The sequence below is a fragment of the Podarcis vaucheri genome (assembly GCF_965113315.1).
Source record: "Podarcis vaucheri genome assembly, chromosome: 2".
NCBI lineage: Eukaryota > Metazoa > Chordata > Lepidosauria > Squamata > Lacertidae > Podarcis > Podarcis vaucheri.
In genome coordinates this window covers 88849742-88921830 of record NC_138760.1, presented here as the reverse complement: position 1 = coordinate 88921830, position 72089 = coordinate 88849742, and the positions used below count along the sequence as shown (strand labels likewise).

The 72089-nt window shown below is 43.6% G+C and overlaps 1 protein-coding gene and 1 long non-coding RNA gene across 2 annotated transcripts; both read right to left on the bottom strand.

Moving 5' to 3' along the window:
• Positions 1-2862: 2862 nt before the first annotated feature.
• On the bottom strand, positions 2863-8042 carry LOC309526923. The gene is made up of 3 exons (XR_014217028.1): positions 7818-8042; positions 5748-5842; positions 2863-3076 (listed from the first exon to the last, which is right to left on the bottom strand). It is a non-coding gene; the product is annotated as an uncharacterized lncRNA (long non-coding RNA).
• A 35408-nt stretch (positions 8043-43450) lies between these two features.
• Positions 43451-68504, bottom strand: IP6K2 (inositol hexakisphosphate kinase 2). The gene is made up of 6 exons (XM_082210345.1): positions 68346-68504; positions 52555-52850; positions 50238-50460; positions 49037-49212; positions 46403-46578; positions 43451-44235 (listed from the first exon to the last, which is right to left on the bottom strand). Exons 2-6 carry the CDS (start codon positions 52754-52756, stop codon positions 43738-43740), a joined length of 1275 nt encoding a protein of 424 aa, XP_082066471.1. The 5' UTR covers positions 52757-52850; positions 68346-68504; the 3' UTR covers positions 43451-43737.
• Between the last annotated feature and the right edge of the window lie 3585 nt (positions 68505-72089).

Below are 72089 nucleotides of genomic sequence, written 5' to 3'. Positions count from 1 at the left end.
CCCCCTGCCCGCGCTGGGATGTGCCCCCGGGATGTGCGCCAGCCACGTCCACACCTGCTCTAACCCCCCTCCCCCCCGGTGCCAGAGCATGAAGCTCCACCACTGTCTGGAGCAGCCCTTGACACCATGGTAGTAAGAAAGTGCATTTTTAATTTGTTTACCAATTTCCAATGCTGTTTGAAAACATAACCCTGCTTAGACTTATTTAAGAATCTGCTCTCAATTTTCTGATTCCAAGAAAGTGTGTTGTGCTTAGGATCTCAGTGCCGATTCTTTTCTTTTTGCATCTGTGCTTTACAGTCTGTATAATTAATCCTCAGAGGCAAGGCTTTCTTGGCTCCTTTTTGTTTTTGACAGAGCAGGCTGGATCTTTTCCTCCCTAGGATGACCTGTCAAGTGGAACAGAATAACAACTTGGGTTTCGTAACTGGGAGGTTCCGTACGAGAAACCTCAGGTCCCATTAGTTACCTCAGTTCCATTAAGAAGACCCAGGAGCCTCCCGCAGCCCTTTGCGGCGATACAGTTTCATGGGAGCTCCCAGCTTGTGAGGCTTGCGATGACGCTCGCATTTCCCGAGAGACGTAAAAGGTCTAATGACCACCACAAAGCCAGAGGCTATGACAGAAGGGGCACCACTTAGCCTCAAACACCACATCAAAGTAAGGGAGAGTGAAACCCCAGCTCATCGATTCACTCGCCGACATAACAAGGCAGGCCTATTACTGAGGTAGCAACTCTGGCTTAAATGAATTACATCAGAAGCAAACAAAGGCTGCGAATCTTGAAGCCCGTAACCTGCCAGGTCATAGGGAGCTGCCTGATATCCAGTCAGAGAGGAATGTGTACTGTGATTCTGGGAGAGACAGGTATACAGCACATGTGAAGTAGAATGAACCATATACTCTTCTTTGGGGAATATAACTATATTCCCCAGTATAACTATACTTATGTCACCCATTCATTCATTCATTCATTCATAGATAGATAGATAGATAGAGCGTTTTTATTCTGGGGGTATGCAGGGGTACGCATACCCCTAAACATGTTGTGAATCTAAGTTTGGCCTCATTGAGGGACAGTAATTCAATATGAGTAGGAAAATGAGAATACCCCTAAACATATTTTTTCAAGAAAAAAAGCACTAGATAGATAGATAGACAGACAGACAGATAGATAGCAGGCCTTCCAAGTGTCCCTGTTTTCCAGGGACAATCCCAGATTTACAGAAGCCAGCCCAGTTTCTGATTTGATCCTAGAATGTCCTGCTTTTCATTAGGATGTTCTTACTTTCATTGGAGAAATGTTGGAGGATATGAGATGATAGATGATAGATAGATAGATAGATAGATAGATAGATAGATGATAGATAGATAGATAGATAGATAGATAGATAGATAGATAGATAGATATAGATGATAGATAGATATAGAGGGAAGATCCACACAACACATTTAAAGGGCACACAACACACATTTAAAGCACACAACTCCCCCCACCCAGAAACCTGGGAACTGTAGTTTCCCCCTTGCAGAGCTGCAATCCGCAGCACCCTTGACAAACCACAGTTCCCAGGTTTCTGGGTGGGGGGAGTTGTGTGCTTTAAATGTATGGTGCAGACCTGCCTGGAAGAAGGGTGGGGCAACTGTGGTCCTGCAGAGCTTGTTGGGATTCCAAACAACCAGGGATGGTGGCAGAGGTATAGCTAGGAGGGGAGGAGGGTCAGGGCGCACTGGGCACCCGACTTGCTAGCTAAGCCTCTGGATGGGAGGAGTTGTAGTATTTCGACAACACCTGGAGAGCCAGAAGTTCCCCATCACTCAGACAGGGGAGGGGAGAGAAAATGCAACGATGTTATGTTGCATTTGTAAAACTGCAGCAGGTTGTAAAGGCGGAGGGGGCGTTGCTCAGTATTTGTGACAGGAAACAGAGAAATGGAGAAGTGAAAGGAAGTCAGTGCAACCTGCTTGGGTCTGGTTGGGGAGGAAGCACCCACGAGCACCTTCACCTGGAAATCTGACATTTCTGATACTCGTGGGCGGGGGCGGTGAAGATGGGCCGTGGGTGGTCTGGCCTCAAGGGAAATCATTCTTCCATGGTCCTTCATGGTCTGTCTCCCTCCTGTGGCACAAAGGGAAAGGAAATCCAGGTTACATCAAGCTTGTTATGTTGCAAAGAGAAAGAGACCTGTGCGTTTTCTGTTTTGTTTTCCTACGGAGCTGCTGGGGGAAGAGTCTCCTCCATCTGAGAGGAACTGCGGGGAACGAGAGTTGCTCATAAGCCAGCAGCTGCAGAGGCTGCAGTTTCTGTTTCCTACAGCTGGAGCAGCTCTTGCTCCTCACGTGCCGCTGCCAGGAAAGCCACGAGCCAGCGCAGCTCTGCGCTTTGTTTCTCCCCCTCCCGTTCCCAAAGAGCGAAACTGCTGTGCTCCTCCGCCTCGTGTCAGTTTCCAAACCCTCCTCAGCTCTTTCTGTCCCCTCTCCATCGTGTGTTTATCCCTCTCCTGGAGTGCCTACTCTGTGATTAGAGAAAGGTGTTGATTCAGCATCAAGGGAAACTGAATTACGAAAGCTGTAAGTCCCAAGTAAGCAACACCTTGCATATGTTTGCACATACTAAATCATTTACTTTGCTTTTGTCCATCCTGGGTGAAGTTAGCAGCATTGCAGGTTACTAGGAGGGATGGGCAAATCTTTCTGTGCTGTTCCCCACCCACCCACACTCTGTTTCTTATTTTTCCAATCTTAAATTCCATTTACCCCATCTCTTGACAAGATAGCTCAGTATGGTACTGATAACGCCAAGGTTTAATAATAATAATAATACAATTTATTATTTATACCTCGCCCATCTGGGCGGCTTCCAACAAAATATTAAAATACAATAATGCATCAAACATTAAAAGCTTCCCTAAACAGGGCTGCCTTCAGATGTCTTCTAAAAGTCTGGTAGTTGTTGTTCTCTTTGACATCTGGTGGGAGGGCGTTCCACAGGGCAAGCAGTGTGGGACACCTGGATATTCCTGCATTGCAGGGGGTTGGACTGGAATCCTGAAGGTCCCTTCCAACTCTCTGATTTCTGCAAAAAAAAAAAAAAGTCTCCTAGGATATGCATTTTTGCACACAAATTTGCTTAAGGCATGCATTTTTGCAAGCAATTTCTCCTAATATAACGCCTTTGTACATGCCTTTCAGGAATATACACATTTTTGCTCACACTTTCACCTGGTATGTACATTTTTCCATGCATGTTTTAGCTGGAGAACTGTACTGCAAAATTTGGGTGAAGTACGAATGTCAAAGGATGACTATGTTTCAATTCACATCTTTGTCTGGGAAGTGCAGGTTGGATAGGGTCACGTGGAAATGCAAATGGAATGATTTTCTCTTCCATCCTAGTAGCTAGAGCCCCCCACCCCACAACCACAGGAACCTCCTAGCCCATGTCCACAACCTACCTGGAGATCTCGTTCAATCAGTCCCTCCACATTCTTCTTCAGAAGTTTGATGCAATGTTGCTGACACCAGTTATAACAGCAGGGCCAGATATTTTGACTTTCGGGAACACAACTTGTCATTGCACAGGATCAAGGACCTCTTAATTTAAAGAAAGGTCTTTCTTTTTAGAACCTTACATCTCTGTGGCAGCAAAGGATTATCCTGCATAATTGCATCTCAGGCCTAAATCTCAAAGCCCCTTTAGTGCTGTGTCAAGAAGGGAGGATGGATGGAGGAATAAGAGATATACCCCCCCCCCGTCTATTGCATTAAACCAACAAATGGCTCCTTCCTGCCCTCACCACCCCAGGTTATTCTTGTCTCTGTGTAGTCACCTGGCTGGACACTGGGCTGTGTTTAAATGCTGTCTTATTGTCAGATACTTTAAGACCTCAGAGGCTCTTCCTCGAGCTTCACAAAGTGTCCAAGGCAAAACCCAACAGAGAGGCGGATTACAGAGATACGGTTACATAAGGCTTATTTCTATTCCTTTCAGGGGAGTCAGCTTCAGCCAGCTGCTTATTAGCCCTGATCTCTGCTTTGTCCTCCTTTCTGTGCTGTTTTAAAGAGCCTCCTCCAGTCATAACACCACCCATCACAGTGTCTGCTGCTTGCAAAATATGCTTCCCATCACTTTCCCATCAGCCTCAGCTCACCTGGCAGCTAAGGTGACCATTTATGCATCAACCGAAAAGAGAAATACATTACCAAAAACCAGAACCAAAGTAGTTACTGATTTGAACCTGCTAATTTCTGTGTATGGAATTTAGGAATGTTTACTGGCATTTAAATGGTGCTACATCTCACCATAGTGGTGAAGAGTGTGACTTGCTGACTTGTGTGTCGGCTCATTCTAATGTGCAGGTGTTGCTAACTGCTGATGAACAAATTCAGGACCTCCATTCTCCCTTTTTGAGGGTCTTGATCTTTAAACCAGACTTGGATCAGAGAGGCCTTCAAATGGAGGACAGAGTGTTTGCTTCCTGGAAGCCCTTCAGAATAAAGATTGTCCTCTGTAAAGGAGGACACATGGTCACTCTACAAGAAACACAACAGCAAGGCTGTCACTGCACATGAAGCCAAAGGTGACAGCCTGGACCATCATTGTCCATTCAACTCAAGTTAGAGAGAGAGAGGAGGACATCACTGTGATTGTGGAGGCCCGCAGAGCCTCATGAAGGCCAGAGAGATGGGGACCCTGAGAGGAATGTCTACACTAGCTGGCCATCAGCTCTTCAGGGATTTTGATGAGAGTCTCTCCTAGCCCTTCCTAGAGATGCTGGAGCCTCAACATGGGACCTTCTGCATGCAAGGCAGCTGCTGGACCATTGAGCTGCAGCCCTTCCCCAGGGATGCTTCTTGAAGTAGTCCATAGAGGTGCACATACGGTGATGGAAACAGCTTTGAAACCAGAACATCATGGAGAAACTGGGCAGTGGTGGATCTTAGGGTCTCAGATGTCAGCAGCACCATGTGCAATGCCAAAATTCACCCCCCACACACACACACCCCTCTCGCCTTCCATTCTACATTATAGTTATTATTATTTATTAAATTTGTATGCCGCTGTTTGTCCATAGTGATGGCATCCCCAAGGCTCTGTGCCCAGTGCAACTGAACCAGCCATGCCCCCCTAACTCCTCCTCTGGGCTGGAGCCCTCAGGATGCAGCTGAAGCTAGCTGGCTTTTAAACATTTGATTCTTGAGCTGAATTCTTAGAATCATACTGTAGGATTTTTCCTGGTATGTGAAATGTTAGCCATCACAGCACTAGGGGGCTGGGAGGCGACAGAGAGGTGGTCTTTAGAAGGGACAGGCACTTTCTCACTGTACTCCTTCAGAAAGCTTCACAATTCAGCTTTCATTCCCGATGACCTTGTAGGCTCTGAGATATTGCTCCCCTCACCAGGCCTTATCTTTATATCACATATAACTGAGCACAGAGCAGTCGTAGGCGGTCAGGCCAGTACAACAGAATTCAATGCATCTTTTGTGATGGCAACATTTAAGCTCTTGCCATAAGACCTGACTCGTAAATAACTTGATTTTGAATGAGGTGACTATGCAGCCCAGACATGCCCCCTCCTTCTCTCTATCTCCCCCTGCCCTATGGCCAACCTGCCCTATTGCGCTGCCTCCAGAGGGTGTCACATTAGGACAGGGCCATTGACAACAGCAGAGTATTCCAGATCATGACTTATATTTATTTACAGGCAATTTCTACAGAGTTTCCATAGGTGTGGTAAGGTTACCTTATCAAGTTGCCAAGGGGGGTATGTTTCGTCTTCTTCCTCTTCTTTCTGTGAAACATTTCTTTAGCACTCCATCACTGCCCACGCTTTCCGATCTGAAAAATCCCATGGGCAGGGTTAGCACTGGAGAGATGATTTGCAGAATAAAATAAAACAGCCTGGATACCCTGAATGTAAGGTAAAGGGAACAAAAACGCTGTATGCATCCATGAAAATTTCACCAGAATTGAAGGCAATTGCTTTTCCTATTGGTTGATGGAGGGGGGGGGGAGCAGAAGAAATTTTTGGCACAGCACCAGTTTTCTCTTGCCATTACTGAGAATCAGTACATCAAGATCATGGAACAAAGATGCTGATGGCTGCATGAGGCAAAACAAGAACTACATTGGGGAAGAAAGAAGGCTAGGAAAATTGTCTTGCCAGGAAAGCAAGAACATTCAGAGACAAAAAGAGCCTGGTGTGCTCTTACACCTCCAGCTATTATCTGCCTCTGACCATTGTGGCCCGTTAAATGCACTGGCAGGGGGCTGGCAATGCCTGTATGAACTACAGGAATGAATATTTCTCTATTTATTCAAAGGGCCAGACCTCCTGCCTATTTTCTTTTTTGAAAGCAGCCTGGGATGGGTGGGTGGGTAGGACTGAATCAGGACTACAGCCCCAGGAAAGGGAGGCCTCCGCCTTCTCTGTGTGCTGTTTTCCTGATGGAAATACTAGGGGTGTGCATCAGCTCTGCATGCAACCCAAACAATGGGCCAGATCAGATGCAGTCTCTCACGTTCCTGAGTTGGGTTGCACTGCTAGCAAGGTGTGTCGAGGTGGACCAGGGAATTCTCAGCCTTCCGAGTAGAACTGTTGCTTCACTTCCCCCATAAAAGTTAAACATGCAAACTTCTCCCCCAGCCTGACTGCCTTCTTATTTCTGGGAAATGAAAACAAGCTGACTTGGGAAACAACCGGAGCTTGAAAGGGGAGAGGCAGGGAAATCTCTTGTTTCGATGGGCAGGTCTAGCTTTTCCATCACAGTGAATGATTTCCCCTGTGCCCTCAAATCACTGTGCTTTGGGGAAGGAATAACAAAGGTGTTCTTCCTGTGAGTCATCATTCTCCTCCGGACTTTTTGGCTGTGAAAGCAGGGCACAAGCGATGAAATTAGACTATTGGGGCGGCTTCCTCCACAAAACAGGCAATGAGCTCTTTGTGCTTCACAGAGGGTGCTTCTGGGAAGGTTAGGTGGAGAAATGCACCCCCAGACTTTCCCCATTTTTATGACAAACAAAACCACTTCGCACAATAGCCTCTGGACCTATTTATCTGAACTTTGACAGGTTTCTTTCCCAAGGGTATCTTCCCATGATTGCCACCACCCGCCCCCCAAAAATATACACTTGGGGAGGGAACATGACTAAATGAACCAGTGATTAGTGATGGGTAAATCAGCCAATGGCCATTTTTCTCAGTTTCTCACTTTTCCCATCTGCAGTTTTCCACATTTCCATAAGTTTTCATTAAAAAAGGTCCTCATGAAAATTCATCAGCAGTTTAGTGTGAATTCCTCCTAATATATATGCTTGTTTGCAGTTTTACCTAATATGCACACTCCCTCCCCACTAATATATGCATTTTAATGTTCACATTACCCAAGTAACTGCATTTTTGTATACGTTACTTGGCTGGAGAATTCCATTGCAAAATTCAGAGAGGTGGACATTTCAAAAGATGGCTTTCTTCCACTTCTCATATTGTTTTGGAAACTGAAAATTTCATATGGTCACCTTTAAATGCGGACTGCATCGATTCCCGCCCCCTGCCCCCCCATCCCTGCCAATATATGGGAGCCTGCTATTTCCCTAGCATTTGATTTCACATAGACTGGAGAAACAGCAGGACAATTGCAGCAAGAGATTATGCAATGGGAGAGGAACATTTCCTCTTTCACTGGCAAGGAGTGTTCCAACAGGAAGTGAGCAGGCCATTCCCATCTCCCAAGCTGCTGTGGGTACCTCTACACCCCCTGGAACTCTCCAAATACGGAGAGACGGACATCTGCTAAACGGTAGCACCAGTCACCTTAAATGAAGAGAGGAAAGATGGCAAGTCACAGCGGGCCTTCTTTCCAGCGGGCCTTCTTTCCCTGGCCTCTTACTTTGCATCAGTTGCATCAGAGATAAGGCGTCTGGCCCTCTGCCATAGTCTCTGGTCCTCAGGGAAGGGTGTGCTGTGTTTGCAACCTTTCAACCAGAACTGTTGAATAACAGAACAAGGCAGCCAGTTACTTGTAGGCTCTGGGGAGGGTGTGTGTTTTGTGTTCTGTCATGCACTCTTTATAGCCACTAAAGGAGATATAGAGAGAGATATTCTCCGGGCAAGGGCTACTAGATGCATTTTCTTCCACGCTCCCTAATAGTCAGTACGTGATTCCATGTCACTCTTTGGCACAGGCTTCTGTTCTATAAAAAGAGCAGGTTCTGGGAAAACTCTACAGGCAGAAAGACTTCATCTAATGAAATATACTTAGGGCAGGGATAGCCAACATGGCACTTGCCAGATGTTTGGGATTCAGCTCCCATCATCCCTGATCACTGGCTATGCTGGCTGGGCCTGATGGGAGTTATAGTCTACAGCTTATGGAGAATACTGCACTGACTACCCTGGCTTAGGATTTCTGCTTCCTCCACCACAGGCATCTCATTTCCTTCTGTTCAGCCATTCTACATAGTGCTAAGTCAGAGTCCTATAAGTGCAATGGGACTTCCACACCTCTTCTCCTACCTAAATCTGTTCCAGGGGTTCCCCCAACCTCCCCAAGCAGATTTGGGCAGCTCACAGGGCACACCTGGGGGAGGAGATGGGGGAAAGTTCCATAACACTAGTGGTATTTTTTGCACTAATAGGATGAGTGAGTTATGTGCAATCAAAAAATTGTTACATAGCATAGGTAAAATAATTGAGTGCATAAAATTATGTTATACAATGTATTGAATAGACAGCTGGAAAACAGAAATGAACAAATAAAACAACCCTTGAGCTCTGCTTTCCAATTGCTTGGAAAGATATCTTCTTCCATTCAGCAGAGTTAAGTATGGCTAGGATCAGGCTGTCAATTTTATACTTTTTTCGGTAACATGGTTGCCACCCAAGCTTTTGGCTACTGGAGATGTGTTGGTGGGAAATTTCCTAGAAAAGACAAGAAGGGACAATAATCCAAAATTGCAAAATGAGCAGGCAAGGTATTGAAAGGTGGAGAGAAAGATTGGAAGGAAGGAAGGACTGAAAGCAGCAGGAAGGGAATGGCAGGTGCAACTGCGTAGAATGATACGATCGCATCATTTCAGAGTCAGGTGTTCAAAATGCCCATAAAGGCTGATGCATCTAGAAACACTTGCCCTCCCCCCATCCCCCCCCTCTATCTGCATTCATTTCCAGGTGATCTTTTGAGAGCCAAGTGGGCAAGGCCAGAGGCAAAGGTAGGGGGAGCAATGCACATTTTACCTTTGCACAGTGGGCTGTTTTACTTAGAACACCCCTCAGAGTTCAAGGGCACATTCCAGCTGAGCACAAACACTCAGGGTGCAAATCAGAACCAGAGGGGAACATGGTGTGGGAAGAGCCATATGCAGATGCCTGGAGGGCCGCATTTGGCCCCCGTTGCCTATGGTTATCCACCCCTTTGTTAAGGTATTAGACTGACTTTGCAATCTGCAACATTCCACTGTAGGTGGAGGCTACCGCATTCCTCTCAAAAGCAGAAGTATGTTCACTGCTCTGTTGCGTTGCCACTGGAATGCTTTGCCTCCATTGATTGGCTGCCGGTTTGTTTATGTTTCACGTGTGCTTCTAATCCTAGAGAGGATCCTGAGGCAGGAAGAAAGCTTGGCAGGCTCCTCCTTGCCTGCAGCTCAGCTGCTTCAAACAGGACCGGCTCCTTCCAAAAGAGATTTTGCTGGTGCCTTCTCTTTCTCATCTTGGCCAAATGCCACTCCTTCTGGCTTCCAGGCTGCTCTGTTGCTCTTCGCTGGGTCAGCAGAATAGTAGACTACAGCAGAATAGTCGGCTACTTACTCTCCAGGCAGAGTAAAAAATAAAAATGACAGTGTTCCTCTGAGCAGGAGGAAAACACTGTGCTCAACCATCCACCAAGGTGGCATAGCTCTTCCCAGGCCCTACATACCGGTTGCCCACGCTAGTGACGCAGGCTGAGCTGAGCTACAATGCTGGGGTTTGTAAGACACATAATAGGGAGCAGAAACAGCCAAGGGCAAGAAGGCCTCTGTGGAACAAAGGGAATTGGACAGAGCCGCTGAAGGAGATCAGTGGAGCAGCTGCTAGGAAGATTTTCTCTCCCTGTTTCCCCCTTGCTTGGCTTGCCGCCTCCTACGCCATTTCGTAGACTCATAGAATTGTCAAGTTGCACAGGATCCAAGAGTCACCTAGGCCAAGCGCCTGCAATGCAGGAACCTCTACTAAAGCAACCGTGACAGATAATCTGGCCATCTGATGGTGGCAGCAGCAATTGTGAACAGCAGCCAAACCTCCTGGTCTGCTTTGAGTTGTATTAAGCAAGACAGAGAACCGGTTCTCATTATAACTCCTGATAAGCAGGGGAGCCGGAACAAGGCTGAGAAGGGATGACTTGTGCAACCTTTGCCCTGATAATTTTGCCAGGGCAAAGGGGCAATGGGGCATGGTTGCAATCTATTTTTAGGCACCACTTTTGTGTGAAGAACCCCGAAGGTAAAGCATGAATTGCAACATAATATGGTAATAAATACAGACCGTGAAAGCTGTTAGTGGTGTATTAACAGAACACATACCATGACAATTGACCAGCCCGGACACCCTGAGAATCAGAACCATCGATTTAATAGCTCTCGCTGTTCACCGTACTTTTGCTGTAAGGTGTATTGTAAGGAGTCCACAGCCAAGCAGCCTGTGATTTTGTGATCAAAGCTGAGCTGAGTTCATGGGGAAAAAACATAATAACTTCCCAGGAATGTGTCTCATGCTTGGCCAGCTCCTGCAGGGCAACCTGTGGTGACTTACAGGGGCCTCCCTTCCTGTGCCAGTTTTTCTGAGAACTGACCCATTTACATGCTTAAGTGAGCAAGTGAGAAGAAGGCAGCACATCTGGCGCATGGTAAAACAGGAGCTACAAGAGAGGCAGCTAAGGGGGCAAGCCAAAAGCCAGAGTGATGGTTCCTCACATCAGCAGCCAAGAGCAGAGAAAAGGCTGGCAAAGAAAACAGCTGCTACGGGTTTCTTTTTTGTGGCCTACTGCATCCAAGGTAGATTATTCCTCAGAGATGACCATGTAATCCAATTTGAGAAGAAGAGAAATGTTATTTATCAGCCACTGATCAGGTAGATTATTCCTCAGACATTACCACGATCCAGTTTGAGAGCAAAAGAAAGGTTATTTATCAACTGCTAATCTTATGAGAGTCCCATGGACCGCAAGAAGATCAAGCCTATCCATTCTTAAGGAAATCAGTCCTGAGTGCTCACTGGAAGGACAGATCCTGAAGCTGAGGCTCCAATACTTTGGCCACCTCATGAGAAGAGAAGTCTCCCTGGAAAAGACCCTGATGTTGGAAAAGATTGAGGGCACGACAGAGGACGAGATGGTTGGACAGTGTTCTCGAAGCTACTAACATGAGTTTGACCAAACTGCAGGAGGCAGTGGAAGACAGGAGTGCCTGGCGTGCTCTGGTCCCTGGAGTCACGAAGAGTCGGACATGATTAAACGGCTAAACAACAACAACAATCTTATGATACCAAGCTATTCTCATCTATACCTCTCATCACTTGTCTCCTGAAGAACTGTCCTCTCTTCCCCCACCCTCACTTCTCTCTCTCTCTCTCTCTCTCTCTCTCTCACACACACACACACACACACACACATCATACTGGGACATCTTTTATATTTGTAATGTTAAATGCCCTAAGCTCTGCACTTTGAGGCAACGGTGGGACATAACTGATGACTCCCTGTCTCTTTCTACCCAGCCCACAAGGCCTCATTTGCTTCCTAGAGCAAGGCAGGAAAGGAGGAGGCAGAGGACACAGCTCTTCTAGCCCATTCACTGGGTCCAGCACTATCTCTGGATTTATATCAAGGAATTAAGGTGTGCCCATTTTTGTGAGATAGTTCACAAGCAGATAGTCTAGGCCATGCTCAGCAAGGAGCGTCACAAGACCTTAAATGATTCTGGTGTCCACTCTCCCTCCCCTGAGCACGAATGTTTCCTGTGTCTCGGCTACTAATTCAGCCAGTCTCTGAATGCTTCCAAAGCTGAGCTCATTACTGCCTTTGTTATGACTTCATTTGTTATGTCCCCTGACTGAAGAGGAGCCAGGGAATCTCTCGGCAGCCAAGGATTGCGATGCGGTCGCTGGTCTCCACTGTCCCTGTTCATGGAGTGTGCAATGGTGGCTAGTTAGGCGGCATGCACTTAAATCTACATTGTCTGGGTTATGTAAACCTGTCGGCTTTGACAGATCTATGCTTCCAGCTCATCTCCCAGCAATTACCACCTTACACTATGTTCCCCAGTATGCTGATCTCTGCGACTGAAGCAAGAACCTTTGTGCGCATGAAGTCTATCCTTATTTGTGCATAGAAACCATGTGATGTTCACTAGGGAGTGGGACAGGCCTTTGTGCCCTGCTCTTGGCATCGCATCAGCTTCCTTCAACAATAGCACATGGCCCACGGTTGTCTGTAAAGGTTTTCCAGCACCCAAACTCCTGTGTGGGTATAAGGGTTCTGTGCAATGAGAACACCTCTTTATGCATTTATGTGTAGCTTGGCCTTAAATGAATGAAGAGCACCTCCTTATCTGAATATCTCATTTGATAGAATGTGTGTGAGACAGAAGATGAAAGGGGGGAGGGTTATGACATATTCTGCTCTTATACATTTCTCATCTGCTATGAACTTTATTTGCTGCACACCACTTAAATGTTTTTTCTCTCTGTGTGTGTACACCCACACCCACACACCAGTATCTGTGTATCTGTGTATCACTGAAAAGGCTACTGATCAGGCCCAATGACTCACTGGAGTCAAAATATTATTCAAAAGAAGAAGTTTTATTATTTATTTGCTGTATTTATATCCCACCTTTTTCTCCACTGAGCTTGAAGGTGGTGCTAATTTGTGGGGGCCCCCCATTTAATCCCCACAACAACCCTATGAGGTAGCTTAGGCTGAGAGGCAGTGACTGGCCCCCAAGGTCACCCAGGGAGAGCTTCATAGCTGAGTGGGGATTCGAACCCCAGTCTCCCAAGTCCTAGCCTGATACCTTAACAGCTGCACCACAGTGGCTCACTCGTTGTTCTTTATGCTCTGCAAACATGTGGGGTGCCTCAGGGTTCTGTCCTCTCCCCCATGCTTTTCAACATCTACATGCAGCCGCTGGGAGAGATCATCAGGAGGTTTGGGCTGGGTGTTCATCAGTATGCGGATGATACCCAGCTCTACCTCTCTTTCAAATCAGAACCAGTGAAGGCGGAGAAGGTCCTGTGTGAGTGTCTGGAGGCGGTTGGAGGATGGATGGCGGCAAACAGATTGAGATTGAATCCTGACAAGACAGAAGTGGGGACAGGAGGCGGGCAGGTGTGGAGGATTCCCTGGTCCTGAATGGGGTAACTGTGCCCCTGAAGGACCAGGTGCGCAGCCTGGGAGTCGTTTTGGACTCACAGCTGTCCATGGAGGCACAGGTTAAATCCGTGTCCAGGGCAGCTGTGTACCAGCTCCATCTGGTACGTAGGCTGAGACCCTATCTGCCCGCGGACTGCCTCGCCAGAGTGGTGCATACTCTGGTTATCTCCCGCTTGGACTACTGCAATGTGCTCTACGTGGGGCTACCTTTGAAGGTGACCCGGAAACTACAACTAATCCAGAATGCAGCAGCCAGACTGGTGACTGGGAGCGGCCGCTGAGACCATATAACACCGGTCTTGAAAGACCTACATTGGCTCCCAGTATGTTTCCGAGCACAATTCAAAGTGTTGGTGCTGACCTTTAAAGCCCTAAATGGCCTCGGTCCAGTATACCTGAAGGAGCGTCTCCACCTCCATCGTTCTACCCGGACACTGAGGTCCAGCACCGAGGGCCTTCTGGTGGTTCCCTCACTGCGAGAAGCCAAGTTACAGGGAACCAGGCAGAGGGCCTTCTCGGTAGTGGCGCCCTCCCTGTGGAACGCCCTCCCACCAGATGTCAAAGAGAACAACAACTACCAGACTTTTAGAAGACATCTGAAGGCAGCCCTGTTTAGGGAAGCTTTTAATGTTTGATGTATCACAGTATTTTAATATTCTTTTGGAAGCCGCCCAGAGTGGCTGGGGAAACCCAGCCAGATGGGAGGGGTATAAATAAATTATTATTATTATTATTATTATTATTATTATTATTATTATTATTAGTGTGTCAGGCCACTCAAAAAACATGCATGCTCCATGGCAGCAGAAGTTGGCCCCATTAAAAAAATAAAATTGTATGTTTCCCTCTCCACACTGCAGTTGTCACTGGAGAGGGTATGTATCCTGCCGTGGTGAATGCAGGAGAGGGAATAGCAAAGCTAAGAGGAATTTTCCATGCCTGCTTCTTGAGTTGCTGCTGTTCTAACCCACGGCACGTTATGTGCTTTTATGTCACCAGAGGAGGCTAATTAAACCTTTTCACTGGGGGAAAAACCTTGATCCTTTTTTTATTATTAATTAAAGTGCCCTAATGCTCTTGAACCAGCTAGAGTCAGATGGTGTTCAGCCCGGCAGGATGTAAAGCTGATTGTGTGGGCTGCAAGCAGCACAAGGGCAGGCGAGGTTTGGGGGTAGCACCGTATCTTACCATCTGCAACAGCCTTTGCTAATCTCGAGGGATAAGGACCAGTCTGCATCTCCGCATGTTCCCAAACAAAGCACAAGCTCCTTTGCTTGCACAGTGGCTCTGTCTTCAGAGCAATCTAGAAGGCCATGGAGGCAGGGGTGGCGCCAAGAAAGAGAGAACAAAAATAAGGGGAAGTCACAGCTGACATCAAGGCTCCAAAAGCCATTCCTAAGGCGTGCTCAGAAAATCGCTTGCTACCTAGGAGGGAGAATACCATTCACTCTTGAGTGTTTGAACAAGACAGATAAAAAGCGAGAGCTAGGCAAATTTTCGATGCCCTGGACTGCAGCTGATCTCCTTTCCTTTCTGTCTCTGTGTTGTGACTTTGCCCCCTGTTTCTTCTGTTAGAAGGAGAGGTTAGAACTATTTTTCTCCACGTTGTCTTTAACTGAAGTTGTTGGGAATTGGTTAACAATAAAACCAACAATGTCAGTGAAGTCAAAGAAACCAAAACAGTGCAGGCCTAGTGCTCTCAGCAACTCTTCGCAGTAGGTCTTGCCCCAATGAACCAGCTGAGAGGACTGAAGATCCCTGCCTTCTCATGACTCTCTAAAGCTCCTCTCCTGATTCCTTCCCCAGCAGCAGATGGCTCTGTTGCCTTGTCTCTCATTGTTTTGCCCTCTTCATCCCTCTTCATGTTCTAGGAGACCAGGGAGGAAGGTGAGCTGGTTGCAGCAGGAGGGGGAGACTCCCTGGATTCTTCAACAGCCTGCCTCATCTCTGTTTCGTGTCCCCACTCCTCTCCAGCCTCCACTTCTGCCTCTCATTCTGGACTGCTCTCTGCCACAGCTTCTTCCTGCTCACTAAACCCTGTTGCCTCTTCAGCTTCCACCATCTCCTCTCCCAGTCTGCTTCCTCCTCTCCGTCTAACCACTCATCATTGTCCCACTACCAATCCCCTGGCTCTGGGCCTTCTTCCCCTGGGGGTTCCCTTGGGGGTTCTCCAGCTGGTGCCTCTGCATCCAGCCAGTCCATGCTACATGCTGGTGTTCAAACCACCATGTCATGACAGCATATTGTTTTCCAGCTCAGAATCACAATCCTTAAACTGTTTTTTCACCAACCCCACCCCTCACCCCTGTGTAGAAAAAGGGAAGGTACAGTGAATTCTTCTCTTTTCTTGCATGAGTGACAAAGCAGCTTGCAGAAGGGCATTCTAAGCAATAATAATAATAATCATAATAATAATAATAATAATAATTTATTTATTTATTTATTTATTTATTCCCCGCCCATCTGGCTGGGTTTCCCCAGCCACTCAAACAGAACCAGCAGGCAAAGCATCCGCACTTTACATGCTCTTCTCTTGCTTAATGCAGAGGTGGGCAACCTATGGCCTTCTAGATGTTGCTAGGCTGCAGGTGACTGGAGCTGATGGGAGCTCGAGTTCCACAATGTCTTTGGAGGGCTACAGATTCCTCATGCCTGCCTTAGGCATAGCCTGACTCAGGTTGCTTAGTGTTTAAAACAAAGGAGGAGAGAATAACAGAACCCTGCGCTCAGGGTTTAGTTTGAGCCTAATTGCTTCTAGCTATAAAGATGGAGGAGAAATTTGATCCCGTTCACACTTAAAGGGAAGTGTACCTGATTTGCACTTTCCAAAACAGTATGCAAAATGAAACCCAGCCATCCTTTGAAATTTGCACTTCTCTGAATTTTGCGATGCAGTTTTCCAAGCAAATAACACACGAAAGCATATGCTAGATGTAGGAGCGTGCAGAAATATGTATATTGCTGAAACTGACATAAAAATACATTATATTAAGGGGTATGTTTGGCAACACTGCATCCAAAATGTGTATATCGTGAGAAATAAGCGCTAAAATGCTGACATTTCTTATCTCTGTGGTTTGGAAAACTCATGCAGATGTGGAGGAAGTAGGTTTGGTTTGTCTGCCTCTTGCGTGGGGCAGGTTTCTGACACAGGAAATTGAACACACAGAACAGCCTGCTGCCTGCCCCATATGCAAAAGGTGATCGGTTTGTCTAAGTGAGCCTCCTTTCCACTTAACTAGCTATTTTTAAAACAGCACATTATGCGTGTTTGCCACTGTTTGGGGCACTTGCCACAACCACATTATTTCAGTGTGAAAGACCCATGCAGCTATATGTTTCTTCACAGGGGTTTAAGTTGATATGGGAGGCAGGTGGCTAAAGGCAAACAGACAAGTCCTGTAAGCAATATGAACCCAAGCAGCTCAAGGGAACACCTGTACTCTGTGATGCTCCACCCAATATTGCACAAAGGGATACATTCACAGATCAAGTTACATAGTAAGCTGGCTTATTCTGAGCCAGATCATTGGCCCTTCTAGATAAGTGCTATGTACACAGACCAGCAGTGGCTGTCCAGAATTTCGGAGTGGTGTCTCTGCCAGCTTTACCTGGAGATACTGGGGAATGAACCTCTGCATGCTGAGCAGATGTTCTACCACTGGGCTGCAGCCTCTTTGTCCCTTTGCCCTTCCCTGAGGCCTCGGTATGGCCCACAGCATGAAAGAATCTGCTTTGCTTGGCTGGCCCCCTTCTTCAGATTCCTCCGAGATCTCTTCTGCCATGCCTGACTAAGTCCCTGGGTCTTGTTCTCACCACCTTGGCTTGCCACCAGCTGGCAAAACTTCACAAGAGAAGCGTATTAAAAATAATTAACTGCTCTTCATGGTTCCGGCTCTTGAGGCACACAGGCCTCTGGGTCAGTTTGAGCAACATACCCTTTTGGCCAATAAGGCCTATATGCTTTTACCATCTCTGTTCAGTACCTGTCATTCATGCCAATCAGCCACACTCCCCATTCCTTATGGAATCTTGTCACTTGCCTTAAATCAGAGCTAAGCCAAGATGGACTAGATCAGCCTTTCTCAACCTGTGGGTCCCCAGACGTTGTTGAACTACAACTCCCACCACCCCTAGCTAGCAAGGCCAGAGCTCGGGGATGATGGGAGTTGTAGTCCAACAACATCTGGGGACCCATAGGTTGAGAACCGCTGGACTAGATGATTCTCAAGGTCCCTTCTAACTCTACAATTCTATTCTTATTATTTTTAGGACAGAGGGTGAGAAAAAGAAAGAAGGCCATTTTGTAGTATTTCTTGGCCTCCTTATTTTGCAGCGGGCACCATTTCCACCTCCACCCACCCCCATCCTGCTATGACCTGGAATGATGCTGCGTCCAGAGCATTGTGCATACCCTCCAACTGCCTCGTTTTCCCGGGACATCCCAGGTTCACAGAAATATTCCCAGCTTCTGTTTGGATCCGGGAACGTCCTGTTTTCCTCCTACAGAACCACCGCCATCAAGCTCCAGGAGGAGGAAGGGCCAGCCGAGCCTCTCCATGGCCACTGCTGACAGCCTCCTCACTTTGGCAACTTGTAGCAGCTGCTGGAAAGAGGGCAGAAGAGGAGAGGCTGCCACTGCTGAAGCCCCAGCCCCAGTGATGTGCTGGAACCAGCAGCTCCAGCCCATCTGCTGCAGGAGCTGCTGGTGTGGCTGGCACTGTGAAGATGATTTCCCTGCAGGGGCTGTCCTTGCTTCATTTGTGTGCTGGAGCCCAGCAGAGGACTATGCTACCGCCACTCCTTCTCTCCTGCTCACTGCTGCTTCTGTCCCTGGGTCAGGTATGACTGGACCTGCGACCTGGTGGCACTGGGCTGTTGCCAAGGAAGTGACCTCCACAGCTCCCTGGTGTACCGTAGACCAGTGGAGGAGAGATGTGGCACTGCCGCTGCCACTCCTCGTCACTTCCACCCGCAGCATTTTGGTGTCCCATAGGTAAGAATGTTGGCTGGTATGCATTGGGTGAGATGCAAAATGGTGGCTAAGATGCCAATACAATGGCTGCTTTTGTTGCGTGCAACGGAGGCAAACAAAACTATGCTACTACTGCAGCTGCTAATTAATGGTGAGTTTCTCCTCCCACTGAAGAAATTTGGCAAGATGGTCTTCCAGTTTCTCTGCCCATAAGTGGAGTGAAAGGTTTCAAGAGGCTATTTGTGCATAGCTCTCCCTTAACTCAGTGTTATGGGGCCACAGCTCAGTGGTAGGGCACATGCATTGCATGCAGAAGGCTGCACTTCAGTCTGCAGCAATTATGTGTGCATATCATGGGCCCTTCAGATCCCCACTCATACGGAGTTGCTGGCTTGTATTATGCTTCAAAAGCTTGGCGGTATCTTTTGACAAGAAACAGCAGGGCGACAAAATAAATGAATACGAATGCACCCTGGAAGTGATGACTCTTTTAACCACCTCCTCCCGGGTTTAGCCACAGCTCTCGGTTCGGAGATAAGTCTCGACTGCTTTCATTTTACCCCATGCTAACTGCAACACGCACAGGCCTCCAAGCATGTTTCAGTACGTCACTGTGCTTTTTCCTACATTTGCAGAAGCAAAACAATACAGTGTGTGATCTATTTTTAACTGTGGACGGTGCATGCACATCCAAAGCCTTGTCTCATGTGTCACACTCCATATTTCCTTGTGATGTTAATTTGAACTTCAACATATGGGAAGGGGAGGTTGCCTCCACCCCCAAAGCAAGAGAAATCTGTTTCCTGTGCTTCCGGGGAGGGGAACTCCATTTGTTTGTGGCATTTCTGCAACACTAGCTCATTATATGTATAAAGGTTGAGTCAATGGAAAGAAATCATACATGTGCCTAGGCAGCCAGCAATATTAGTTCCAAAGTAACATCGAAAGTGACATTGACTGAAGGGATGGCTCAGTCAGTAGAGCATGAGACTTTTCATCTCGGGGTCGTGGGTTTGAGCCCCACTTTGGGCAAAATCTTCCTAGATGATCCTTGTGGTCCCTTCTAACTCTATGATGGCTACTGCCACACATCATCATCTAACAGTGCCACTGCTTTGGTTATTCAGGAATGCTTTGTTACAATTTTGTAATTATCCCAGAGTGGTTATTCATGGGGATTAGACCTTCTTCCAGCCTGTTACAGTGCTGCCACCAGGTAAACCCATCTGCCTGGTTACTCATTGCTTAGGGGAGGGGAAACCAGGGGCTCAAGGAATGGCAGGCACCAGGTGAGAGAGGTAGTGTTATATGGACAGTAAGACCACCTTGCCCAAGGCCCCCCAAAATCGGGAAATTGAACGCATGCTGGTGAGCAATGCACATTTTGTTTTCTGATCAGAAGGCTCATTGTGTTTTGTATGTGCAAGCCATCAGTTCCCTTAAGGTTCCCTTGGAGGAGCTGCTTGGACTTTCAAACAAACATGTTTTCTTCTTACAAAGGTAGGAGAAGGGCCTTGCGCCAGACAAACAGGTTAATATTTCACTCTTGCATGGAGTAATGAGAGAAGGCCTTTAATTCTAAAACAATACAGTCTACCAGTTCCTGCTGAATCCAGCAGTTTCCACAGGCCAAACATCAGAGGGCAAACACCAGACAGGCACCTGTAGCATTAGTTAGGTAACATTATCATCTCTTTGGGGCACAGAGTAAGTGACATGTAAGCTTCTGCACAGGGTTTTTCGGGGGTAGGGGTGGGTGGATTAAAGAGATTTTGATTGCTGTCATGCCCAGAGGCCAAAGAAAATTAAAATAAACATGGGAAACTCCACAAGCCCTGTTGGTAACCTTGACAACTTGCCTTCAGCCACTGTAAAGGTTTTTAATGGCAAGCACTGTATAAAACCAAGTGATGTGACGCAGCCCTCTGATGCGTCACAAGGAGGAGGAAATGGTGAGGCATAGCCTGCATTCTTAGGGCAGGGTAACCTATAAAAGAAACGAGGGATATTCAGCTACTGTGCAAAAGGCTCTGGCTAGAATCTGTTTCTCCATCAGAAAGATAGCATTTCCCCCTGGTTTGTTAACACTGTAAATACAGCGACCAGCGTTAGATGCTGCAGCAACAGGGAGATCCAGTTCAGTGGCATCATCAGAAGAAAAACACTGAAAGGTCACTCCAATTCAAGTTATGCACAAGTAGGCTGGGTGGGGATTATTCAATTCAGTTCTCATTCAAGAGGAACCTACCAGGTTGTCATTTTCCAAAACAACAAGCAAGCCAAAACACAGCCACCTCTCAAAATCCAGAGCTCTCCAAATTCGGCAATGCGGTTCTTAAGCCAAATAAATGTGTACAAAAGTGCACCTGGGTGATTTGCAGTACTTTACCAAGGACTTACAACTCCCAGCAACCTCCACGCAAATTAAGCTGTGGAAATGGAAAAAAAGCTTCAGGAGAAATCGCCTACAAAGCAGGTGGCCTTTGCATGCCTTGTTTACTGAGTAGAGACTACACATGTGAAGAATCTCATTTTGCATCCTGAGCCGGAGAAGAACTCTTATGGGAATCAATGCTTGGTTCCTAATATAGCTGAGCATTAGGACAAATCTGAATTCCAAACTGTGATATTATGAACTTTTTCAACATCACTATGGATAATATATGCAGATTGCCTTTCATTTGACACCCCTCTTTCCTCTGTATTGCCTGAACCGTATGCATATCCCCAGTATTTTTCTATAAAAAAAGCTTTGTGGGTGGCAAACACTTTGAACAATCCAGGGGCACATAAACAAGATCTAATTCAGGAAAGTTTCACCATTTCTGACATTTCAGAAGAAACCTGATGCTGTGTTTATACTCTGTGGGCTGATTGATGGGAACCAGGGTTCCTACTTTAAAGGTTGGTGAGTCAATGAGTTATGTAGAGAGAGAGAAATTGTTAGGCAGAGACAATCAAGCAGGGGATATCTAATTGGTGAGTCAAGTTCACCTTATTCAGATATTAATGTATTATTATCAAGGGGATAATTCCTTTGAAGGTAACATGAAATCACAGTATATTGTGGAATGTAATTATTTCCAAAGTCTTTCCAAACGCACATTAGGCTGTTCCAGGAACCTCGTTTTAAGGACTTTGTTAACATAATTACAGAATTACTGTGTTGGTGTGATAACTTGCTCAGCAGTTTGTGACAGGGCAGCTCAAGCTGAGTTCAAAAGAAGGGCACAGAAAAGCTTGGAATCTTTTGGATATGCATTCAGGAACAAATTATAAGACACAGCTGTTAAATATACAGAGATTTTGCAGTCAATATAGTTACAAATATTACCACAGCTTCATTAACATGGGATGAGCACCCTTTCTGTTTGCGCAGTTCAGTTTTATTCATTTATTTTATTTTGGAAGATTTACATGCCACTTAAGGGGGGAAATGGCTTATCTCCAATGTTATTTCTGCTTAAAGTTGAAAAGAATGGACATGGCTAACTTAGAACCTTTCATTTCAGTGGGTCTGCTCTGGAAATAATTTTGTTGGATGCGACTCCATGAGTAGGATTCAGCTAATAAATCCCATCAGTCAAAGCCTTGCACAAGGACTTCTGCTTGAGCCATGCGGTTTCCCCCTGTATCCCCCTAAAATTGTCTCTGCAGGGAGTGAGTGCAGGGGGAGGGGAGGGGAAAAAGAGGGGGGATCATTCTACCTGGGAAGCTGAAATGCCTGTGTCAATAATAGGCATGGGTATTTATAATATACCACCTTCCAAGAACTCACAAGTCAGCTAAGTTCAAGACAAAATACTAAAACGGCAATCAACAGCACAAACTAAAGATCGGCTAATCAAAAACCCATAAAGTGTAACAGCCACAATTAGATAAACTCTAGATCAGAGCAATTATGCAGCCTCCCCAAACCCATTGGAACAATATAATACTGCCTTAGCCCATGGCTTAAAATGCAAGGTCTTAATATACTGGTAAGTTTGCATGGGAGAGAGTAGGTCTTCACCACTCCTTTAGGTCAGCCTTCTCCAAACTCACATCCTCACGTGTTTTGGACAACAGCCTCCCTCACCTCCAACCAGCATGGCCAGCAATCAAGGGTGATGGGAGTTGTAGTCCAAATATGGGGAAGGCTAGTTTAGGGCTTTAAAGGCCCAGTGCCAGCACTCTGAATTGGGTCAGGAGACCCAAGTGGGAAAGAGCCAACATAGTAAAAACCAGCACACACTCCAAGAGGCCAGCTCCAGCCAACAGCCCAGTAGCTACATTCAATACAGCCTTAAACACATTCTGCTGGATTATAGGCAACCCAGCCCGGCTCCCATTTCTGTCCGCTTCCTCTCTTCCAGCCACGTGCAAGTGAAGGAGACGTGGACTGGAAGGCATTCCCCATGGCAGTCAGCAAATCCTTCAGGCCTCTGGCATGCCAGGGCTGCAGGCTGATTTCTGAAAGGAAGCCGATAGATTTAGATTGTCTGCTGCTGCAGCAGCAGCAGGCAGTTAAGGCTGTTGCTGTTTTCAGCTCTCACAGCAGGAGATACTTCCCAGCTCCAAGTCAGACACTGAAAAGAAGTCGAGACACTTCCAAAATTACCTTTATTGTTACTTTTGTCTGTGTGCCTTAGCTGGGGATGGGTGGCTCTGTCAATTTTAGTTTCTGATTTTGCCAATTAGAAATTCATTTTTTTCCACATTAGTTAGAATCTTAAAAAAAAAAGTACTCATGAAAACCCACCAGCATTTTAGTGCAAATTTCTCCTAATAAACACATTTTTTGGTAAGCAATTTCCCCTGATATAATGCATCTTGGTATCTTATTTTCACTATTTTTATGCATGCTTTACCCTAGTATCTGAATTTTGTCTGCATTAGTTGGCTGGAGCGCTGCTGTGCAAAATTCAGAGAAGTGCAAATTTTAAGAAATCTTTCTGTTTCTGAAAGTGCCGATTAGGAAGGCTTTCCTTTCAATGGGAACTGATTTGAATTTCTCCCCCACTTCTAGCTGGAAACCCCCTCCCTTCACAGAAGGGACCAGTCATTAAACGACATAAATTCTTCCTGCCTGGAGAAGGCTCCTTGAGGCAATGCTCAAAACAGGGAAAAGGGACCCTGGGACCTGCTAGAATGTTGCTGGGCTCCATCTCCCATCATTCCCACCTACTGACCATGCTGATTAGGCCTGATAGGAGTTGGAGTGCAACAACATCTGAAGTACCACAGGTTCTCCATTGCTGGCTATCTGTCACAAGGGCTTTCAAGGGAGAGTTTTCCTCATGCTGTCTCCTTTTGATTGTAGAGACCTGGTTGCTTCCATTTATGTCCCCCCAATCCATTCTGTAAATAAACAGTTGTGGGCAAGATGCTATCCCCGTGTTGATGGCAGTTCCCTGGCAGTACTCTGCAGAAGACCAAGGAACACTGCCCTATGTATTTTGTACGTTGTTAAATCTGACACAACATTTGGTTTGTTAAGAATCTCAGTTTTCGTTTTTGAAACTGAAGTTCTCATCCCATTGAGATGAGAAAAAATCATGAGTGGTTTGACTACTGAGGTTTGAGAATCCAGCCTGGGTGGCATCTGGGTGGGATCTGGGTCCTGGGTGGGATCTGGGTCCTGGGTGGGATCTGGGTCAGTGGCCCTTATTCCTGATGATCCTCTGCCCTCCAGGCTTCTTTCCTGTCCTTGCCACTCCAGACTTTGCTAAAACAATCCAGATTTTGCTGTTTGAAAAGGGAAAAAACCAACAAAAGTATCTTTCCAACTGGATATGAACCTCTTTAGGGGCCTTTCTTGCCATCAACCATGGCGCTGAGAATTGTTCAAAGGGTGAACAACTGGCATTCCAGGAGTCTTCGGTTTAGGGGTGTCCTCCTCTGCTTCAGAAAATCTTATAGTGTTGCTTTTCCTGTCTTGTTCCACTTATAACCACCAGACTAATCCCCCTTTAAGCCCATCTGTCTTTTCCTTCCCATCTGCAGTCTTATTGGCTACATTTTTATTACTGTGCCTTGTCAGAGTTCCTAACAGTTCGCAGCAACCGGCAGTTAATTTTATCAATCACACTGTACGGTGGCATGACTGTCTTATACCTTCTTGATCCGACATGTGGCTTGTTTTTTTGCAGATTAAGCCAAAGTACTTTTGTGTTTATGGCACTGTTTGTATTTGCTTCCAGGCTCAAATTTGATAGCACGATAGTGAGAGACTTCCTCATAAGAGAACATTCTGTGACGAGAGTCTCAACCACAATTCCCACAGGCTATGCTGCTGTCTTTAAAAACAAAACAGAACAGAAACTCTTCAAAATCTAGAGATCACAGTTCTGCTTTCAGGTGCCAGTCAGATCTCTGTCTTACTCTCTTTTGTTCTGTCTCTCATACACCATAGGCACTAACTCTATAGAGCTATAGCATCTTCACACACACCCATCTGTTGGGACGAGGCTGAGCCCCCACAAGCTTGAGGAGGCGAAGGAGGCCGAGCCCTTCCTTGCCCACTAGTCCTCTCCCTCCCTCCTCTCTCCTGCCTTTCTCCACTGCCCTCCACTGCCTTGGGAGATGCAGCACAGCCTGGTACAGCCTCACTGGAGGGCACCCTGGGCTGTGCAACTGGTGTGGCCTGGTGGGAAGTTGCCCCAGCCCACCCAGCATCAGGAGACACTGCACAGATACTTAGGAAATCTGTGACAGTCGCACAATGTCATGACATGTGTGACATCATGCACACGCTTCACGTGTTGCACATGCAATGTCACACATGTGCGATACCCCACCTTCCAATGTTGGGTGCAATTCGGCACCTCTGTCATACACACACACACACACACACACACTGCATGTTTTCCAAATCTCACCATTTTGTTCACATTAGCAAAGCTGCAGGTTCTAAATTCTACTGGCAAAATCCAACAGCCCACATTATATTGACCAACACAAACAAGACCTTCTTCCAGTTGTATGTCCTTTATCAAACTGACTTCTCTGAGTATAGGAGAGCATCCCCAAAAATTAAAGGTGGAAGGTATAGGGGCCCTGTTGGCAACAACAGGAAACCAGCAACATAAAGCTCCACGATGAGGAGCCAAACATCAAGCTTGAAACCTTAGGTAGCATTGCCACCACCTTGTTTAAGAGCCTCTAAGCTAGTAGGTTGCAGGGGCATCCATAGCCTTCAGGCTCTCATTCTAGGAACTGGGTAATTGCAGCCTAGTTAATATGGTGTGTTGCACTTGCAGGTTCATTCCAAAGGAGACATATTCGAGGATGCAGAAGATTCCCCATATCACTGCCAGACAAGTCTTTGATAGTATGTTTCGTTCAGAAAAGTGCTTAATTGAACTGGGGACTTCTGCAAAGCAAAACAGATCCTCTGCCGCTGAGCTAGGGCCCTTCTGCAAGGACAGGCAGGGCACGGGCAGCCATCGTGACATCACTTTGAAATCACCGGGGAAACAGGGGCTATCACAGAGTAAATGACTATAGCAGGCAGTGAAGAGATGTCAACAATGCGTATCAACAAAGGGAGTGCCGTTCAGGAAGTGATCCTTACTATGAGAACAGGGATATGGAAACACGCCTATATCGTCATCTGCAGAATATTTGAGGGCATAAGATTGAGTTGTTTTGGAGATGTGGCCCTATCTGGTTTACAAGGTGTGCCTTAAAAAATAAATAAATCTGCCTTTCTGTTGGAGGCAGTACGCTTCTGACTATCCAATGCTAGAATCTATTGATGGGGAGAGTCCTGTTTCCTTCAGTCTTGCTTGCAGGCTTCCCATAGGCTGGCTGCTGTGAGAATGGCACTCAATGGGCCCCTGGCCTGATCCACCAGGATTCTTCTTATGAAACCAGAGCTTGTCATGGTCATTCATGCCTTAGAATGGCAGGATATGAATGACCAAAATGTTTTTAAAATGTGTGTGGTAGGAATAGCAGATACAGCGTTCTACTTCAGCTTCAGTTAGTTGAAAGACTTCGCGAGTCTGGAATTACCTCTGCCTGTGGCCTTGGAGAGACTTCATTAGGCACAGCAGCACTGGGCTGAATGATGTATAAAGCAACAGCCTTATTTTTTATTTTTATTTGGTCAAAATGCATAGAAAGCTCATAAGGTTTGGAGGCTTTGGATCCAACAAACTAAAGCATTCTGGGAAATGATATATAATGAACTGAAAAAAAATGTTTAAAATAACGTGTGTGCGCGCACACACACACACACATATACAGTAGCTTTTTGGGGGGGGGGAATTGTAGGTATGATATCCCAAAGGAGCAAAAAAGACTTTTTATGTATGCGACAACAGCCACACAGATGTTACTAGCCCAGAGATGGAAAGAGGATAAAGTCCCTACCAGAGAGGAATGGCAGACCAAGCTGTTGAAATATGCCAAAATGTGGCAGAATCCGAGATCGGGGAGAGGAAGCAACAGAAGACGACTGGAGGAAATTTAAGGACTATTTACAAAAATACTATAAGTTATATGAATGCTGAGAATTTGCTAAGCTTTGGAGAAAACTAGCTTCAGTAAAAATGTTTGAAGGAAATTAGGTTATAACCATGAAAGTATAAAAGTTTAGAGTAATTTGTGGACTTAGTATATGGTACTAAAATGATTTAATAATAGGTACTTTAAACTGAAAATATGGTTAGTGGAAAATACAAAAAACACATGAAACAAGGTAATAATTTGCTGTTATATTTATTGAAAAGAATGCAGGGTTTGGAAGATGTGGGGAAGTCCGGTGGATTTTGAAAATTGTGATGGAAAAATGAAAAATTTCTTTCTTTAATCTTCTCTTTTCTTTTTTTGTAAAGCTGCTTTTGCTGTATATCTGATTATACATTTGTACCTGGAAAGAAGCAATAAAAAATATTATTAAAAAAAAAAAGAAATATGCCAAAATGGCAAAATTGACTAGAAGGCTCAGGAACCAAGAAGACAAAAACTTCAATAAAGAATGGGAAAAAAAATATAATTTATTTAGGAGGCCACTGTAAGCAGATGAAAACATTGGCAGGATTTTAACAACACTTGTAATGTAGCAAATATTATGGTCAATATGGAAAGATATAAAATATGGATTATGAAATAATATGCAGTTGAAAAGGTCAACAATAGGACCCATGGAGGGGATGGTGGGAAGTTGGAGATTCAGAGAAATGTCTAAATATGGATATGTATTTTGTATTGTTGTAACTCTACACTTGTAAAATCAAATAAAAATTATTTCAAAGTGGATGCAACAAACCTTTGCAAGAGCCACCAGGCTGTGCACGTGTGACTCATTGTGATGGCTGTTGAATTCCAGGCAAAAGCAGCTTTTTCTTTATTTTATTTTTTCCACTTTTCAGCTGTCCAAACTGAAATGAAGCGGCTACTTCCTTGGGACTTGCACAGCCACAGAGGATCACACTGGGGAATTGCTGGGCTGCGATGTGTGGCTGTGCTTGCAGCCAGCCCTGACCTCTGTTAGCACATTGCTCTCGCTCTCTCTCTGCTTCCTGTTCGTGTTAGCTCTGCCTGAACTCTTCTCCCAGGGGGAATGTATGTTCCTTACCAAATGTCCTTCCTACAGCTGAGCCTGGACTGTTCAAATTAAATTATGACTCACCCGCAAAACCTCATCGGCAGTACCAAGGGGAGAGGGGAAAGACTCCTTTGTGTGCAGATTCCCCTGCGGTATCTCTGGCAGAATCCATGACGTTAATGCATGTAGCAGCCACTCACCCATTGTAGCATCTAAGCCCTATTCAGGTGTGTGGTACTCATGGGTACCAAATGTGTGAAGCAGGTAGTGAGAACACCTGAACTAGCCCTGCCCCTGGGTGCTATAATGTGCATGCTAGCCAAGGGTCCTGCTGCCACATGTTCAGCCTAAGAACAGAAGATGAGCCTCCTGGAACAGGCCAGTGGTCCATTTAGCCCAGCATCCAGATGCCTGTGGGAAACCCGCAAGCAGGACCTGAGCACAAGAGCACATCCCCCTCCATCCTTCTGAAGGAAACCTATTGGAGTATGTATGTACTCAACCAATATTGCCTTTGCTGTGGAGGAAGTGCGGTGTGCCCGTATCTGCATTCAGCACAGCTGCCCTTCAGACTGATGCAAAATATCTGGCAGCAGCAGGGTATGAGCAATGGGTACAGGGCAGGGCTGGTCCACATGTTCTAGCTGCTCACATTCCACGCTCACCACTCACCAACTGAAGGCCTGAATAGGGCTCTGGTTAGACCCGAATGTAGGAGATCGCCCTGCCAGGAGCATTACGTGCAGGTATATTTTGATGCATTGAATAGAATGAAAGTTTATGAGCCATGGCGGTGGGGAGACCATGTGTACAAATTCAACAGGGCTTTGTTTGTTTTGCTGCTATTTTGTTAATGTTGTTAAGATTGTTTTATAGATATGAATGCTATAGTACTTTGTGAATCCTTATAATATGATTTTTGGTGCACCTGCGATGTTTACCTTATTTTTAAAGTTGTTTTGTTAATAGTGTTACGTACATGGTAATTGTTTTGTTTGTGATTTATTATTGTTTTAGAGATGATTTGTTAAGTATTCTATACGATTTATGCTGTATTCTCTATGTTCCATTATGTTATTTTCATCTTTTGTTTGTAAGCCACTTTGGGATTTATTTGAATAAAAAGCAGCATAGAAATAGAATCAATCAATCAGATGTGGTTTGACTCCAACTTCAATCAGCCCCAGCCAGCAATGCCGATGGTCAGTAGTGACAGGAGCTGCAATCCAGCAACAGCTGAAGGGAACCATGTTGGTCAGTCTGGGCCAAATTTGACAGCATGTTGGATTAGTTCAGGGGGCTACTGCTAGAGCTACAGATAGGAGTTTCCCTCCTTATCACATTTGCCCAGCTGCGATTTCAGGTCTTCTGTGGGCTTGTTAGAGACAGTAAGCTAAGTTGAGAGCAGAGTATAACTACTTTTATTATCCTGGGCAAAAAAAAGAAAAGAAAGCAAGTTGGATAGAGTGCTCTTCCCAAAAGCTGCCTCTGTTGCCACATCCCACAGAGAAAGAGGCACAGCTGATCAGAAGGTGCAGGACTACAGATAGCTCCAAGTGAGCAACTTGCTTCTACAAAAGAAGAAAACAGGCTGCACATTTTTAAGGTCCCACTCTCAGACTCCACCCACTTGCAACTATAGACTTCTGTCCTTTGGCCTGAAGACAGGCAGGCCTCCTCCATTGCCTGGTCTCCAATCTGGTGCATTCTTTGCTCCGCTGGTGATGTCCTTGGGGATGCATTTAGTTTCTCGAGTGTCCTTGAGAGTCCAGGCTCTGGCCCTGCAGGTACAGGAGGTTCTTCTGGGGGCTCATGCTCCTCTTCCTCAGTTGTTCCCTGATCTCTAGCAGAAGGCTCAAAGAGCCCTATACCTGATTGGACTCCAAGTCTAGATCAGTAGTGTAGTGGTAAATTCAGAAGTCCGGGGTCTCTTCATAATAGTCACAACCACACCCCCTTCTGAACTTATACACCCTTACACAATAATCTTGCAATTAGACAACAATAATAATTTGGGATGCGCTGCAACAATCAATGGAGATTGTTATGTGCTGCCTTTCAACTAGATGCACCATTTTCTCTGCATGTACATGGGCGAATGATTTGGAGTGCTCCAATATCTCCTTTTGGAGTGGCTTAAGTTGTGTTTTCCTTGAATTTCCATTGCATGTATGAGAGCTTGCACACCATTCTCTTGAAACTGAAGCACCTTGTGTTTTCACTTTTGCCAAGCACTCACCTTTGAAACACACAAAACAAGTCCCGCATCCCTTCTCCAGAGTGACCCTAGGAGCCAATCCTCAGTAGCTGACTCACCTCCTTTCACTCTGATTTGCCCCAATCAGCACAAAGGCTGAGAAGTATTTTCAGTGTCTAAAAATCTCCTCTTTCATGCTGATTGGGCAGCTCAAGGATGCTAGAGACAGGGGCCCTGCTGCAGAAATAGAGACAGGTCTTTGACCCTGGAGCACTGCACCTCTAACCTCAATTGCTGCTGGACTCTGGGGTCATGACTGCCTCCTTCAGATTCACAGAAATGTGAGATGGCCATTCTGGTTCCTACTTTTTTGCAACATGGGAACTAAATAAAACCTACCCTCCCTGAAGAGGCCATGCAAACAATTACAAAAGGCAAGTACTTGCTTGTTGGCATTGGGGCGGAGTGGGGCACATGATGTACAGTTAAAGCTAAGCACATTTAGCACTGGAGGCTGCCTGGGTGGGAAAGCACACATAAGCTGATCAAAACCCCTGGAAGAAGACCAGGGTGGGGGATGCGGGATAAGGAAAATACATACATTCTTTTTTAAAGTTAACATGGGAATACATTGTTATTGTCATCTGAAAAGCTAAATGCATAAGCATCCCTGCTAAATTTCTACAGCTACAGTAGCCAGCTATTTTTATTTGTTTTGTTGTTGTTGTTGTTGTTGTTGTTTTGTGTGTGTGTGTATCACTATATCCAAAGCAATATCTGTCTATCATCTATCTATCGTCTATCTAATCTATCATCTATCTATGTTTTAAAAAACATAAATGTTTAAAACCAGAGGTCATCAACTAACTATTAGAATCATAGAATCATAGAGCTGGAATAGACCACAAGGGCCATCGAGTCCAACCCCCTGTCAAGCAGGAAACACCATCAGAGCACTCCTAACATATGGTTGTCAAGCCTCTGCTTAAAGACCTCCAAAGAAGGAGACTCCATCACACTCCTTTTACTCACTATTACAGCAAGGAATTTTCTTAATTGCCTGCTTAAGCGTGGTGGCTCAGGAAAGTTTTCAGCAGGTGTCTAAAGGTTGAAACAGAAGGCGCCTGCTGGATTTCTGTTGGCAAAATGTTCCACAGGACTGGGTTGATGCGAAAGACTTGGTTTCTTGTTGCTGTCTGATGGCCGTGTGGCCACTACAAGGCAGAGTTGGATAGACGTCAGGCTTCTCAGATGTAGTTTTTGACCTGAACCCCAGGAGCTGCCTGTCAGAGCCAGGTGCAAAAGACACACAATTAGAACCAAAAAACAATGTGTTTCTGAGCTGATGGATTTGCCTACAGTACCAGCAGCTACTGTGTGAAACTCACTGCCTATTGCTATTAGGTAGATAGATGCCTTCGTTGTACTATTTGGGAAGCCTGCTGAAAACTTTTCTTGCTTAGGCAAGCCTACCTGGACATGAAATGTTATAATGTACGTTTGTTGTGTCACTTTTGCCTATATTTAAATCATATTATTATGTCTGAAGGCTATTTTATTACATCTGCTTTTATTGCTATTTTTAATTAATACTTCATGGTATTCTATGTAAACTGCTTAGAGCTATAGGGAGGAATTCCGATGTTGCGCATCTCAGCCTATCAGATGGAACGGTCCCTCCTCTCTTCTCCTGGGCCAATTTTGGGATGTGTGGGAACAACTACATTGCACAAGGCAGAAGTCCTTGTGTAAGAGTTCCGCTGGCAGGATTTGTTCTGTGGTGGCTCCCCCATTTGTAGAATGGTCTCCCCAAGGAAGTTCGCCTGGTGCCATCAATATGTATCTTTAGATCCCAGGCAAAAGCTTTCCTCTATAACCATGCATTTGGCCTTTAACTATCTGTGGCCTTTAAGAGATGGGTGGGATGTTTTTAATGTATTGTTTTCCCTCCTTGATTCTAATGTATCTATGTGGGGGTTGTTTGTTTGTAGGTTACTTTGAGTTGACCTGGGCAAGATAAAATAGCTAACAACTGTAATAAATAATACTAATAATATTATTTGTCTAATCTCATCCATGGGGTTGTAGCTGACTAAATTATACTTAGAGCAGACCCATTGAAATTAAAGGACTGAAGTGAGTCACATCCATGCTTTTCAATAGATCTACTCTGAGCAGGACTAACACTGGAGACAAGCCACATACCCTGCCTTAATAGGCATGTAAATCTTGCAAAATAAAATAAATAAAACTGAACTGTGTTGAGCTCAAGAGTCCTTTCACTCAAAAACAAAACAAAACAAAACAAAACAAAAAACACCACTCCTGGTTAGCTTTCTTCTTTCCAGCAGTCTAATTTAGGTGTGTGAGCAGGCAAGCTTTTTCACTCTTGCTATTGTTAAACAGTTGGGAGTCTGCAACCCTTGCCGATCTATCGTAAATCACCCATTGATCTGCCTGTAGACCCTAATCTACCCTCTTGCCTAGTCCTCCTGCAAGGGACCATCTCAGCCTCCCTCTCTTTCCCTGGGAATCCAGCCATTTCTTATGGGAAACCATGACCAGCTGAGACTAGACTTGCAGGCGCTGGCTTTAGCAAGGTCAGGTGAGACAAAGCTGCACCAGAAAGGAAAGCTTGCCAGCTGTAAATGAGTGAGAAAAGGTGGCTTGGAAGCCAAGAGGAACTTTCCACTCCTTCCGTCTGCTCAGAAGGTTAAATACCAAGAAGGGCTGGGAGACTGGGGCGTCTAGCCAGGCCTAGCCATTCCCAGGATCTTAGCACTAGCAGCAGTTGCCAAGCAGAAGCTCATATTAGCTCTCTCGGCATAGCAGCTTGCAGATAATTTATTAAAATGTTTCCTCCCTCTGCTCAATCACACACTGTTTTAAGAGCTAGCTCTTGTCAGGGCAAGACCATATACAAACCCACATTTCGTCCTGGTCTGGACCAACTGAGTCAGGATTTTAAAGGAGCAATTTCAGTGGATGCAACAGAATAGGCCAGCCATGGTCAGTTTGGGTGGACAACTCTCATCAGCCCACGCTCGTAGAACCATGCCAGCTGGGGATGGTGGCAGTTGTAGGCTGAACCCTCAGGAGGGCACCAAGTTGGTCAAGACAGATATAGCCCCACAAAAAATGAGTAAAAACTATTCCAAAGTTATCTAAGTTTTGAGGCACAGAGCAGAGTGAGATGTCTAGTCTGGAGAAGGGAAGGCTAGGGTGGGGGACATTGACAGGATAATACTCTTCAAATACCTGAATATCTGTGACACAGACTAGGGCAATGTTTTGTTCTCTGCTGCCCCAGAGGGCAGAACTAAATATGCTGGGCTTAAGTTACAGGAGGGTGGATTTCAGCTGAACATTAGGAGAGACTTTGTGATGGTGAAAGAAGTTTGACAATGTACAACTACCCTATGGGGGGGTGGGCTCTTTCGCACTGGAGCTCCACAAGCAGCGTTTGGGGATGCTGTAGCCCTGGATTGTCTGCACTGAGCAAGAGGTTGGACTACGTTGCTTACCACACGTACACACCCAGCTCTATGATTCATTTGGAAGTTGGTAAGAAAGCTTTAGGGACACGGGTGGCGCTGTGGGTTAAACCGCAGAGCCTAGGACTTGCTGATCAGAAGGTTGGCGGTTCGAATCCCCGCGACGGGGTGAGCTCCCGTTGCTCGGTCCCTGCTCCTGCCAGCCTAGCAGTTCGATAGCATGTCAAAGTGCAAGTAGATAAATAGGTACCACTCTGGCGGGAAGGTAAACGGCGTTTCCGTGCACTGCTCTGGTTCACCAGAAGCGGCTTAAGTCATGCTGGCCACATGAGCTGTACGCCAGCTCCCTCAGCCAGTAAAGCAAGATGAGCGCCACAACCCCTGAGTCGGCCACGACTGGACCTAATGATCAGGGGTCCCTTTACCTTTACCTTTAATAAAGCTTTATTGACCCCCTGGGTCAATAGCAAAAGGATTGCAGGCTAACAAAAGGGACCAGGTCTTGGTTTTGCAGACCAACTAGCCAAGACAGGATTCTATCCATGGGATTCTATTTAAAGTTTGTCCACTTCTGCTTTCTTTTCACCTGTAAATGTGGCTTTGTATTAGCAGGCCATTTTATATTATCCTGTTTCTTCTGATTTACATCATGCCTTTAACAGATCACTGCTCACCCTGTTGATGTGCACGTACTTGCCCTGATCCAAAGCCTGCTTATCTAGTCTAGTGTGACTCAGTGGGGATATTGGTCATGGTCGGGGGAGGGGGAACAGAATGATCTCAGCTCAAATGCCTGCTCAAGCCATGAAACTTATTGGCTGGGCTTTGCTCTCAAGAAAACAACTCTCGCTCAAAGGACTCTACATCACAGGATGGGTGCAAGAATAAAATTAAAAACCTTTCACATTTGCTGTCATATGATGTTTCATGGAAGAAGAAGGATGCAATACGCAGGTAATGAGTAAGCAACCCATTTTGATCACTTACCCATGAGGCAATTTTCCACAAATGCCTAGGGACCCTGTGTCCCTCTAGATGTTGCCAGACTACATTCCCCATCATACCTGTCCACTGATTATTCTGGCTGAGGCTGGTGGGAGTTGGGGTCCAGCAACCTTTAGAGAGCCACCCCTTGCCTAGGTTGACTTCTGGGTCCAAGCCTCCTTGTCTTGCAATTCAGTAAGCAACCCTTATGAAACTCAACATGCTTCCAGAGGGGACGTTTCCTGGGTGTGCCAAATTGGTATGTCTCGTCTATACACAGGAATGGGAGCAGTCTCCATGCTGCTCACAGCTGCTCCAAACAGACTTGTAGGATCAGCATGGGTGATGCAGATGGTGTGGTACAGAATCCTGATACTAGCTGCCTGGTATCTCTTTCATGGGTCAACCTCCTTCTCCAATGCACAATTAGTGGAAGAGCCACTAATCAGTTACCTGGGACCAGCGTAGCACATGGAGATCTGTCCTGCAACACTCTGTGCCCTGCAGCTGCCTGAGACTGCTGCCTCTCTCTGCCTAACAGGAGAGTTGGCCCTGCCTCGAAGCATCACCCGGCACTCTTGGAAACCTTCTCCTCTGTTATGTGCACTGAAAAAGGAGCCAGTGCCTCTTGGTCTGCACACAGTGACTGGAAGCCAAGTTTAGAGAGATCCTGATTATTTTTTTGATTCCCAGCATAATCACAGGCAGTCCTGTAAGCTCTGCTCCACCTATTCTGCACTAAGCTCTTTTCATGGGCCAATTTCCACCCCGAAAAGATTTGTCTTTTGAAAAGCTGGAGCGCAACACACACAGAGAGACCTGTGTCAGCTTTGTCTTTCATGTCATTCTCTCTCCTATGAAAATGAGGGGCACAAATGTTGCGACGTAGAGTATATTTGTGTACATAACCCCTTCGAGGAGACTCAAAGTGTCCTCAGAGCCAAATCTCATTTGCAATTGGCTTGTCATCCTGCTCCCTGGCAGGCAGGAAAATGAGGACGTAACCCCAACACAAGGAGAGAGAGACAGAGAGAGCATTTCAACCGGATTTGTTCACGGATTCGCCTGTTCTTGGACAGTCTGCATTTTTAAAAGGCATTTTAGACCTGCTTAGCAGCTGAGCAAAATGTAGGACTTCAGAGTTTATGGTGTGACCAAGACTTAAGAGGAGCAAGGACAAGTCTCACATAAACGCATGCAAGCTTCCAATGTCAGTAGCGACTGCAAGATACAAGAACAAGTCTGATTTGCAAGTGTTAGCATTACCTTGCGGTTAGCATTTCTGGAGTCACCTGAAAGGGCCCCTAGCTCAGTGGCAGAGCAACTGCTTTGCATGCAGATTGTCCCAGATTCAATTTCCAGCATCTCCAGCTAGGGCTGGGCTAGAGCCCTGCCTGAAACCCTGGAGAGTCACTGCCAGTCAGAGCAAACAATATTGAATGGCCTGACCTAGTATAAGGCAGTGTCCTATATCCCTATCCCTTGTCATAAAAGTAGGCTTTTGTTGTGGCCAAGTTAGAGAGGCCATCTCCACCTAACTCCACCCTGAGCCCAGGAGCTCAAGCATGTTTTAGTTCGCTCAATGAAGGGACCAAGGAAACAAAGCCAAGCACAGAAGCTTAAGCTGAACATGCACAAAGCCAAACAAGGCAGACAGCAGGGAGTTTAATACAGCAGGGAAGGAGAACACAATCATGCTAATCACATCCTTGTCAAAGAAAGCAGGAGTCGGGCAGGATGATTTCGAAGCACTCCATCTACAAGAGATGCTGCACCATCAGCAGTTGTTTCTAAGCTTTTGGGAGCTTGCTTCAGGCACCAGGCCTGTAGGCAGACCAACTCTGTGTTACAAAGATGTCTGGAAATGTGACATGAAGGTGGGCAACATCAACCCTGCCGGGTGGGAATCTCTTGCAGATGACCACACAGCCAGGAGACAGATAGACAGGTCATGCATCCATAGCTGTGACCGGAGGAGGAATGACCACTGGGAGGAGTGCAGAGAGATGAAACTCCATGGTGCATCTGCAGTAGCCCAACCAGACGCCTTCATCTGCCCCAGCTGCAACAAAACATGTCTCGCCTGCATTGGTCTCTGCAGCCACAGTAGATGATGTTACCTTCCAACAATTTGACTTCAGCCCCAAAGGTGCACTCCTCCCTTGTCTCCTGAGACAGGTAGATTTTTGAAGGAGCTTGCTGGTTGGGATTGTCATGAAGTGAATTTGCCACTGTGCCACTGCTGTCCCAACATGACAGGGCTCATATGACCCAGACCACTGACAGGAGTTGCTCTTGGCAGGCTAGCCAGCTTCATCCACACATAGATCACCTCTGCAAGGAGCGTGACATTCACACGGTAGCTTCCCCTGGGATCCAAATCTTCTCAAAATGATCTCTTCTAAGGTCCAGAATAATGGGGAAAAACACCTTGGGATATCTGTCCCTGTCAAAGAAGAGTTTCCTAGGATGAGGTGTTGACATTATCTAGAAAGGGTAGCAGGGGATTCTGCATGTTTATTTATTTGCCTTAAGTATTTACTTTGCCACCAACACCACCTCGGAAAAATCCTTGCAGACGCCGCCCAGCCATGTGCTCAGCATTTCAAAGTCCCCGTGCAAACTTTCCGTCTCCCAGACGGCCTTATCAATGGGCACTTCTGCCTGTTGTTGTCGAGGCAGTTGCCTGACTTCACCTCTACCCAGATAACGAGCCTCTTTTTGCAGCGTTTCTTCTTTCTTTCTTTTGCAACTGATATGCGCCTTACACAGCAGTTTTAGGCTCTTTCTCACAGTACAACTGACCTCTCAGAGAGAGAAAAAAACCTCTGCATGGATGTCAGAAATGTGAGGATTGCAAAACTGCAGGCAGGGGCGGACTTGGTTAATATGGAGTCCTAAGCAAGGACAAAATTTGGCACCCCCTGCTTTAAATATTTCTTATTTTCCCAATAATTCCTTTTGGTACAGTTGCTTTATATAGATCTTCTCAGTAGGTCACCGTATAAATATAGGCACCACCACCACCATCATATTATTATTATTATTATTATTATTATTATTATTATTATTATTATTATTATTATTATCTGCCCCCTCAGCTTGGTGCCCTGTGCAATGGAACTTCCTGCACCACTGTCATGGACTGGTTGAAATGAAATGAATGGACTGGACTAATGAAAATTGATCAGCATTTTAGTTTGAATATCTTCTGATATGCGCATCTGTGTATGCAAATTTGCCTAAGATACACATTTTTGCAAGGCAATTTCCCCTAACATGAATTTTTTTACTCCATTTCCACAAATACATGCATTTTTAGGGTCACTTTACCTCAGCATGTGCATTTTTGTACCCTTAACTGGGCCAGAGAACTGCAACACAACTGTGAAAGCTGAAGGATGGCTGTGTTTGGGGAACTGAGTATGTTCTCCCCATCCTTAGTTGGATTCCAAAGTACCCAGAAGACAGCAGGTTGGGGGAGCTGTTTGACCCTCTTGTGGGCTACGGCTGCGTCTCATGACTTCCTTTGTTCACAGTCATGCTTCGATGTGAGTTGCTGCTCCCTGTGGTGGAATTTCCCATCGTAGCCACCCACGTGCTGACAGCTGATCCTCACTCACTGCAGGCTCAAGTGTCTCATGAATTATCCAATGAAGGACAGTAATTTTAAACCTGCATTTGACGATGACATACGGAGGATGGAGATGCAAATCGGATGGGGCTGCTTGTCAGCAGAAGGACACCAAGGACTAAAATAGGACATCTCTTTCTATTATGCATTCCTCCAATGTTCCCTTTTCCAGCCTGGCTTTCTGTCCTGGCACACAACTCGGGCTGCTGCTGCTGCTACAATCGCATTTCCCGATGCTCTCAGAAGATGATGGTGCATCTTTGGCACGAAACGTGACTGGCACATTTGCAGGAGAAGCATCACCGCTGCAGCCTCTGTGCTTGAATATGGATGAGAGGCAGCGAGAGAGAGTGAAGCAGAAATCAACCTCCGGAAACAAAATCTGCTCCTGCCACCTGCAAACCAAGTACTAATTTTGATCCTACACAGCAATTCGGATTAAAATAATTTAAAGCAAATTGGACCCACTCCTTGGCATTCTTCCGATGGAAAACCTTTGAGAGGCTCTCAAATGAGGCTCTCTTTTTAAGCTTTGAGAGGCTCTTTTTAAAACCACAGTGCCGTTTCCCAGAACTGCAGGGCGCTCACGCTGTCTGCTCTGAATCCAGATTCTTGAGGTGGTAAGAAGGGAACTGGCTTCCACGGTTCAGGCTAACCTCCATCCCTCCTACCAAGGCTTCCCAAGAGCCAGTGCCGGCCCTAGAGGCAATCTGTGCCACCTGGATACTTGTGCAATAAAAGCCAGACTTTGTTTAAACAATCACACACTGTACTTCCGCCCACAGACTAATGGTGCTCAGCGCTGGCAAACTCAGAAGAAGCAGTTATGTAACTGGCATTCTGCAAACATAGGAGCCGCTTGAAAGAATTCGGGGACAAGGAGCAAGGAAGGAAAACAAGTCTTGCTCTCACAATAGCCACTCCATTAACGTCATTCAACTCTCTCCAAGTTTTGGGTGGAGATGGCTCCCCCCCCCTTTTCTTTCTATTTTAGACTCCAGAGTGAGGATGTTCTGACATTAAGCAGCAATTCTCAGCATCAGATATGAATCACATTGTTAAGTTACATCTTAATTTGGCATGTTTAGAACAAAACTGGGCTTGCATCAAATCTGGATATATGCAGGAAACCTGCCCTTCCCTTTCAGCTGTGCTGTTATCCGAATATGTTGCTCAAAATAAGGAAGCAGCACTAATGAGTACTTCACAGGAAAGTGTGACATATTCTTTTCCTACAGCAACCCTGGCACCTCTTTTTTTGCATACTATGATTCTATGAGTGAAGATGGATCAAATGATAGAGATGAATGTGTGAAATTGTCTGTGTATCACTTATCTGCATGGTTCCCACCATTAATACTGTTTTCACTGGGTCATGTTTACTGTAATGTACAAGGAAAGAACAAGAGGTATCCCATTTAGAAATTTAGGTGCTGTTTCCTGGAATTTTCAAGGTCCCTCATAAGTCATTTTGGAAGTATTTATGTGCACCTGGATTTACTTTGGCAGCCCACCTGTATGCAAAGTAATCTTAAATTTGTTTATGGCTGGTAATAAACCACAACCAGATTCTATCAGAAGAAGTTGAAGGAGCAGACTGTCTCAGAAGGTGGCAGCCTCTCCTTGGTTAGAAGCTTGTAAGGAGAGGCTATGGACATCTTTTGAGGATGCTATACCAGTGGAGTTCCTGCAGTTCGACTACAAGACCTTTAGAAACACTGATCATTCTAAATGCTGGACAGCAATGCATAATGCGGCAGCAAGATTACTTTCTGTTGTATATTTTCCAGGCCATATTATGCTTGCCTTATATCAGTTGCCCTGGTTTATGGCTTGTAGTTGTTGTTGTTTAGTCATTTAGTCATGTCTGACTCTTTGTGACCCCATGAACCAGAGCACGCCAGGAATTCCTGTCTTCCACTGCTTCCCGCAGTTTGGTCAAACTCATGTTAGTAGTTTCGAGAACACTGTCCAACCATCTCGTCCTCTGTCGTGCCCTTCTCGTCCCCTCAATCTTTCCCAACATCAGGGTCTTTTGCACGGCGTCTTCTCTTCTCATGAGGTGGCCAAAGTACTGGAGCCTCAGCTTCACGATCTGTCCTTCCAGTGAGCACTCAGGGCTGATTTCCTTCAGAATAGATAGGTTTGATCTTCTTGCAGTCCATGGGACTCTTAAGAGTCTCCTCCAGCACCATAATTCAAAAGCATCAATTCTTTGGCGATCAGCCTTCTTGTGGTCCAGCTCTCACTTCCATACATCACTACTGGGAAAACCATAGCTTTAACTATATGGACCTTTGTCAGCAAGGTGATGTCTCTGCTTTTTAAGATGCTGTCTCGGTTTGTCATTGCTTTTCTCCCAAGAAGCAGGCGTCTTTTAATTTCGTGACTGCTGTCACCATCTGCAGTGATCATGGAGCCCAAGAAAGTAAAACCACCAGGCCCAATTCAAAGTACTGATGCTTATATATAAAGCTTTAAACCAGGGATTCTCAAACTATCTACTACCAGGGCCAAACTGTATGTGGGCCCACCAGTTACAAAGTGGGAGTGTTAGGGACAGAGCCAGCTACAAAATGGTGCAAGATGAAGACAGACTTTGGCATAATCAATTGGCAATTACAAAGAATCAAATCCTTCTGTGTTAACTGAAAGGGACTTCTATCCTTTGCTATTTTCAACATCTCCCCCAGTTTCCAGAAAACCATATTTATTGTTTGCTACTTAATTTCTTTTTAAAAATTGAGCTTTCACAATTTGAATGTTTGATAGCTTTTTGATTATTATATGCTTCGAGTACTATGCTAGGAACAGATTTCCCAAATACATATTAATAATTTTTAAACTGTTTGAAGGGCAGAGATGTGGATGAACAAAGAGGATACCTGAAGGCATCAGAGACAGCTCAATGAAGCACTGTTTGAATAGGACCACAGTACAGCTTGGTCAAGTTATTGCTTAATTTTTTTTATACGGTCATGGGGGGAATCACCTTTCACCCCACTTGTCTCACCCTGGAAAGCCAACATTTGCAGATCTTGCTACTATTATAGTGTATTTTACTGAGTGCTGAAGCGGCAAAGATGCACTCATCCAGCAGCCCCATAGTCCACATGTTCAGATATACAGAAGACACATTTTTAAGCATCCACCTCTTTTCAGCAGCTGCATCCATTAAAAAGCAGCAAAGAGAGAACTAAGGCAAGCTTGACCTACGTAGCTGGACATCTGAAGCTAGCACTGGAGGTGGAAAGGGCAGCTACAACTTCATCCCTTCAGAGAGGGCCAGCTCAGGACCAGTGAAGCTGTGTGAGCACATGGCGAGCGTGTGCAGGAGCGATCGTGCAAGAGTGAACATGTGGGGGGGGGGGTTGAGTGCTATGCTAGCGGTCACTGGTTTGTTAAGATGGGGCTAGGAATAACGGGGTAGGGAGCAGACCCACAACGAAGAATGGTATTTGTGTGGAATTCATCCATGACTTTTTAAAGGTATGCACCTAATGCTCAACAGTATGTTGTTAATTTTTACTTCAACATTTCATGCTGGGCACTCTTCCAATTGTCTCAGTTCCAACACAAACATTTTGACGAAGGGCAATCACACTCTGGCACTCTTTAGCAGGGCTAGGCAACCTAAGGCCCTTGGGCCGGATGTGGCCCAATCGCCTTCTCAATCCGGCCCACGTACAGTCCGGGAATCAGCGTGTTTTTACGTGAGTAGAATGTGTCCTTTTATTTAAAATGCATCTTTGGGTTATTTGTGGGGCATGGGAATTCGTTCACCCCCCCCCCAAAAAAAAAATATATAGTCCAGCCCACCACATGGTCTGAGGGACAATTGACTGGGCCTTGGCTGAAAAAGGTTGCTGACCCCTGCTCTATAGTTTCATCCCAGCTCACACCAACTGGCTGACCCAGCAGTGAAAGGGCAAATGGCACACAGAAAAGCTAGAGAAAGTTGACATACATGGGCAAAGACAAGCATCAAAGAAAACTAAGGAAAACGTGGGGAGAGGCTGTGCTTTAGAGCTAGGTACCTATGTGAACATGCAGTTTCATTAATAGCATCAGTGTCTCATATAGCAGACCTCACTAATACAAGACTTACATTGATTAGCAGAGTGTAATCATATGGGGGGAGAAGGGCTTGTTGATTATTGCAGAATCCACTGTTTCATTTGCAGGAATTTGTTGGTATTTCCTGGTTTCAGTTATTGTGAAAAGATGCATAGCTGTCCTAGGTTTGTACCTGCTTATAAACGAGATTGTGTCGGTCATAAATGTCTTTCTTTAGGATTAAGCCCTTTGAAACCTGGTCAGATAGGTGGGCTAGAAATAATAAAATTATTATTCTTATTTGAAATAAAATAAAAACATTTTATTTCTTGCCTTGGAAAACTGTGTGTGACTTGGCTCAGGACTTAAAATGCAATTGCATATTCTGATAACATGGTGAAAAATAAACACTGAAGCCAAACATACGCCCAGGACACAAGCAAGAGATCCCACACAGGACAATTTATGTGAATTCTCAGCAGGCACAACTTAAAAGCCATTCCGTACAGCTCCAAGGGGAAGAGTTAAAATGCTTACATTTAAGAGTCTTAAGAGTCAACCCCCAGCTTGGCTCCAGTGGGGGGGGGGGGAGAAGCAGATAACGCAATAGTCAGAGAGGAAAAACAACAAATGCCCTGCTCCACAACATGATTAGAAAGACCAAGAAATGAGGATAGGTAAGAGGTGGGAATAACCATAGCTGCCAAGGCCTGTGTGTTTGGTATCTTAAAGCAGGCATGAGACATCTCATATATCTGTTGATTGTTGGGATCAACTGGGTGCTTTTAATTAGTTTATTAAGGCTCTGCAAAAGGTTTCACCATTTGCAGGCAAGGCTTATGGACGCCTCCAGAAAGGCCACCAGTCGCTTTTGGAGGGAGTAGTGCAGACTCTAGCAACATGGGCTTCCTGATGTGTTCCTCCAACACCTACTCTCCACCAAGGAAATCCTACTTGTAGGTAGTTCCACTTGTTCTGGTTCTACTATTTGTGGGTGAGTCTAATATTAGGAATACACTAGGATAGCTTCTTAAAAATAAATATTTCACTTTATGAAAAAGATGTGAAGGGAAGATCTGTCCACCTTAACCAAGGGATAATAATCTGCTTGTTTTAACAAAATGACCAAAAACATCCCAGGTCCTTGGAAAGAGAACATTATCACTTACAATGAACAAAAAGAATTTTATTGGTATATATACACACAGGAATAACAGAGGTATTTGAATAATCAAATATGGAATGTTCACGAGAGTTAAAATAAATAATAAAGATACCCAGATGTGTCAGTGCTAACTCTAGCACCACTAAAAGGAAATGCCCGAACAGCTTTGACTCTGATGGGGCCATCCCAACAGAGTCTGTACAGGTTGCTACCACCAGAAAGTGGTCAATATTTCTGGAATACAAAGAGTCACTATAGTGCTTTCTACTGCTTTGCATTCTAAATGTTTATTCACTGCTTTCATCTCTTATTTCTTTAATAATAACTATTAAGTTTTGAAGTCCAAAAACATAACCCGTGTCTTGGCCCTCATGCACCACGCTATCTTCTCCGTAGTACCTGCAAGTTGTATGGGCAAAGTCTATCATTCGAACATCAACTGAGCTAACAGTAGGCTTATAGGCATATGCGCCTGCCGATTCATCTGAAGACTCCTCTGAAAGGCCTTCAAGGTCTTCTGGATCAGAGTCCACAGCTACCTCTTGTAATTCCTTTCCATCATAAATGATGAGCAAAGAACTGGAGTAAAAGCGGTAAGATTCCTGTTTCTCCAAGACTGATTTTAATTCAGTCAGTTTCTTTAGAACAGGTTCAAAGAGTTCTCTTCGCAGGTATTTCCCATTATGAAAGAACTGGTAAAGTGCTTCTTTAAATCCTTGGACTGAAAGCTTCCTTCCATGGTATTTATTCATAAACATTAACTGGCCAGAACCTGGCTGATAAACCTGTAGAAAATACAAGGCAAGAAAAGGACTTGTTAGTACTGAATGAAACAGTAACTTTGAATTAAAACCATCAAAAAATTATATGCTTCAGAAGAGAAGGAAAACTTTTCAAAAGTCTTCTGATATAGCTGAAGGAAGTCAGAGGTGGAATATTCTAACTGCCAAATCATTCATATATAACATGTTTTAATTCCAAAGCAGATTCTTAAGGTGTATATTATTGTTTTTCCATTGATGAAATAAGACCATGGAATTTAAGTAGGATTAGAAATTTACTTGGCCACTATTTAAAAAGTCAAGTTACAACATGCATAATGGCATTTGGTAACTCAGGCCAATAACAGCAGTATCATGCCTATGCTTGTTAATTCATTTTGAAAAGCTACTGGTGGCAATCTCATGAAGGGGAAAATGGCCCTTTAAATAAAATTATTGTGTATGTCTACATCACAGAAGAAATCAACAGCTTGAAGCATATAACTGAGACAATGAAAATATAATTTAACACACCATAACAAATCATATTAGTATCTGCTAAAATGGTAGCAAAGATTAATGAGTCAGTCCTTGAAGACTAAACTGAAATGACGGTACAAGCTGGCCCTCAAATGGATAAAAATTAAGCATGGTGACTAAAACTAGGATCTCTAAAAGCAGAAAGAATGAACTAAGAAACTACTGGAGCAATATCCTGCAGCCTGAAATAAGGAAAGGGACTATGAATACCACGTTTATACCTTCCAAGCATCATTTGCAAAGGAGATGCTGCTGTTAAAGGGAAAGCACAGAGATGTTTACCACTAAAAGTAACAAAGGAAAGGAAAAGTGGGATAGGTGACCTCTTCTAGTTGTACAGAAAGATGAAAAGTTCCTCTCTCATAGTAGTCATTCCATTCAAACCAAGCTTGCATAAAAGGATGCATAGAGCCAGCAGAGAAACAAAGAGCCCTAACTATCTTTATTGTCCATACTGCCCCATTCACTTGCATCTTTCACTTACAGGGAATAACTAAACAGCCAGGCAGAACAGCTAATTGCTACCACCTACTCTACCTCTGGACAGTGAAAACACCTGCAGTGAAGGGAATAAAGTGCACACAGCTAGGCAACTTCCACCCAGATGTCAGTCCTTCTGAGCAATATGCTGTGATCAAAGTCACTGTGAACAGCCACAATGATCCAAAGGGGAAAGAAGCAGCTTCAATATAATTTTATTTATTTACTTTTAAATTGCAAGGTGTCTTAGAAATCTTTCCAGAATGAAAGGTGAAACAAACAAACACCCTAATAAATAGTAACAGCTTGCCTTACAGTTACAATCATGTTATTTGTGAAAGGAGCCTTACTTTGGTTGTTTTTATGAAGTGTGCACACTACAAAGACTTGGTGCAGACTAACACAAAAAATCCTTAATAAAAACTATTTTTTTAAAAAAAGCAAGGGTGCAGCCTATTAGTATCGTAAATAATTTGCAGTTTATCTGCATTCAAATTTAGTCTTTCAGGACTCCAGGACAGAATCTGCACTTAAAATAAATAAATCTGCTAGTATGGGAGGGAAGAGAATGTATTGCTAGAGAGGATTTTTGAGTGCATGCTTCACTCCATGCACATGCATGTGGAAACGAACTCTATGTGATCATCTCCCATATTGGATTTCTTAATCAAGGACAGCCTGATGGTTAAATAGCAAATTCCATGCATGGTGAGAGAAAGGCACAGTGGCTCACTTTCTCCGCTCTTGATAAGGAAGAGCATTGCTCTCAAGTGGCCCATCCGCCTGATTACAGTGATACTGCCACGTTCTGGAGCTTTCTTCAGCAAGATGGTGAATAAAATGTAAAATTTCTCAGCTAGAAAAGTAGGAAGTGGGAAGGTTACAAAATTGCCTAAAATGAGTAACACCACTGAATTTTTTTGAATTAGAGAAAATGAGGACACCATTCTTAAATTGCCTGAAATATATAATGAAAAATGTACAGCGCCACTGCACTTAATTCTACTATTTGATGACAACTGTAATCAGTAGCTCACAAAATTCAGAACAGTGCAATGCTTGCCTAAGGAAAGCCAGAATTTTTCCACTTGAAGAAAACGCAAGTAGAAATTGGTTTCACTCACAGTCTAATAAGCAGAAAGTATTCATTCCTGCTCTTTCTGAAACTCACCTGCATACCACAAACTCGGACTCCTATAACTGCTGAAGTGCTCTGCTGACACTTCCGGATCTGATTCGCCTTCTTTTCTTCAGATGCATCATCTCCATGCTGCCGGGTTCCCATCTTGAGATCTAACACACAAGGCACCTCATAACGCGAGGTTAGGTTTTCCAGTAAGATAAATTCTGTTTAGTTAAGGAAAGCTCAGAAGAACTGTGACCAAAATTACTCTTATACTTGAAGCCGAAATAAAGAAATGTCCCAACCAATAATTAAAATTCTCAGTGTTGCCCCTATTATTAGAACTTGTACAACTTCACTATTAATGACTGGCATTTTAAACTCATTGTTATCCACCTTTCACTACAAGGTCTCAGGGCAGGATACGAACATTCAATAAAACATATTAAATACCTTACTTGGAACACAGAGTTTACTATAGTGCAAAGGAGGGGGAACAACCCAATCTAAAATTACTCATCATCTGCTCCCAGATGACCAATGAAGAGTCTGATAATGGTGCCAGGTAGAGTGATGCCCCTTTGCCATGGGGAAGGAGTTCCATAACTGGGCATATTTGGGGGGGGGGGTAACTACAGAGAAGGTCCCCACAATACCACTACCTCTCGAGCCTCAAATAGTAGTGCTCCCCCAGCAAGGCCTCCCCTGCTGATACAGGCAGGTCTGTATCATAAAATGCTTTGTTTTCCACAAACCAAAGAAAAGCATTGTTCTCTGAGATGGAGATTTAGGACAGAATCTATGAAACAATCAATTTGGCTTCAGCAAGCTTTTGCTCTGACACATAACTCAGGTATAACCTTGGATAAACTATTCAGCTGCTCTTCTCAACTGTATAAAAATATTATAAACTATCCCAATCAGATATTGAAGATAAGTTATCAATATTTCAGACAACTCCATCAGAAAATTTCACTACAAGGCTTGTGCAGAGAACCTGCATATTTTCACTGAACATTTTTCAGTGTTCTAAGGGTTTAATGATCCCCTGAAAAAACCCATTAGCAGTTCTTATACAGTGGTACCTCGGGTTACAGACGCTTCAGGTTACAGACTCCGCTAACCCAGAAATAAGGTAAAGGTAAAGGTACCCCTGCCCGTACGGGCCAGTCTTGACAGACTCTAGGGTTGTGCGCCCATCTCACTCAAGAGGCCGGGGGCCAGCGCTGTCCGGAGACACTTCCGGGTCACGTGGCCAGCGTGACATCGCTGCTCTGGCGAGCCAGAGCCGCACACGGAAACACCGTTTACCTTCCCGCTAGTAAGCGGTCCCTATTTATCTACTTGCACCCAAGGGTGCTTTCGAACTGCTAGGTTGGCAGGCGCTGGGACCGAACAACGGGAGCGCACCCCGCCGCGGGGATTCGAACCGCCGACCTTTCGATCGGCAAGCCCTAGGCGCTGAGGCTTTTACCCACAGCGTCACCCGCGTCCCAACCCAGAAATAGTACCTCACATTAAGAACTTTGCTTCAGGATGAGAAGAGAAAACGTGCGGCAGCAGCGGGAGGCCCCATTAGCTAAAGTGGTACCTCAGGTTAAGAACAGTTTCAGGTTAAGAACGGACCTCCAGAATGAATTAAGTTCTTAACCTCAGGTACCACTGTACATTCATTTCCAGAAGCATACAGTAAATAGGCTACTTAAAGGCAAAATACAGCCAAACATCATCATTGTGCCACATCAGAGAACCAGCAGCACATTTATTATTTTTGGCACACAGACCCCCTTATCTATTTGCCTCCGATGGCAATCACAGAATGTCAAGGTGTCTACAAGCCACTCCCTGTAGACTGTATCTATATGATTTAGGGAAGTGGGTTTACGTGTAGCACACGAGCTCTTTATATACACAAAGAATATGTGTTAAACATGATCTCCCTCTATCAGATATTCTACTGGAAATACAAAGTAGAGAAGAACAGACAGTAAGCTGCTGGCTCTGTCACTTAAGAGAGCATTATTTTTCTCCTTACAACTGAACAAAAAAATATACATACTTCTTTGCTCCGATTAAAAAAGCAAACCAAGATACATTTGAACTTGTGAGATTAAGCCCTCTGGTGCCATTTGAGGAAAGAATGTTGGTGGTTCCAACATAAAGAAACAGCAGAACTTTACTTCACTGGGTCTATCCACTAATTAAAGCATGAGGTTCCATTTATAAAAATTAGATGTGCACTAAGGAATATCTTGGTTTAAAGGCACATCTGTACTCATACCACTATCAGCACAGATCACCCCTCAACAGAATGTACTGGCTTAGAGGTAGATTGGCTTGGACTGCAGCATGACCAACATTGTTCCTTACATAATGCAGACAACAGCACTACCATCAATATCCTCCACCAACTGCAGAGATTACACATCAATTGTGGGCTACTGTAAAGGTAAATGGTCTGCAGATTTATGTAGCATCAGCCTAAGAACTATGTGAGAGCCTGAATTCCAACAGCAGAAAATAGTACATTGTAGTCACTTCCATCAGCCAATGCTGAGAAACACAAATTTGGTCTAAAAGTTCCCGTTTGAGTGACTTGTCACATTTGATATTTAACTATTCAGTTCCTACGATAATGTGGTTCTTGTTCAGTTGTCATACATTTATTTGCACAAAGGATACTATATTGATTCCGATGTTTTGCATTTTCCTTCATTCGCTTTAACTGCTGCTGATGACATTTCATACTCCAAGGATTATGGTGTTTAAACTGAGAACTGACATTTCCTTTTTTCTCCACACTGTAATACAGCACTTCAGATTTCTTCAGCAATTCGAATTCTTCCTCTAACTTATGGCTGAAAAATAAGAACCAAACCTTAGTATTAGTGGTCAAGTGGAAATATCCTAGCCTTTCAAAAATCATTTGAAAATATTTGTGCTCTGCTAGCCTTCACTTGTGCATTGCTTACAACTAGCCTATTTTACAATGATTTTTAAACTGAAAAGTGGTATCCACTATCTTTCTTATATTAACCAAGTAATTTGTCCCATGGTTTCTCAGTCAAGCCTTCACCCATGTTTTTAAAAGAGTACTGGCATCCGATGAGCACTGATTGTAGTCCACAAAAGCTACCATATTTTTTGCTCTATAAGACTCACTTTTTCCCTCCTAAAAAGTAAGGGGAAATGTGTGTGTGCCTTATGGAGCGAATGCAGGCTGCGCAGCTATCCCAGAAGCCAGAACAGCAAGAGGGTTGCTGCTTTCACTGCGTAGCGATCCCTCTTGCTGTTCTGGCTTCTGAGATTCAGAATATTTTTTTTCTTGTTTTCCTCCTCAAAAAACTAGGTGCGTCTTATAGAGCGAAAAATACGGTAAATAAGTGCCTTGTTTGTAAGGTGCCACAATATTTTTGATGGCTTTTGAAGCATCAGCCTAACATGGGCTCTTATATATATATTTGAAGAGCATTATTTAACAGTTGCCACAGTTTATAACTTTCAAGATTCAAATGACACCATGTTCCAGATATTCTTCTCCTACTGAAAATGCCTCAATCTAATCCTGAAATCAATCAAATTAAATATATTGTAGGCCTGAAAAACTAGAATTTCAGAGCTCCTTACTTAAATTTGAAAAATGACTTTCTAGGCACAAAAATGTACAGTATACAACCCTATCCAGTTTTACCACACTAAGTCTGTAGTTTTATACGGTTATCTATAAGGAAACCCATTAAATACAATGGGAACTGCTTCCAAGTAAAAATGCTTAGGATTGCACTGCATTTTTATTTTTATTTTTTGGTAATTCATGAGATTTGAGTGTACACAGAAGAATCATGTTATTAGCTTTTGCTTTGCTTACTCTTTTTTTAGTTACCTTTTCATTTTCTCTTCTTTTCGGTGCTGTCGAACCCACTCCTTAGTTAACTTTTCATTTTCTAGCAATACAGTCTTTTTATTAGTCCACCGTAACAATTTATTTTTAGGTTCACATTCAGAATTATCTAGGCTTTCCAAGTTATCATGGTCCCCATTTAATGGATATGCTATTAGACACAGGTTTCCGTCTTCATCCTCTTCAAAGCTTACCGATACCACACCTTCAGAGGAAAAATAAGATATACAGTTAACATTAAAGAAATGAGAAGCATATACAGCTTACAACACAACATAATTTTGCACTAAGAATATAGCAACTTTGGTTTTTCTCTTACCCCAGTCCTTAGTTTTTTATCCTGCCACAGGCCAAAACTCATCTGTCAACCTAACAAATATCAAAACATCTAGACAAAGTGACACCTCACAGAGAAGACAATTTATCATGAAGACAACACATTAATGAAACAGGAGATTCTTCTCGTGAGCAGAATCACATAGGAATCAAATAATAACAGGAGACGTTTTCAATTATTGAAAATTTTTATTATTTTCTTTTTTTAAAAAATCTGACTTATCTGTCCCTAAAAGAGATGTAAAACATTGTATATTTACATCTTGCAGTGAAATGTGCCCTGCACAGAAACACCAAAAGCTTTAAGTTTTGCTTAACAGCAAAGCTAAAAGCACTTATCCAAACAAATGGCTTTCAGGAGGGTTAATAGATTCCAGGGAAAAGGAAAGGCTTGCAAGAGCAGAGCAAAACAAGAACAACATCACACATTACAACAGACAACTAATTCAAAGGGTTCCACTTAGAATCACCACGTTTAATTTTACAATTTTTATTTTCCTTGGGGGAATATATTTTATTGATTTCAGTTATGTAGCAGTCTTGCAAAGGAAATAACAAAATGAAGTACAAAACAAATTTGACTGAGATACATCAAAACATGGTGAACTTTGAAAGCATTTTGGCTTCCTCATCTCAGAGTCTCTAGAGCATTGTCTTATGTTTTGAGAGTCTTAGAGGAAAGTTCTGACAGTGCCATATAGGAATGCTATGGCAGAAGTTGTAACAACTGGCTGAATGGGGCTTTTTTTCCTCAGTCCTCTCTCTTTATCCTGAAATCAATCAATCTGTACATTCTTGCCGCTCATCACTAGAGTTCTTGGCGAGAGACTGGCACTTCTGAGCAGGGCAGGCAGCTCTGGGACCTACAGTAGCAAGGGTAGGGAGTGCGGAAGCTCTGACTGACAGTCCTGCTGCCCACACAGGAAAGAGCTACAGGAAAGGGGGGGAAGGCAGCTAGAAAATGGCCTTTGACTTTATCCTGGAAAAAACAACAGAGATGGACCAAATGAGGCCCCCCCTTACCCCTGAATCCCTCCCACACATCTCCAAAAGAGAAAAACCACATATGCTAGTACAATTTATTACATTCTATCAAACATTTATAAAGTACATTTTCATCTATTCATTCCAAAAGCTTGTAATGAGAAGTTTTCAAATGTTTCAGTAAGCGTGCACATCATATAGCAATACAACTAAGAGACATCTCTTAGTCTTTTAATTGGTGAAATAGTGGTTGCTTTATTCAGTGAATAAATATAATACAATGTAAAAAGGTAATCAGATTTTTAAAATTCGGGTATCTTTAATTAAATTCCAGTAGTACCTCATTCAAAGTTAAAAGTTTTGGTCAACTAATGCAATGCTAAGAACTGGAATATCTACTCCCACATACCATCTGAGACAGTCTCTTCAACGGTATTTCACCTTTTGCCTACCTAATGACCGCATTTTTCCCCCCCATCTCCTTAAGGGCAAAAACAAGCTGAATATGTTTTAACAGTAAATTTTAACTTCCCTGCTGTGCTGACCAAATTGTTAGAGGTAGAAAAGAATCCAAAGAGCCACAATAAACTTCTGTAAGACAAGCAAATCTTATCCAGTTTATTTTTTGTTTTGTTTTAAAAAGTGCACACACACACATACAAATCAGAAAGAAGCAGCACATTATTACTGAAAACATTTACAAGCTATTATCAATATACTTACCTACCTGTGCCTAAGGCCGATCTATAGGCTATCATCAGCAGAGTTGTTCTACTCTAATGCTGTTATCCAGCCCAAAGACCCACTGGCAAGCATCTCCACCCTGTATCTCCACAGCCTGGCTCAGACAATATCAAAATGCATGAAAAGAAATCCCCTAAAATCTCTTCAGCATAAGAGACTTTAGAGACAAAACAGCACATTTGGATTTACAAAAGGAATAAAAAAGCCCAACCCCCTTCTAAGGTTGGTAACATACCTTCATACTGAGGAGTGAATTTACGCATTTCTGTAGGAAGGGTCTCATAGAACAGGTGTTCTCGCTGGATAAGGGGCTTACAGATGGTCTTGTCATTAAACCGGAGGACACAGGAGTGACCTCCAACCTGATGAACAAAAGGCTCTAGCAGGACGCCTTTGGAATAGTGCTCCACTTCCATAGCTCCAAATGCCGGGCTCATCCTTGTAGCACATTAGACACACCAATGTGGCAGTTGTGAAGGCAGCTCACACAGAGATCGCTTCTCCAGTATATGTTTATTCCCGCTAGAAAGTCTATGGAAACAGAAGAAAATCCCTTTTCGTTTAGCAACGTTGTCTGAAAGAGCACAAGTAACAGATTCTTTCGCAACCAAGAGCGAGAGAAAGAGAAGTGAAACTCTCCGCTATGAAGCAGAAACTGAAAAGAGCCAACAAGCTCTAAGCACTGAGACAAACAGGAGTGAGGTCATACCATAATCTGCATACCACGCCTCTCACAATTTTAGCCAATTGGGATTAGCACACAGCTACTAGGCGTGCCTATTACAAAGGAGCAGGGAGAATGTCAATGCAGAAAGTGGAAGGGGGAGAAGCACTCGCACTGTTTCTCTTGGCTGTTCAAATCTGCTAACCCTTGCAGCATTTTATTATCAGCACAATAGTCCACAGGGCAAAACTGTAGATAAATGACGCATTTCCACTCTTTTCTCTATATCATATTACGGATACCCATCTAGCCTTCTAAAGCCTGTCGTAGATAGAACATGCAAATAACACTGTGCTTCCATTTGATGCTTCCTTTCTTTTAGTCTGCATGCATACATACACACGCTATTTATTACTATTCATTTTAAAAAGAAAGAGCCTGGCCACAACCTAAACTAGCCTTTGAAAAGAGTTCCTCAACACCATTTTGAACTCCCCAGGTAATAAAGGAGTTTGAAATTTAGCTTTTTGAGCTTTTTTAAAAGAGGGGTCCCAGAAGAATAAACACAAGCATTTTCCATTTAATTATTATTAGGTGAGTTTGTATTTTTGCACTTTAACTCAAAGGTTCTCAGGATGGTACTTAACAATATATTAAAATATACAAATCCATTTAAAAACATATAAACAGCAAATATAAAATGAATCAGAATGTCAAATTAGCTTTTTGAACTCAAGAGTTTAAAGAAAAGCTTTAGACTTCTGAGAGCAGCTTCCAAAAAGAGAACTGAAAAGAATTCATGTTCAGAAAACTGTGCATACATAGATCACACAAATAGACAGAAATTCACAATCCCCCTCATTTGTAAAACACATCAATACCTATCGTGCATATTTCCATAAAAATAGTATGTTCAGCATTGCTTGTTTTATTCTTAGCAACCTTATCTCCAACTTAAACAGGAGGATAATCTTAAAAGTTTACTCTGTATCTACATATGTTTTTCTCCTTATAAGATGACAAACATTATATCGTACAGAATTAGAGTGGTCTTCAAGACTGAGGATCACACATTTAGAAGCTCAATGGTCTATTTTGATCATCTTGAAAAAGAAAAGCAGAGATGAGCTAAATCCTATTAGCAAATATAGCAAAGGTCTAATATAGTTTAGTCTTTAAGATTTGTAGCTAAAAATAATGTGACCACTGGTTCTCCCATAAAGAACGTTACATGAACAATCATGCAGCTAATTCTGAGAGACCACAAAGTGTTCTAGGTCGCAGACTTATTTTTAGATAGACCCAAGTACAGGATCACAGTGCAAAGCTGTGCAAAGCATGTCATCTTAGAAATAAATCCCAGAATTCAAAGATCCTTGCTTCCAAGTAGGTGTGCACAAAATTTATCTTAAAAATTAAATGGCAATGGATTGCAGAAACAAACAACTCTTTTTTTATAAAAATTGATAAATTTCTAGAAGTGTATGTGTGCACATGCACAAACATACAGACACACAGAAGGATTTTAAACAATAGATGTGTATGTGATACTGATAATATTGAACTTATTAGCACTGAGGATACTTAATTCTTTTTAAGATACATTTTAGATCATTTTCAATTTTTGTGCATTGTTTTGTTGTTTGCTGCCGTCGGTAGAGTGAACAGAAATTTAACAAATGCTTGCTGGACCATAACAATATTATGATCAGGAACACTACCCGGTGAAAATACAATGTAATCCACACTTAACAAAATATTTTGAGCTCAATAACTTCATACCTGTGATACTACAGAAGATAAGCAATGAGTATACCTAATGTTAACTCTTAATGGCTTACTGGTGTGAAGCACATTCTGACTACCTAACTACTATTGCATCCAGTCCATTTCTGCAACATACTTCTATCCAGAAGATGGCACTATTTTTCCAGTTCCAATGAATTACTCTACGATAGCAATACCCTCAGATAAAGATGCATCCAATGATCACCTACTCGGGGTAAGATGCATTGGGTTGTATTCCTACTCAGAATAGACACTGAGTCTATTTTTGAAATATGGCAACCCTAGCTTACTTCCAAATAAACAAGCTATTGAAATTATGACAATACATTCAAGAAATTTTGCTCTGTCATCATAACAGAAAATGCATGCATGTGTGCAAACACATAAAGACTTTGTCAAAATAATCTCTGCAACCTCTGATCCTCACAGAAAAATGTATTTGCTACAGATTTCACCTGATACGCAAACGTATGCCACTCTCCACTCTTCCCCAGCGAGCTCATTAATTTTTCAAGCGCTTTCACAACTTGTTTTCTTTCATATACGTTCAGAGCAGTCCACAGAGGATGCTGAACTGTGTGTATTTACAAAACTGCATTCTCTTGGGTATCACCCAGGACATGATTCAACAGGCCCCACCTTCAAACATGAGCATAAAAGCTGTCTCTCATACGGGGCATGCATAATATTCCAGTATTATGCAACAGAATCTTGCTTTTGTTCTTCATGCATTGGTAACCTCCTGCTTACACTACAGAAAAACATTTCCTATTAACATGCCCTTGAAAATGGATTTGAAAAGCATCACAATTAGTCCAGGTGTTGTAGTCCCTTATTTACTGATGTGCATTAAAGCAGTTGTGACTTCATTGGTTGTCTTTTTACTTCAAAGCACAACTCATAGGTGCTGCTTTTTTAAAATTTAACTTTGAAGTCCTAAACAGACGGTGTCTTGCATACCGCACCACAGAGCATCTTCTCATACATACTTCCTCACATAATATCTGGCATGGGCTCTACACCTTTTCACATGCTGTCAAGATCTAGAAGTGGAGCTGGCCCTTCTCTGGCATCTACTCTTTGGAATAGTCTTCTCTGGGAGAGCAGACATCACCATCAATATCACCTCTCTTCCTTGAATCCTTCCCATTGGGTAGATGACAGTAGATCACACACACCTGAGAGGGAGAGGGGAAAAGCAGCTGGAGCAGGCCCTGAAGTAGTCTTTGCCTCCCTTCCCTGGAATTTTACTTGTGATTACATTATTGTTCCCATACCAGAGAATGATCCCTCATAGTGAGCATATGGTGAAGCAGAGATCTAAATCACAGGCTTCACAATTCATAACTTGTGTGTTTAACCACTTCACTAAGTTTTCATGGTTCATGGTTTTATTTACTGCACATTTTCAATCTAGAGACTGTGTTACCTATACTGATCTTGCTGGTCAGAAGTCCATGTGTAAGCTAAGAGGGATTAAAAACAGTCCCTGTGGGGCTTGCAGCATACTTGACATTTAAAAAACCTGTCTGAATGCAGTTCAAGGCAATCCTAAGCTACTAGGCGTCCCTAGGCAAAGTTTTGTTATGTACAGCTTTCCAATGATCCATTCCTGCTTTAGATCAAGGTAACAACAGCATCTTTATTCTTCACACTTCCACCCCAAACAGGATTTTATGTCTTTTCCCTCATAATACCATTTATGTAACTCTAAAGGAAAAGCGTTTTAACTCCTGCTAAATCTTCTGAGTATAAAACATAAAGTATTTTAATTATTAACAATCTTCCCCAAGAACATAATATCCTACTTAAATATTGAGATGCAGAAAATGACCCATGTGCCTGGGAACATGGAGTTCAATTACTGAAATACAACAAACGCTTTTGTTTTGGCAATAGCCTTTCTAAAAGTCTCCTTTTCCCCCCCAAAATGGCTAACTCTCTCTACTTCATTTTCATTATTTCTGCTCTCTCATTTCTGTCTAACTACAAGTTATGCCCTTAATGAAAAAAATCTTAAGTATTTATTAAACTATCTAGAAAATTATCCAAAATACTGGCTATGCACAGTCTCAAGCATTCAGCGTTTAACTAAATGCATCCTTGAAATAAAAAACCTAGAATAAACATTGGGTGTTGATATGAATGGAGCCATTAATAGTCACTACTTTAAAAAGAGTAAAGGGAATCTGAATTGAGGTGGGAATTTTTAAAGTTTAAAATTTGCAAAACTCTTGCTTTCCCAATGAGCAAGCCACGTGAGTGAAACTCCTTCACATCAGTCTCCTACCGTCCCTCTCTTTGTTGGCAGACTCTTCACAATACCAAATTGCCTATCTCCCCTCTCTCACTCAATTATTTTGCTTAAATGAACAGACTACCTACTTCTCATCAAGGAAGAGACTGGATGTTGAGGATCAGAAAGTTCCCTGGTACTTGGGACACCTACAATAAATATTTTCCAGCTACTTCTTACAATGATTTTCTTGCCCTACTAGACTAATATGTTCTGGTTTTTCTCTACACATGGAAGTTCCTCCTGAGAAGCTGAGAATGCAGTTTATTCCCAAAGTCCTTCCCTTTCATTTCATATGAACCAGGAATAATCCTCCGGCTTTACACTCACAATTGCTAGAATTACCATTCCACACATAAACCTGCTTTGGGAGAGGCAAGAAATCCATCCATAATACTTTTATCTATCCTTTTGTCCAAAGGATCAGGGCAGTAGAAGTGAATAGCCTCACAGCCGCCCCAGTCCCCAGAAGACATCTCTAGTCACCTTCACGGGATACCAAGAACAGCAGAACATTTCAATGTCCCCATTCCTAGCTTCACAAGGAGCAAAAAGTAAGTACTGACTTAACAGGGAGCCCACATTATCTAGATATATTTTGTTTCAGAAAGTTTAGTTTTTCTAGTTTTAGAGATCAAAATATATGCTAAATACCAACAGACTTCCAACACTGGATTTAATAACTGGATGGAAATCCTACTTCAAGTCCTATCACTGCATTCATTACGTCAGTACCAGCAGCATTATGTATGAATGGAAATTTTTCAAGAGGTTAATAAAGCAGAGCTCCCATAAGAAATCAGCATCAGCAGCAGGGATGGAAGCAAAGTTTCTCTTGAGAGAGAAAATACAAACAAGTAAAGCAAGAACACAATGATGCAACAGTGCAAAGAACAAAAAGAGGTCAAGAGAAAATAGAACTGTTTATTACATATTTGCCAAAAAAGCTTATTTTTGAGGCAGGATGTGTAGAGACTATTTCAACTATTTAAAAGCATGTGATCCTTAAATCTCCTTGATGGAAGTTAAATCTAAAATTAAGCATCACATCTTAACCATGGAAAATGGTGAAAGTTTTATTATCAGTCTAGAACACACACATCTGAAATAAAATGTCACAGTACAGATGAATGCTGTTTGGTGGCTTGCAATTCAAAAGAACAAGATCAGCAGAAATGTAAGTCTATTTTTTGCATAATATTAATCAAAATAAAAGTCACAGTAGATAGAGATGATTGCCTCTGAAAGTATTGTAGAACTAAAACCTACACTGGGGTTAATAATAATTAGGCTTCACGCATCATTAGCTGTACAAATGGAGAGGGGCAAAAAGAGGAAGGGCTTCGTCATGCTGATTGCTGGACTCATAATTGGGGCAAGGGAGGGGGAGAAATCAGCTCCTTAACTTCTTCAACAACCAAATGGCACATAAGCTTTAATACATTATCATTTTAATTACAAAATGATCCCCTCTTATATAAAGAAAGATGAATTATTAAAAATAACACCAAAAAAAGAAGTCAAATATTTTCCTTGTTAAAACTTTAAAAAGTAATTTCAGGAGATCTATGACCATATCATGATTACGCTGCTCAGCTTTTATTTCCATTGTACTCTCACAGGACACCTGCAGTCAGCAAAGGACATGCAAACAACATAGTTAAGTAAATGCAAGGTGAAACCTTTAAAGAGCAGTGTATCAGTCTAGAAAACTGCAAGATCACATTAAAGGCAAGAGGGCAATGCCTCCTCTACTATCTAATTTATAAACCTTACATGTAGATATTACAAGAACTGACCATATTTGGTAAATGACAAGAAACGTGAATTCAGACAAGACAACCTCAGATGAATTTTGTGAAAATGTGAGAACAGTATTTCACATTTCTGACATACACAGGTAATGTCACAATTCTGTGACATTTGTTAGGGTTATGATGCAGCTTTAACTATTGCACACGAATCCATGCATGCACAGAGCCGTTAAATGAACAACGATACAGTGGGTGAGGGGGGAGCTCTGGCCTTCCAGATAATGTGGGATTGCAACCTTCAGTCAGCATGGCTAATTGTCAGGGTTGATGGGAGTTATAGTCCAACAACTATTTGAAGGGCTGCAGATTTCCCATGCACCTGCTGTACAAGATCAGGGTAAAATAAAGTAAAAGCTCCTCTATGATATAGCTGATTTCTTAATTGCATTTCAAGCCAATGCACATTGTGTAGCTGACCAAAAAAATAATAATAATCTGTAGAAGATCCAGTTTAGCATCTCTGCATGTTGCACGAGAGATTAAAATTTTCCATTGCAGGGTAAGTTTTTTTCCACTGTTCCCATGTTCTCTTTCACTTCTCCTCTTTAAAGGTTATTGGATTTTGAAACAATGCAGGAGTAGGGTGTGGACTCCGTATCTGAACTGAATGTCAGTAGTTTGTCACTTAATAAATTATACATTTTAAAACATACCATACTGGACTTTATTTAGTAGCATCTAATCAATTTCGATTTATCTAGCAAAATATTTCTTCAAAAATTTGCTTTCCTCTTCTAGCACAAACTATACAAAATACCAAGACACAAAATGACTTGGTTAAAATTGTCTGTAATTTGATTAAATAACACAGCTTGGACACACTTTTAAAAAATGAGGATCTCCCAACCCAACAAACACTCACCCTATTGGACCCCCCCCCCAAAAAAAAATCATTTAAACAAAATGTAGCCTTAAGGTTTTGGAAATATGCTTGCTTGTTGTGTGTTGGTTGGTTCTGTCTGCAATGTCCAGATTCTTTCTATTATGAGTTGCCATAATGAGTGTACATCTACTTGCATTAGGAAGAATGCAATACAGTGGTACCTTGGTTCCTGAACAGCTTAGTTGTCGAACAAATCGGCTCCTGAATGCAGCAAACCCAGAAATGTTACAATTTGCGAACGTTTTTTGGAAGCCAAACATCCGACACAGCTTCCGCTTGAGTGCAGGAAGCTCCTGCAGCCAATCGGAAGCCACGCCTTGGTTTCTGAACTGTTCTGGGAGTCGGACGGACTCCCAGGACGGATTAAGTTCAAGAACCAAGGTACCACTGTATATATGATAACAACAACAGAATACATTCAGTTAACATTATTGTTTGTGAATCTAACTGATGGCCCATCATCCCTGTTGCAATCAATACATATTGAAATTAATCAATCTTCTGCTTTAACCATCTAACAGGGGCAAGGTCCAAAGTGGCAAACAGCCACAGAAGAGGGGAGACAGAAATACATGTGCCCAGCCTATTTCTACTATGTCTCAGGCCATGCCTAGCAAGGAGAAAATAGCTCCCATGAACACCTAGGGGAAGGGGAAAAGAAAGCACGAAAGAAGTATGGACAAGTCCAGGTAGGCATAGTTAAATCCAACCTGAATAGATACTTGTAGATACTTATTAAACAGTTGCAGGTTTTGGTGTCTTCGGGTGTCTTCCCGTGTAAGAGTCGGGGTGTCTGGGCGACGTAAACAGTTGTCACAAGTAAACTATATTTTTTTTAAATTAAAAATCAAGCCCTATTAAGACTGGTACAAAAAGTAATCAGACAGAACTGGAAAATCTGAAAAACAAGGTAATGATTAAGGTTGCTATTGTTTTCAATACCCTTGTTAGAATGACATTAGAATACCTGCCAGGCATTTCACCAGAATGTAGTTATTCTGTGTGATTTTATAATATATATATATATATATATTTTTCAATGGTAGGACCACACCCTTATTCTTACTTACACCTCTTGAAATAATTCCAATATATGGCACCTTACAGTTTTACTCATTTACAGACCTACTGTGACTCATTTCCTGTTAACTTCTAGTGATTGCTTCTACTAGTCACAGCAGTTTGCTACTGATTTAAATACTATACAATGGGCCCACAAACAACACATAATATACATACGTGATTGGGACCTGAGGCACGCAACCGAAAAATAAACACAGTAGAACCTTGGTTTTTGAACATAATCCATTCCGGAAGTCCGTTCAACTTCCAAAACGTTCAAAAACGAAGGATCAAAGGGCTGTTAGCAAGTTCAATGGGGAAAATTGAGAAACGCGCCTCAGAAGTGATCCGACGTCCGAGATCCGTTTGAAAACAGAAGCATTCACTTTCGGGTTTTCGGTGTTTGGCTTCTGAGATGTTCGGCAGCCAAGATGTTCGGAAACCGAGGTTTGACCGTACTGTATTTTTCCATGTATAAGATGCCCCTATGTATAAGATCTCTATTTTTTTAATCCAAAATTAAGAAATCAGTATTTAAAACATGAAAAGGGGCAACTTTTTTTTCATTTAGAGTGCCAGGGAGAGCTTTTTGGGGGAGATTGTCTTCAAGCCCAGGCAGAAAGTGCCCAAGATCAAAACAGGCGGGCAAGAGAGGGGGAAGAGAGGGGGCCTGTCCATTGCCCTCCCGCGCTTTGTAGCCTAAGCTGCAACCTGCCCGATCCTGCTCTGCACGAAGACCGCGGCAGCAGCGCCCAGGTCCTGGTTTCAGAGCCACCAGAGCTGGGAGCAATCCAGGAGTGCTCACAGCCAACCGCATCTCCTTGTACAGGTCAATGTGAAGCAGGTGGGCACTGGAGCCAGAGAAGCCACCCCCTCCCCTCCCCAAAATAACACCTTCAGTGTGGATTGGCAGCCGCACAGCTTAAGTCACCAAACTTTGGAACTTTGGAAGGTCAGCTGAAAGATTAGGAAGGCGGGCAGAGTAGAGTCTTCCAGACAGGGCGACGAGGCGTCCTCTTCAGTGTCGCACTAGAGGGGCTTCTACAGGATACCTCGTGAAGCTTGAGCTCCATGCACCAGGCTCACTCCTGGCTGAGGGGGAAATAGTGCCTCTGAGCATGAGCAAAGCGCCTTTCCCCACAGTGTAGCCTGAAAGCAGTCAAGCTATCCAACCCTGCCCCACATTCACATTCTGTGTATAAGATGACCCCCAATTCTTGACTGAAAAAAATCAGCAAAAAACATTGTCTTATACACGAAAAAATATAATAAATGGGGAGGAGAAACCAGTTATGGAGATACCGTATTTTTTGCTCTAGAAAACTCACTTTTTCCCTCCTAAAAATTAAGGGGAAATGTGTCTGCGTCTTATGGAGCGAATGCAGGCTGCGCAGCTATCACAGAAGCCAGAACAGCAAGAGGGATTGCTGCTTTCACTGCGCAGTGATCCCTCTTGCTGTTCTGGCTTCTGAGATTCAGAATTTTTTTTTTCTTGTTTTCCTCCTCCCAAAACTAGGTGCTTCTTGTGGTCTGGTGCATCTTATAGAGCGAAAAATACAGTAGCTCTTTGAGCCCTCCAGTCTCTAGGAAGGAGGCAGGAAGGCTCTTGAAGCATCCCAGTTCCAGGTTAGCAAGGCAGAGGGCAAGGTCCGCTCCAGACAGGTAGGGATGGTCACACAGGAGGGTAGTTCCAGGGGTTGCTGGCTTTATGTGATTTTGCCTTTGCATACTGGCCTCGGAACCAAACCCTCATGTAAGTGGCAGGCCTACTGTATAGAGATTTACAACTAATGGAAGGCAGTACATAAAGTGGCTTGTAACACCAGTTACAGAGCCACCTGCTTAAGAAAAAAAGTCCTAATTTGCCTGAAAAAATAATGACACAGTCAGACCTCCTTATAAAGAGAACAGCAAAGGACTCTAATATAACTTTATTTTTTGCTCCAGCCTATCTTCACAGCCCTAGTTGGGTGATTCCCTCATGAATTTGACATGTGATAAGCTTATTACCTCTGCCATCATGCCACCCACTCTTTGCCATATGCATATTGAGGGGGAACATCTGTAGAGGAGATCCTATGTGTGTAGGTTTCCCCCCTCCCGCCCTGCAGCCAGGGGGGCCTGGCTTAATAGACTACAGTATAGTGCAAGCATAACTTTTATATGCGCTGGGAAACAAAAAGCATTGGGTGTCTTGCTTTATTGTGATATTCACTTTATTGCGGTGGTCTGGAACCAAACCCACAATTCTCCGTGGTATGTAGTTCTTATATTGACTAGCTGGAAAAAGAGTTTAGGGACACGAGAAGCTTGATGAAGCTGGTCCTTTCAGCAGAGCTGGCAGAAAGTCTTTTCTCTTGCTGTTGGAATGACTGCTGCCAGTTAAAGGAGAGTAGGTCTGGTGGAGCTGGGTTTTTCAGGCATAACTGATGGACTGGCCCTGCTTCCCACTATCTCTCACTGTTGCAGCCTGCTGGAATGGAATGTGTGTGCATCATCTTTTAAAACTACTCTGGATGCTTTTGAATGGGTGTAACACATAAGCTCAAGGTCTCATTTCCCAAAAAGTTGCTACTGCTGTAATTGGTGACCAGCCATAGCACTGCCAGGTCTTCCCACCAACATCAAATACAAGCTCTTGAATTTCCTACTTCTTGGGATGGGGCTGTAGAACAAGGAGTACTTAGAAGTTATGTGCGGCACCAATGCTTTATTTTTCCACAGAAAAAAGTTCATTAAGAAGAATTAATGGATGCCAACTGAAAAAAATCAATATAATGCAAACTTGGCAGTTTCATTTCAAAGTTTTTAGCTTTCTTTACTAAACACAAACATGGAAAATTTAATCATTCTCTATGGCAAGTGTGGGGAACTCTTTTCAGTCTGAGAGCCACATTCCCTTCTGGACAAGCTAGTGGGGTAAGGGTCAGACAACAAAGTAGGCAATACTATTAAAAGTTAGTTTCACATTCAAATCATGCAACTACAAAGTCACTTAGATGCCTTAGACAAGCCTCCATTGTACAAGTGAAATATGGAACTAATAATACAGTACTGATCAATCTTAGAGAACTGTAGTTGTTAGGATTACTGAAATAATATATAAGGTGTGTTTTAAGATGAATACAATTGTAGAGTGTAGTAGCCATGACATAAATGCCCATTCAAGGACAGTCTCACATAGTAAACAATCCTTATTGGGGGGAGGAACTGTAGCTCAGGGCACATACTTTTGATGAAAAGGGTGCCATATCAAACTGATATCATTAGTGTAAAAACAAATCAAGTAGCAAGTAGGGCACCACTGCAAGTCAAAGTACTAGGCAATACTGGCCTCAACTGATAAATTGTCTGACCCAGCTTAATGTTCCTATTACCAAAGCACTCACACTGATCAAAATGCCTTTGGTTTCCAAAAGGGATGGAAGATGGCATGCTGAATATTAACTGAGAAGAAGCATAAGTGTCTATAACAAATATCAGTTGGGCATCCAGAAGTTAAGCTGCTTCTAGGATCCTAGGCTATGTACCTCACCTTTCACAGCATGTATAATTTCATCCATCATGTTACATACATGCTAGTTCAGCAGGTCCACTACAATAACAACTTCAGTGCTTTCTGATTCAGCATTGTTTATTCTATAAATGGCACCACTGGAAGACATAATCTGGAATTCTGAAATGTAGTGCAATTGGTATGTTGATGACACACAGCTCTATCTCTCGTTCCATCCTCTAACCACAGAGAAGTTGTGAAAACTCTGACTTGGTATCTGGAGTCAGTCTTGGCATGGATGGGAGCAAACAAAATGATCCTTAATCCAGGCAATGACAGAACTCCATCTGAAGGACTAAGTATGAAGTCTGGGGGTACTCCTGGAACTAATCAGATTATGTAAGCAGGCAAGAGTGCCTTTTACCAGTTTTGTCTAGTTGTGGTCTTACTTAGAAAGCATGGATTTGACTCGTTACTCATGCACTAGTCATATTCATAAATCACAGTAATCATCTGGGCTGGTGCAACATTGTCTATGTGCGGCTGCTTTCAAAGTTTTAAAAGTGCAATTGGTACAAAGTGTATTTGCCAGAATGTTTGTTAGTGTGTGGGACATAACACATTGATATTATATCAACTACATCTTTTTCTGGCCTCAAATTAAAGTGTTGCTTTTAGTCTTTAAAACCCTCAGTAGCATGGGACCACTTCCATCTACATGAATGCGCTCATTCCTTAAGAATGGTTTCAGGGGCTCTACTCTCCAGTTCATCTTCATTGGAAATATGGCTGGTGGGTATCAGGTACAGGGCCTTCTCACTGATGGTGCCAGTTCCAAAATACCCTCCTGGGGAGATTGGACAGGCTCTACTTCATCTCACTTTAGATTCTGTGAAACTTTTTATACAGACATCTACACTACTACCTTGCCCATTCCAAATAAATGTCGTCGTACCTTGTGAGTGTTCCGATTTCCGAACCCTCTTTTGGAAGCCGAACGTCTGACGGGGCTTCCACAGCTTCTGATTGGCTGAAGGAGCTTCCTGCAGCCAATCAGAAGCCATGCTTTAGTTTCCGAACATTTCGGAAGTTGAACAGACTTCCGGAACAGATTCCGTTCGACTTCCGAGGTACAACTGTAAAGGGGTGCTAAAGTTATCTCTAGTTGAAATATGGCATCCTAGTCAAAACAGATATGCATCATTTTATTTATACAGTGGTGCCTCGCAAGACGAAAAGAATCCATTCTGTGATTCTCTTCGTCTAGCGGTTTTTTCGTCTTGCGAAGCAAGCCCATTGACGGATTTAGCTGATAAGCGGCTTAGAAAAAGGGGGGGAGGGGAAAAAACCAGCAGGAACTCGCAAGACATTGCCGTCTTGCGAAGCAAGCCCATAGGAAATACGTTTTGCGAAGCACCTCCAAAACAGAAAACTCTTTCGTCTAGCGAGTTTTCCGTTTTGCGAGGCATTCGTCTTGCAATGGATAGCAGAGGCATTAGTCTCTCCAATCCAAGTAATTCAGCTAAATGGATTATGAAAATGCAAGGGGATCATACAGCCATCTGTGTCATCACCACCATCTCACTGTGAAGTGACTGGCAGACAGCTATAAGATCTTGGCTCTCACATGCCAAACATCCCCAATGACTGTGGGGAACTCACATAAGTAAATTTGGATTATGTAAATACTTCACCTCAAGCAACAGAGTACTGCCCCTTACTGGCAAAAGGGGTGTAAACAACCAAAACAATCCAGTTAACTAAGATGTCAATAGCATTTATTATAAATTGACTACGTGCAATATATCTCCATTAATTTCATTTATAAATCCTAAATCGGGGACTGAGAACCTGTGGCCCTCCAGATGTTGGAACTTCAGCTTCCATCAGCTCCAGGCAGCACAGTCAATGGTAACAGATGGCAGGAGTTGTAGTACAACATCTGGAAGGCTACAGGTTACCTACCCCTATCCTAAATAAGCCAATTTATGTCCAGCTTGTCCTTCTATATCATACCTTATCACATATCAGAAGAATATGGAAAATATGGTGACATGGCCAATGTAATGATGGTTGACAGTTTGTTGTCTAGAAACTGAAGGATCACTCATAACTGATGGGAAATAACCACTCCTGCTCACTGCACAATGTAGCCTTGAAGTAATCACTGGTGACTTAAGCTGTTTTCACTATAACCATCTGGTGAGAAGGCTGACATCTTTTGTCAATGATTAAGATATGGTAGCCATCTTCATGTATTTTGGATAATTTGGATAATTCTGTACCAGGATGTAAACTGGGAAGCTTTGGAAAGCTATTAAAGTTGATGTGGTACAGATAATAATCCACATCTCCTCAAGAGGCAATGGACCACCATATGCATTTCTATCAACATTCCGGAATCTCCAAAGCTTCCTGCAGTCTCCTTGGCAAGCTACTTCACTGGCTGCCTTCTGGTTACAACTTTGTTCACATAACATTTCAACTAACTTTCAACATGACTGCTAGCAATCACTGAACTTCTTCCATGTGTGTTTTGTTTTACCTACATTTTTGCACACTTTTGAGCAATTTGATCTGAAAAAGCATTCTAATTAAATGTTAAGAGCTTTGGAAGAAGTTATTTGGGTAGATACTGACTTACTGTTAGCCATGTTAATAATATGCCAACCACAGCAAGTCTGTAGGGCATGGTGTGCTATAAAATCAGGCCGAAACAGAAGAAAATTACATCAGAAATGTAGAACACTAAGACTGTGTCATGCGCATATCAAAACAACCACAGTACCACAGGCTGCTGCTACTATTTTTTCAGGGCAATAAAAGGTCTTTCAACACACAGTGTACTGCCTGGGAAGAAGTCAATTAGACGTTAAATTAAATAGCTAATAGGTTACTACAATGTAAGACCAAGATGTTCCAAATTCATGATACAAATCTCATACAAATACACCAGGCAGGTGCAACATGTGGAGAAAGGGGAAAAAAACACAGGAGAGCATATACAAGTACCTGGTTAGTCATCCAGTGTTATTTCAAAATTGCAGAGTAACAATGAGTCATGCATTTCCCATCACAATAAAAGCTTTAAACCACACCCACCCAGAAGTTCAAAGTACCTCACCATTTTATGACCTCCTGGCCCTATGCGAAAGGTTTTCTAACCCTGCGTACACCTTCCGATAAGGGAAAGATAAAGGAAAGAGAAATCTCGCCCAAGGAGAGAAGGATGACGATTCAAGTGTTAAAACAAACCCAACATAAAAGTGCATGTATAATAAAAACGCAATAAAGGGGGAGGGTTTGAAATGTTCGCATCAATTTTCTCCTCCTGCCCACCCCCGCCCGACCATTTTCAGTTTGGATGGCCGGTGATGCGGGCCCACATAACAAGCCAAACGCAACATAGAGGGCGAGAGAGAGGTGCTCAGATATACCGAGCGGCAAACCAATTCCTGCCGGGTAGAAAGTTGGGAAGGGGGGATTGCAGAGAGACAAACGAGGGGGGGTCCCACATCATATGCGCTGGTACTGGGATGTGTGGGGTTTGAGGGGGCAGGTAGGGGGCACCTCAAAGGCTTCGTTTCCTCAACCTACCCCTCTCCTAGAAGCATCCCTTGGAAACATCAAGCCTCCCTCTAAGTCCGCTGCCTCCAACGACGCTGCCACGACGGGGCTTTTGGGGTTTCAAGGGCTACAGGAGCCGCAAGAGCTTGTTACCTCAGGCGGGTTGCCTGAGGACGACGGGAGAAAGCAACGTGGTGCCGGGGGAGAGCGAGAGGGTGCGGATGTGGCAACCGGCTCCACCCGCAGGGAGAAGGGGCGGAAGATGGTGGCCCTGCCACCCAGCCGCCGGCTCTTCTCAAGCCGGCATGGAAGGGACCTTTGGGCTCCTATCCCGAGATGGGATGAGACTCCTCGGTTCCTCCTCACACCCTGAGACACCCAAGGGTGGGAACCATAATGTTGGTGGTGACGATAATAATAATAATACAGTAATAAAAAAACGAGAGATGCGGTTACCTGCCAAATAGCTCCCCGCCAGCAGCGGCTTCGACTCTTTTGTTTCTCAGAGGCCAAAATGGCGGCGCCGAGCGGGGCGGCCCTTCCCCCGCTGGCAGAGGGTAGGCTCCGCCCCGTGCATCTCCATTGGCTCTGACGGAGCAAGCCTCTGCTGATTGGGGGAGTTAAGGGAGCCAGGCTCTGTTGCTAGGGGAGCCGAGGCGGGCGGCAAGGCATCGTGCGCCGCGTGATGATGGGGACTGGGGGGGGGCGGCGGGGAACAGTTAGGATGGGGACAAGGATGGGGAGGGAGGAAGAGCGCGGACTGGGCAGCGAGCGGGGAGCCAAATGTGGGCAGAGACTACCAAAAGGCAGCGGGTGGCGGGGAGCTCTTCCTTATAAATAGGCGGAAACCTCGCTTAAGCTCAGCTTATGTGCCAGCTTTGCTTGGGTCCCTTGAGTTGTTGAAGTCGCTTCCCGCTCCAGAACATCAAGGCGTCACAGAACTTTAGCACGCGCCTTTCTCCCGCGCGGTTTTGATTCGGCAACCTGTCCAGCTTTGGGCGACCTGGTTGTCGTGCGTTAAAGGACTTTCTCCACAACAGGCTTGTGGTGGGTCTTTAGTCTTCCCTCAGCAACACGGGAGGGGCAGCAGCATACCGTACTCTGTGTGGCGGTCGCTTGCTCTATCATGGACTGCCCTGGGCCGGTTTTGGTGCCCCCCCCCATATGCCTTTGTTGCTGGTTAGGAATCACACCGTCTGTGCAGCACAGACCTCAGTATCTTTACACAGAAGTAAAGGCCGAGGGTCCCTGAGCAAGAAGGATTTGTGGGGTCGGGTGGAGATTGGACACTGGTTCACTTCAACCCACCTAACAAGGCTGGGAAAAGCAGCGTGTTTGATTTGCGACGTGAGCGCTTCCATTTAACAAAAGAGATTGTTTCCACAGTAAGAAAAGCAGTTCTTGTTTTTTAAAAATGGTGACCATAGACAGTAACAGCCTGTCTTGTTTGGCCGCCTGAGGCAAAATGTAAAGGTGCTGCACTGCACGCGTTCCACCCACCTACCCACCCCTTGCTGCCTCTGCTGAAGCTTCACTGGGGTTGCAAGGCTATGGTTTTGGGGGTTCCAGTGAGATTTCGCAAGACAGCCCACAGAGGTGCTCCTTGGATTCTGCCAACTGAGGCAGCTTTCTCAGTCTGGCTTATGGTTAGGTTGGCCCTGACAGTCAGCCTCAACAAAAATAACCACACTTATAAACTCCACTCACTTGTGGGGTGTTCCCTCTGGAGGAAAGGAGTAGGGAAGCCATTTGTTTTGTGGGTGCCTCCTGTGCCCCTTGAAAATCAGGTGGAAGATGGTGCAGGGTCTGTGGAGGGAACTGGTGAAAAATTATCCATCTGGAGTCTCCACTGGATTGTGTTTCCTTCCACAAATGGAAGAAGCATTTCTGCTTGCAGAAGAGCAACGCTAGATTTGACCCAAAATGTCATCCCTCTCCTTACCCCCTTTAAGCACCCCTACCTAGTTCAACTGATGACTGAGTCGCTAAAAGGTTGTGCAAGGGTTAAAGTTTGTTTAAGAATGACAGTGATTACTCGAGGTAATTACTAATAACTTCCTTAATTCTTATGTAACAAGAATAACCATGTAATTTAATTCATTACATTGATCATTAATTTCCCATTACACTTGACCTTCATACAGCTTGCATAAGCTCATCTGCAAATCTAGCCTTTTGCCTAAAGGGTTTGCTTATTTAAGGAAAGTGTTCATTTTAAGTGGCCAAAGCTGCTGAAATCAAAATCGTTGTTCTTATCCATCTTGTGCATTTCAAAGGTGCATATACCTAGGACTTTGAATTAGTAGCACAAAGAGCTTCCATGTGGGTGATTAGTGTGGAATTCTTCTGCCCCCCTTCAGATACCATACTTTTTATGGAGCGTCCACACAACACCATCATCCAGCTATTGTCATTCTGTATTTTCCTGGTGACTCTTCTGCCTTTTGTTGAGACACTTCCAGGTTGCCACTATTTTTAATTTTTTTTGTGTGTGAGATTTAATAACAGCATCAAACCAACTTTAATTGCATGACCTGAATTTGTCAGTATGTAATTACGATTACGATTACGATGACAATAAAGATATCGTAATCGTAATCACATACTGACAAATTCAGGTCATGCAATTAAAGTTGGTTTGATGCTGTTATGCAGCAAACCTGCTTCCCCACCCCCCAAAAATTGGTTGTTTTTAAATAAGGTAAACAACAGGAATATGCACTGGAAATTGTGGGATAGCAATTGTTTGATGCAGCCTTCTCACAAACAAATCAGAAAGAATGCTCAGTAAATAGTCAATATCACATAACCTCCCCACAAAATCTGTACAAGCAAAGCAGGATCAAATCTGGAAGTTATCTTAAAGTCTTCCCCCCCCCCCGAAAAATGAAAGTGTTTAAATACAGCAATGGTCTTAGTCACTACTCCATTTTTTCTAGTCTGAACTATTTATATAATGCATTATGCTGAAGCTTTTAATGTCAAAGTTTTTCAGACTTTTTTACATCAGAGTTTTACATCAGCTGAATTCCGCTGCTGCCACTCACCCCCCCCCCCGAATTCCACATAATACTATGTGCACCTCTTTTGTTCTTGATGTACTGTTTTATTGGTATCCATGCTCTGATCCTATTGCAAATGATGCTTTGGTCCAGATATGCTGTGAAGGTGTATGAGTTACATCCTTCCTGAAACCATCTAAATAAGCCAGCTGTAATAGAGATGTCATCTCTGAAAGAACAGCAGCTGCAAAAGATCATTGCTGGTGTATTTGCCAAGTGACAGGCTCTCTGACAATTAACGTAGTTGAGCTGTGCCACCTAATTAATCACATTCATGGAATGAGACAGTACTGCACAGTTCCAAATTGCTAGCATTTTGTGCTAATATTAAACATCTGAAAGGTCGGCAGGGTAAAAGGGGCCAAAGCAAATACACCCCCTCTCCTAACAGCACATATAATAAAGAACTCGGTGTGTACAATGGCAGTACAATGTGCTCAGCATTTGTAGAGAACTGTAAGAGTCAACAATGAGTTGCTGTAGCACATTTTGGACTGTGCTAATAGAAACATCCACGACCCCAAAAGTAATATTACATCTCTGCTCAGCAGTGGCAAAGAACATATTTGCAATACTGTATTTAGTTCAGTAAAGGTTCAGAGTTCAAGAAGGCTGCAGACAAACGGGGGAAATGATTCTGTGAGAAGCTGCAAGTGGCAGAATGGATCAACACAACAAAGTTGTCTGGGGAACAGCTGAAGCAACTGGGCATATTTATTTAAGGAGGAAAGAGGAGAAGATTAGATTGCTTGACAGTTGTCAAATATTTAAAGGGATGTCAAAAGGGAGAGGGACAGCATTTGTGCCCCTCTGCAAAATGCCAAACAAAAAAAGGGAAAAAGGAGTGGGTTCATTTACGTACATTAGGAAACGTTAGGAACAAAGGGCAGCTCAGCAATGGAATGGATTGCCAGAAAGGTTGCAGAGACTTTTCCTTGAATATAGTCAAATGAAGCCACTGTCTCGCCCCACCCTGTGTGGGGGTTTACTAATGGGTAAAAAGGCTTTCCTGTTAGACAATGTAAATTAAAAGTGATGTAAACTGATGCTGGATAGCTTGGATTTGTGTTGTTGATTTGTTTTTTGATACCTATTTTATATATTATAATTTCTCTCTTGATTTGTGCAGTTTGATCAA

Bases quoted from the DNA above. Each gene is read 5' to 3' on its own strand.
- IP6K2 (XM_082210345.1), bottom strand. From the start codon at position 52,756: ATGAGCCCGGCATTTGGAGCTATGGAAGTGGAGCACTATTCCAAAGGC. The intron at 49,213-50,237 runs GTAACTAAAAAA...CTTATTTTTCAG, and splicing joins AAAGAAGAGAAAATGAAAAG to CCATAAGTTAGAGGAAGAAT. The intron at 46,579-49,036 runs GTATCCTTTGTG...TTAACTAAACAG, and splicing joins AAAACATCGGAATCAATATA to AATTTATCTTACTGGAAAAC.